The following is a 72089-nucleotide window of genomic DNA, read 5'->3' as shown; positions in this document are numbered from 1 at the left end:
CAATCTCTCCACCCTGACCAAGACCAAAGAGCTGTCCAAGGATGTCAGGGACAAGATTATAGACCTACACAAGACTGGAATGGGCTACAAGACCAGCTTGGTGAGAGGGTGATGTAATGGAAATTTGTAAGTTCTGTATATAATTGTATTGTATTTTGTATGTATTGCACACTGCCCTCACTGTGCACACAGCACTAATAATGTTTTCAGTAAATGTTTACATTCTGTCGAGTCCTGATTAGAATAAGCCTGCCTATGTAACGCCCCTTGTTACGATAAACCTACAATTGTAATATTAATGTGATACCTACGTAATCATGTGCATAAAAACCTTCAATTGCGTCATAATAAAGCAGAACAGTAATTTGGAAAGATGCTGAGCGTATCTTTTGTGTCTGTTCCCTACTGCAGTAGTTATTATTGATTTGGAACCACTAATCAATATGAGGATAGGAGTTGCCTATCATCAATTTAACCGAGTCAGCATGGCGAGCCAGCCAGGAGGGGATTCCAGGTGACCCTGAGTATCCGAAACGAGGAGCTTGAAACGATCCGGGAATTTCTGATAATCAGCCGGCTGAGGTAAGCCTTTTGCTTACATTTGAGTTATCAGACTTCCTTGATCGGTAAGGCATTTTCGGGACAAAGGGTACCTATTTTACTCCCCTTAATCGAACTGTATTGATTGGTGGTTATATGTTATGTTGTCCCTGTCTATTGTCCATTGGAGTGTTATAGATAAGAAAGGGAAGAATAGTGCTGTTCACAGGTATATGTAGTACATCTGCTATATAAAGTAGTTTAGAGGCAAGAGGGTATAGGCACAAGTAGAGAAGAGAGAAGACTGGCCAGTCATTATGGGCATTGAATTAAGTAAGGGAATGAAGGGTAAGAGACCCTCAAAAATGCCCAGCGCAAGAGGAGCGCTATATATGAACCAAAGGTGTGGTTCTGCCTATACTGAGCCCCTAGATTAATGGTTAGAGTGGACATGGATCCACATTGGGTAACTGGGTTACCAAAGTCCACAGGGACTAAGAATCATGCAGAGTAAACAGCTAGAGAAACAGCTATCTATGTGAGCAGGATGGATCAAGGGTGACATTAACACTAGACAGAAAGGGACATTTTCATGTTAAGTTGTGGAATGAATTTGGGGTCAGGCACTACAACTAGTAAAAGTCAGAAACAGAGAAATGAGAGGTAAAACAGAATACTTTATATGTTGTCAGAGAGGGAAGATGGGATGAGCACTCTGGCTGCCCATCTGATCATAGAAGCTAGATATAAAAGATATCTGAACAAAATAAGGAATGCAGAATTTATGCAGGGAAATATTAAAGAGTTAAAAGAAATTGAGAGAATGATATGCATGTGTTGTGTACAAATGGGAAAATGTAAGCGATTTTAGAGAGATATTGGTGTATGTGTGTGCGAATGCTGGGACCTTTAGTTCTATTGCTTGTGTGTGTCATATACGCAGATGTGACCCCCTCCTTTGTGCTCTCCTGAAAGAATGTCCCCGAGAGGTCAGTGATAAGCTGGAAGGACACCATGCCAATTCCATTTTTTTTAGACAAAACATGTGCCGGGTTAACGAATCTAATGGTAAACAATGTGATCACAATTATTTTGAATCTGTTTTCCAAACATGGTAAAATGAAGGTTACATTTAACCGTGTATTGCACACATTGAATATCCTTTAATAGTGGAAACAGTGCATTTAAAAAGGGAAATTGAGTAAAATTAAGTAATAATGAGTATTCATTTCTAATATGAGTTTAACAATTTTATTAATAATATAGGTATATTGAAACTAGTTTAGACAACCTTTGGTTGGAAATGAAATTCAGGTTAATGGGGAAATTTGTGATGAATGAGATTAGTTTAGATTAAGATAACAATTTTGTAATTTTACATTTATACAATAAGCCCTTATTGAGAGAAAAAAAAGATTAAGATGAGGTTGTTATTTGGAATAAAGCTGCCATAATATTTAACAAAGCCAAGATGGATGGGATACATAAGAAGTTCTTCTACAAAAATGAAATTTTAAGGTTTTTGATAATAACTTGATGTGCGGTCCATGATGTAAGAGTAATAATAAATAAAATTTAAATATAACAGACCCATCACATCAAGTCCACACACCCTGTTAGGATAGATGCCACCTGCAGCCAGTTGTTTTATAGTTTTTGATGTGGCTGAGTGCTTTCTGGTCCATCATACAGATTGTTGATCCTTTTGTTTTATTTATTTTTATTTTTGAAATCCAAAGCAGAATGTGTGGATTGTGAAATGATGTGCCCCTTTTTCTTGTAAGTACAGTGGTATAAGCAGAAGAATATTTTGGATTTATGGGCATGTCTGCATGACCGCAGGGTATTGTTATCATTTATTATAATATTGCCAGGAAGAAGTTGTCTTTTGTAACATGAAACTGGAGTTCTTACACAAACAGCGTGATAGAAAACAAGCCATTGTAATATATTTATGCAAGCTGGACCCAGTAATGAAGGGTTCATCCCGATATATCAGAGCTGTAGCTTTTATGCAAAGGTGCTATTAGACAAAGTTAGATATTGTTTTGGTCAAACATTTAATTTTTAATGGTCCGACATTCTGCGCAGCAAATATACAGATAACTAAATGTTTGTCTAATGAAAGGTTTAAAATATGAGTTTGTTTATGTACAAATCTAACAATGAAAAATGTGTACATTTGAATCCAGCCACCTTATTGCCTCTATTGGAGGAGGCTGGAGACAAAGGAAGACATATGTGTTAAATTGATGTGGGAATCAGCTGCTGTGAGCCCAGTGCGGGACACACTCCCTGAAGACCCAGATATTAAATTTTTTGTAGATTTGAGTATGCAGTTTATCACCCAGAAGGATACTCTGCATTCAAAGTCATTGGATCCTTTTTCCCCAGCTCAAGAAGCAGAGCTCCATGTTTTAGCAAAGCCTGTGAGCTATAAAAAGAGTGTATATTTATATAGATAGTCGAGATATTGAGAGCTTTTGGTTCCATTTAAAGGGCCAGAAGTTTGTTTTTACTTCGGCAGGTAAACCAATCAAGCATGCCAAGTTAATTTGATCGGCTGTTTTCAGCCTTCCAGGTTCTTGCTGAGGTAGCCATATTAACTTTCACACATGGAAGCAGACCAGGTGACTAAGGATGCTGCATTTACAGCCCCGGACACTTGATGGGTCTGTGCAACTCACAGATTCTACCCTAGTTCTGGCCCAGTATAGCTGGGATTAATAATTCAACTTTAAGGACCCCAGAACGAGAAGAACAAGTGGTCCACAGGGGGCAACTTCTTATGAAACAGGACTTTGGAAAAGGTGATTATTTATGTCTGCCAGCCACTCTTTTCCCTTCAGCTTGACACATGGACCGTGTCATCAGTCACAAGAAGTTATGGCTGCCTTAGTAAATGAGCATGGGATAGAGCCAGGGTTCTCCACAGTTGTTTTTATAACATACCACTTCTTGTTTTACCTGTTACCAAAGGTGTTACCAAAAGCTGAACATCCCTTCCAGATATTACAAAAAGATATATCCAGATGCCCAAGTTAGGATCTTATGAGTATGCATTTTGTCTGTATGGACATGTTTTTTGGATGTCCAGTGGCAAATGCTACTGCAAAGACCACAGTAAAAAGTGTTACCAGAAGTAGTTTGTAAGTACAGAGTGCCAGAAAGTACAGAGAGTAACAGAGGAAATCATTTTTTATAGGAAAGTCCTTAATAGAAGTTTTGAGGTTTTATTTTTACACCCCTTACTGTCTACAATGTAGCGGACAAAGTAGAGTAAGAAACTAGAAAACTTTTGCCTGAATGTTTTCTTATATTTTATGAAGCCCCTAAGGGGGATGTTGGACTCTCTCCCCATGGGATTTTGTTTGGGAGTGTGTTACTCACTTGCTTATATTTTGTCTCAGCAGCTGAAGTCCTCCATTCGGATCTCACAGAGAATGTTGCTGATCTTTTAAGGTTTTTGACAAACTCATTTATGTGTTTTCTCCCCAATTCCAGATCCTAAAAGTTTGGAAGGATCTAAAACTAAAGCCAGGTGACTTGTGGACTGTTAAGAGACATTTATATAAGGAAAAGTTTGGAGACTCAATACAGCATCTATTTCATGTACAGTTTTTGCAAAACGTGAAGAAAAAGTCACCTGGATCCACACCAGACACTGCAAAAATGACTAAATTAAAGAAATCTCTGAGTTTGATTTATTTCCCTCTTGTGATCACAGTCTAGGGTACTTTTTGATTCAATGATTTTAATTGTAAGGGATATATATATATATATATATATATATATATTTGAAAAGTAGTTCAGCCATGTTGAAGTCATATTTGTCTTTTGTACGTCTTCCATTTTATGTAGAATTGTCTGTGTTTACATATGCTGATAAGTCAGCATGCCAACAATTCAGCTAGTAGGCCATTCTGGCCACAGGAGTGTACAGCCAGTACTCTGTAAATATGTCTTATCAATCATTTGTTTTTCACAATGAAAAGTCATTTGGTAATGAAAAAGTTGCTCAGCTATTATTTTCTCCACAATGGAGTTTTTGCCTCTTTGGCCAGGACTACCTTCACCTTAGTGTGTGGAGGTTCCAGGTTAAAGGTGATAGCAGGTATGGTTAGTGATCAAAATATTGATCAAAAGAGGGGAGACTGTAATGGAAATTTGTAAGTTCTGTATATAATTGTATTGTATTTTGTATGTATTGCACACTGCCCTCACTGTGCACACAGCACTAATAATGTTTTCAGTAAATGTTTACATTCTGTCGAGTCCTGATTAGAATAAGCCTGCCTATGTAACGCCCCTTGTTACGATAAACCTACAATTGTAATATTAATGTGATACCTACGTAATCATGTGCATAAAAACCTTCAATTGCGTCATAATAAAGCAGAACAGTAATTTGGAAAGATGCTGAGCGTATCTTTTGTGTCTGTTCCCTACTGCAGTAGTTATTATTAATTTGGAACCACTAATCAATATGAGGATAGGAGTTGCCTATCATCAATTTAACCGAGTCAGTGACAACAGTTGGTGTGATTATTTTGCAAATGGAAGCAATACAAAATAACTGTCAACCTCCCTCAGTCTGGGGCTCCATGCAAGATCTCACCTTGTGGAGTTTCAATTACCATGGGAACGGTGAGGAATCAGCCCAGAACTACATGGGAGAATCTTGTCAATTATCTCAAGGAAGCGGGGACCATAGTCACCAAGAAAACAATTGGTAACGCAATGCGACGTGAAGGACTGAAATCCTGCAGTGCCTGCAAGGTCCCCCTGCTCCAGAAAGCACATGTACAGGCGCCGTTGTGTTCTACCGGCAGTACTGCCGCCAAACGTGATTCATTCAAGCAAATGGGGACGCACTGCAAAGGCATGTTGGTGTGGCATTTATTGGGTTAAAAAAGGCAGTAAATGCATCATATCACCTCCTCACAGCCTGTCAAATGCCTCTGAAAAGTGATCAGAACATAGATTACTTTAAATTTATCCACATAAAAGTCTAAAGACTTTAGCGTTGGAGGGTGCAAATATAAAGTATAAAAGTGAAGCTACCCTTTAAAGGGTTGTAGTCCTGTCCTAGGGTGACAACACTGCTTCTCGATAAATACAGTATGGTTAGTGGGACAGGAAATGGGTTACTGGCAGCATTGCCAGATGAAAACCAACATGAAGTATATTAAACTAATGAAGACTATTAAACTAATGCAGCCATGATATCTAAGTACGAGTAATCTGCAATATATTACATTTTTGTTTTTGGAGTATAATACACTTTAAAATCAGCCGTTGTTAGTACATCAACTATCGGGGAAGCCGCGTGATTGCCGTGTGTTCTAGGGAGACGCTAGAGAGAGAATTCACAATTAATAAATGGCCGTATTTACACTGAACATGTCATGCATCAAAATGCATAAGAGAAAATCATTATTTTAAAGAGGACATGTCAGCACAAAAAATATCACATTAGGAAAGAATCATGCATGTTATATTTTTGTGACAATAACCTGCATTTGGCATTTAGGCCAAGACTGTGCTTTAACCACTATACAGCCGGGCCATAGCCGAATGACAGCTACAGCGTACTATGACGTCCTCCCAATATCGCACTCCGGGACTGTCAATGCTCGCCGGGTTCACAGGACCCGGCGCGTCACGGATGGTGATAAAGGGCCAATAAAAGTGGCCCTTTACCACATGATCGCTCCCTCCAATGACGGAGTGATCACAATGTAAACAATGCAGGGTCATCCAGAGGTTCAACCCTCTCCTCTCCTCACACCGATACATCGTGTGTGGAGAGGAGAGAGATTGTGTGCCCAACTGTGTGTGAGTTTTTACAATTTTACTGTGCCAAGCAAGTGCCCGGCAGTGCCATACAGTGCTACATCAGTGCTCTACTGTGCCAGTCAGTGCCACCCATGCCACTACAGTGCTCATTAGTGCCCATAAGTGAGTGCTCATCAGTGCCACCCTATCAGTGGATCCTCATCAGTGCACAGTGCATTAGTGCACCCTCATCAACACCCATGAGTGCACCCTCATCTAAAATAAAATAAGTGCAGCGCAAAAATTAGATAATAAGTCAGTGGACTCAATATGATATACAGAGGAACCACAAGTCCCAAGTATGTTCATGAAGAAACCTTGTGAAGAATGCTGCAGATTCCTGTGCAACTCCACCTCCACCAGCTGATAAGAATTAGGCCCTTACCAGATCCGATGGACCTCTGAACTAACAGAAGGTCAAACGAGCATGTATCCTCAACAGGATGATGGTAACCAGCACTTCAAATGGAACAGGACAGCCTTAGGTGGTGTAAAAAGGAGGGAACGTGATCTAAGTGCTCTCCATTAAATCAATATTCATTTATTAAAAAGCCGTATTGTTGGCTCCAGAAAACAGTACAAACTAGAAAAGTTACAATTTCTGGGGAAATTGTGAAAAGTGTTCTTGCCTCTACAACTGGAGTGAGCGGAGTAACTGGGAGGAGTGGCTTGAGTATCTGTTGTGTGGTTGGAGTGGCTGGAGTAACTGTGGAAAGGTTGGACTGGGCAGAGTAACTTTATGGAGTGGGCAGAGTAACTGTGTGGAGTGTTTGGAGTGAGTAAAGATAGTAAACATTACACTAAGGGTCGGTTCACACTGGGGCAACACGACAGCCGTCCTACTTTGGATCCGACTTTGCCCTGCGACATGTGTCCGACTTTCAATGAACGGGGATCCGACTTGGATCCCCGCCACTGTGTTTGGTATGAATCTTTAGGGGGAACTCTGCGCCAAATTTTAAATAAAAGACCGGCATGGGTTCCCCCTCCAGGAGCATACCAGGCCCTTGGGTCTGGTATGGACCTTGAGGGGAACCCCCTACGCCGAAAAAACGGCGTGGGGGGGTCCCCCCCAATCCATACCAGACCCTTATCCGAGCACGCAGCCCGGCCGGACAGGAATGGGAGTGGGGACGAGCGAGCGCCCCCCCCCTCCTGAACCATACCAGGCCGCATGCCCTCAACATGGGGGGTTGGTGCCTTGGGGGAGGGGGCGCGTTGCGGGCCCCCCCCCCAAAGCACCTTGTCCCCATGTTGATGAGGACAAGGGCCTCTTCCCGACAACCCTGGCCGTTGGTTGTCGGGGTCTGCGGGCGGAGGGCTTATCGGAATCCGGGAGCCCCCTTTAATAAGGGGGCCCCCAGATCCCGGCCCCCCACCCTATGTGAATGAGTATGGGGTATATCGTACCCCTACCCATTCACCTAGGGAAAAAGTGTCAATTTAAAAAAAAACACTACATAGATTTTTAAAGTATTTTATTAGACAGCTCCGGGGGTCTTCTTCCGACTTCGGGGGTCTCTCCGGTTCTTCTCCATGCTCTCCGGATCTTCCTCCGGGCTCCTCCGCTCTCTTCTGCCGCTCTTTTGCTAAAGCGGAGGAGCCCGGTCTTCCATCTTCTGCCCTCTTCTCTTCTTCTGATGTTGACACGACGCTCTCTCCGGTTAGAATGCTCTCTGTGCGCTCTGCTCTGACTTATATAGGTGGTGACCCCGCCCCCTTATGCCGTCACAGTCCCTGGGCATGCTGGGACTATGACTGCATAAGGGGGCGTGGTCATTGGGTGATGACCACGCCCCCTAAAACGTCACAGTCCCAGCATGCCCAGGGACTGTGACGGCATAAGGGGGCGTGGTCACCACCTATATAAGTCAGAGCGGAGCGCTCAGAGTGCATTCCAGCCCCAGAGAGCGTCGTGTCAACATCAGGAGAAGAGGGCAGAAGGCAGAAGATTGAAGACCGGGCTCCTTCGCTATAGCAAAAGAGCGGCAAAAGAGCAGAAAATAGCGGAGGAGCCCGGCAGAAGACCCGGAGAGCGCGGAGAAGAACCGGAGAGACCCCGAAGTCGGAAGAAGACCCCCGGAGCTGTCTAATAAATTACTTTAAAAATCTGTGTAGTGTTTTTTTTTAAATTGACACTTTCCCTAGGTGAATGGGTAGGGGTTCGATGTACCCCATACTCATTCACATAGGGTGGGGGGCCGGGATCTGGGGGCCCTCTTATTAAAGGGGGCTCCCGGATTCCGATAAGCCCACAGACCCCGACAACCAACGGCCAGGGTTGTCGGGAAGAGGCCCTTGTCCTCATCAACATGGGGACAAGGTGCTTTGGGGTGGGGGGGCCGCAGCGCGCCCCCCTTCCCCAAGGCACCAACCCCCCCATGTTGAGGGCATGCGGCCTGGTACGGTTCAGGATGGGGGGGGCGCTTGCTTGTCCCCCACCCCCATCCGGCTGGGCTGCGTGCTCGGATAAGGGTCTGGTATGGATTGGGGGACCCCCCACGCCGCCTTTTCGGCGTAGGGGGTTCCCCTCAAGGTCCATACCAGACCCAAGGGCCTGGTATGCTCTTGGAGGGGGAACCCATGCCGGATTTTTATTTAAAATTTGGCGCGGAGTTCCCCCTCAAGATCATCTGAGCACAAGTCGCATGCCGAAGTCGGATCATGCGAGACGGCGATCCGACTTTGATCTGACTTCAATGATAGTCAATAGGCTGAAGTCGGATCAAAGTCGGATCAAAGTAGTACAGGGAGTACGCTCTGAAGTCGGAGCGACTTCAGTAGTGTCTATTAAGACGCTCCCATTCACTTAAATGTGAATCTCTTTCTGGGGCGACTTGAGGGCGTACAAGTCGGATCCCAAGTCGTCCCAGTGTGAACCGACCCTAACCAATTGATTGATCAAGTTTGAAAAGTGCACATGACAAGCTTGACAGAGTGAGAAATGCATTTCAACTTTTATTTATATAGCACATTTAATTGCAACGTTGTTGCCCAAAGTGCTTCACAGTTACATTAAATCATACATTTATAAAAACATTAGCAGCATTATCAAGCCTAGCAGATGAAGGTATGACCACATGCATTTGGGGGGTCTCAGCATCCTGACGTAGAATGGAGGTGAAGGTGTGCTATCTGTTTGATGATAATCAGTTGTTACAACCACTGTTTCCTGGCAACACTCATGCCCTGTTTATGCTTCACAACCACTGCTCAAAACACAATACATAGGATCATGATAGCTGTAATAACTGTGCAGCACTTCAAACGGTCGTATTTTAAAAACTATAAATCCTACCGTGAAGAGCTTTATAGTGTGAGAATCACAAGACCCAGACCTAGATGTTGATGCATAGTATGTCTCTGAAATATTAAAAATGAAGGCATAGTCGCAGTTTAGATATTGCCCTTCAAATTTGAAATGGCTAGAGTGTAGTTTCAATGAATGTCAATGGACGGCGTGAGTTGCAAACAAATGGTCATATTGTGAAAACTATCAGGACTATGGCTTAGCCGTGGACATGTTTAGTGGCAGCAGGGATAGCTGAACATTTTGATATAAGATTTGTGTAGGTGGGCTTGAAAGTGAGGGAGTGGTGGCAGTTTAGAAATCATGTCCTGATTTTTCAGCTTTTGTCACCTCCCACTCTAGTTTTGAACATTTCGCCATTTATTCCTATGGGACCAATTTGGCTGCAAAAACGACGATATTTCGTGAACCATTCGGCGAAACGTTCCACAAAATAATAGCACACCAATCGAGAACAAGCCGCACGTTTCGGTATATTACTGTCTATGTAGTGTAAAAGCTGTGAGAGGAGTTAGGGTGGTAAATTTGGCTAGAATAAGAATAATATATATGTGAGATAACAGTAAGTGGTCTTGCTATGCAAGAACACTTAATAAAAGATGACATCTAACATAGACGTCCGTCGTTATAAGCAGTACATAGCAGCAGGTATGGAATGATGGCAGCGGCGACATCCGCTAGGTAGCTCCTCCCCCGTATGCGTTACGTCCTAAGACAGTTGTCTTATGAAATTACATTTTGGGGGATTGAGAAAGTGGTTAAACCTAGAGTCACTATTATGTACAAGCCTGAAGTGTTTTGACATGCTATGTGTTTGTAAACCTTTTTTGATATTATTCACATGCTTGGCAATGCAGACACCCAAAGGCCTGGAGGTCCTGTCCGCATATTGAAGTCCGCATTTACACTCGAGCATGTATACTACCCCTAGTGTGTTACAGGTAATCAGGTTTTTAATAAGGTATTTTTTATTAGTTACAGAAGAGGTAAATTCTTTATGGCTTTTAAAATTGTGTTTGCATTGCCTGCATGAGGGACATTTTCACCAGGAATAAAATCCTGACAAAAAAGAAAAAGTCTGTTATCCCTAGCTACAGGGGGGAGGTCGATGACCCCTGGGGCTATAACATCTAATGGTGGGGCCGCGTCTATAAAATGAAATGCGGACGTGGGTGTAAAACCGTACCCAAGACTTTGTCCTTTCTTAGAACCTCCCAGTGTTTGATGATGATTTTTTTCAAACTTATGTTGAATGTTATAGTCCAATATGATTTTTTTATTCATATTTAATGACCTTTTTTATTCTTAATAGATCTCAGTTGGTAGCGGATTCTATCTAAATTCCCTATCCTCCGAATCTCATTCTCAATTTGTTCTCGCTGATAACCCTTCTGTAAAAAACATTCCCCTAACACTAAATGGCAAGGAAAGTGAAGGGATTTTAACGGTGCAAATGAACTGAACATAGAAAATTAAAAAAAAAAACAAAATTTTAATTCAACCATTAAAAAAATATACAATTTGTACATAGTTCATAAAATCTCAATATTGATATAGTCACAGTGGTCAAGTGTGAGCCACCTCTCCATTTGTTTCTCACCCTCCCCCCTATTGTTTTCCTTTATTTTGCCAATTAAGTTTTATACATTACTTTCTTCTGTTATAGACTTAATATACTCAGATGTATGTAACTCTTCATTTCTATACATAGTTACTATATAACAAATACCTCATTTATACTTGTAATTTGTGTGAATTTCTGATTTATTATTACGTTTCTTAAGCGCTTTGTCTCTTTGATCTACTGATCGGATCGTGTTGTGTGTGGTCCTCTCCCCTCCGATGAGTTGCCCCTTTGATCTCCCTCCGCCTGGTTGTTCTCAGCCCCCTTCCTTCATTGGCCTCAATGGGGCCCATCGCAACCACACGGACGCCCGGGGCACATCCTTGTGATGTGCCCACGTTGCGCCGCGCCTCCTGAGGGATCGGAACATTAGTGGGTCACGTTCGTGCCCCGCTTCCTGTCCCTGCAGCCTGGGCGTCGCGGAGACCCAGCCAGAATCGTCATGTAGCACAGTGCGCATGTTGGTTCTGTGTGGTGCCGCGGTGCTCTATGGGATCTGTAGTAGGATGGGATCCCCGGCTCCTTGGGCATGCGCACTGGCGCCTACACGTCCGCATCGAGCTGGTGACGTCACACGCCAGCTCGATGGGGGACAGCACTTAAGCCAGCTAATCTGACAGAGCAATCTGTCAGAGCCGGAGGGTGGAACTCATTCCTTAGCAGTGTCAGTGACTGGTAAGTTTACCACACACTGCTCTAAAACCAGCTGCTTTTTTTCATTTTCAGTTTACTTATCTGCTACCTAGTATTTAATTGTCCTTTATACTTAGTGTAAAAAGCACCTAAATTGTTGACTTGCCTTTCCTACATGTATTCATTGAGACAATGTGTCTATTACCATCCAGCTAGTTACACTGGATGATCTATATCTAACCCCTATTATTTTTTGACCTCTATGCCATATTCCATTTATACCTCTCAGTCCTTTAAATTTTGTTATCCCCAGCAGAGTCTCATTCTTTATTCTCATTATCTTATAACTTTATTCATCAGCATTACTGAACCATCCCCTGTAACTACTACTAGCAGGTGTTTTGATGACCGCCTCCACTCTACAGGTGTTGCTTTGAATAATTTATAGAGTAAGTGCTTAATAGCTCCCTGTTTTTGAGCCAACTAGTTCTTTTTCTGCGCACCTCTTGCGAGTATTCATTAGAATTTTAATAAGCAAATAAATATTTCACTCTATTGATATATATATTTAGTTATATACCTACCTCCTCTATATTAATAAATAGTCCATTTTGACACACTGCATTCTTTATTACATATATAGTTCTACCTTTCTGTCCCCTGTGGTTGCACATTTGGCCCTATCTGTGTTCCAGTATTGGTTGGTGTATGCAGGGACTATCCGAGCCGTGGGTCATATATGGGGGTAAGCACCTTATTAATGCTGTTTCAAAGAAGACACTGCGCTAGTTTTTGTCTAACAATTATGTATATTTGCATCTCCTTGAAATTTACAATGAATGTTATTTTATTTTGTAATTTTCTATCTTTTTAGAAATTATAGGAGTGTTGGATGATATCACCTTTCAGTTTGCATATCCCTTGAAAAAGCGACACTGCGAAACATGTCGGGCTAGTATGCAACTATATCATCTTCCAAAATATATGTACACTCATATCCCACTTGACCACTGTGACTATATCAATATTGAGATTTTATGAACTATGTACAAATTGTATGTTTTTTAATGGTTGAATAAAAATTTTGTTTTTTTTAAATTTTTCTATGTTCAGTTCATTTGCACCATTAAAATCCCTTCACTTTCCTTGCCATTTATAATTATGTCCAGGGATGTGGTGCCTACCCAATAGGGTGTTTCACCATTAATCGGAACCGAAACCTTTGTATTCCCTTAACACATTGAACTGTGTAAAGTAATCCGATTCATGGGTATAGTTTCACCTTAAACAAATGAACTGTCCCCTTGGTATGTTACAGAGCCAGAGTCTGTGTTGACAAATATCTAACGGGATGTACCCGTTTTCTGTCTGTCGGTTTAGAGAAATTTTTGGTTTTGAAATTAAGCCCCTCTTTGAAAATCTCTAAGTCAAGGAAGCATCAGCATTCCAAGTCAGCTTTTGGAATGTGATCAATGGTCACATTGATTTTTACTGTTACCATTCAATTTGGACATAAACAACTGTACACTGACAAGGTCCCCCTCCCAGACCATGATGAGTTTGTCTATATATCTATAAAACCGCACTAACTGTGCTGGTCGGTCACGAAAGATGGTTTTGGCCTCCCGTAGTGCCATCAATTTGCGACACTTGGGGCATAAGGAGCTCCCATAGCAACTCCAAGGGTCTGAAGGAAGAATTGTCCATTGTACCAAAAATATTTCTTGGTCAAATAAAACTCTAAAGAATTTCTTATGAAATCTTTATGTGAAACAGAAAGATCTGACTTATCAAGAGCCCATCTTATGGACGTCATTGCATCCTGATGCCCTATAATTGTATATAAAAGAACTGACATCAGCAGTTACCAAAAGGCTGTTAGTATTACATGGGGTGGCTTCAATGATTTGAATGATATGTTTATCTTAAGAAGGCTGTGGTTCCTGACTCTAAGGCCCCTTTCACATGATTGGACCGTTCAGGTCCGCCAGTCAATTTTGACGGCGGACCTGAACGGGCTCTCCATGTTAGCCTATGGAGTGACGGATGTCAGCGGAGACATGTCCGCTGACATCCGACCCGGTCCGATCCACAAAAAGCAGACGGATGGCCCTACATTCGGATCCGTTGCTGGTGGATCGGATCGGATGAGATCTGATGAAAAACGGACATGCTGTCCGTTTTCATCCAATCCCTCCATAGGCAGCAGCGGCGCCTGACAAGCCCCTCCTCGCTCAGTGAGCAGAGAGGGACCTGTCATCCGCCGGCTCAGCGGAGATCAACGGAGAGATCTCCCGCTGAGCCGGCGGACTGAGGCGGACTCCGTGGAAAAGGAGTCCGCCTCGTGTGAAAGGGACCTAACGGTTTCAGAAAAAATGTACTGTCCCAAACATGCAGACACCGAATCAATGCCATTCACAATGGATTTACCACATTGGATTAACTGTTGTAACTCGCCTTTAAACTGAAACACTGGATCTTTATTTAATAATCGATAAGTGCTTTTGACAACAACCTCTCCATTATAAAAGGTCTTACTCGTGACAACTAAGCCACCCCCCTTGGCCGCGGGGCGGACAACCACATTTTTATTTCTTTCCAAAGAGGAAAATTCCTTGTTTGATGTAAAAGGGATCCCTAACCTTTTTAACTTTCATTCCCTCCAGGTCACTGACAACTATCTTTTTAAAGACTTCTTCAATGTGTCTATTATCTCCTCTAGGGGGATTAAAAAACGATTTATTGGCCAGATTGGAATGAGCCTTTGTGGACACGCCTACATTGGGTTGAGAGCTTCTCTCTCCTGGTTTAGAAAGAAAATACAGTTTAATATTGAGAGTTCTAATAAACCTTTGTAAGCTGATATATATGTCTGAAATTTATTAAAATAACAAACTTGGGCGAACTTTAGTCCTTTGTCTAGGCCCTTCAGTTCATCCTCTGATAATACTGAACCGCTGATGTTATAAATCCATGCTCCTAATGGAGCCTTTTCCTTTTTAGTTCTTCTCCCTGCTTTTCTCTCTCTCTTCTTTTTCCCCCCCAGTTTGATTCCCATCGGTGTATGTCCCCAAGGTTCTTGCCATTGGGACTGAGAATTCCCTAAAAAACTATCCCCATGTTCTTCTTCTCTATTGTACAATGGTGTAAACCATTGTCGGTAAAGGGACTCTATTATATTGATAGTCATTTCCCCTTTAATGCCGATTCGGATTATTTTGATGATAGTAATCACTATTGTGAGGGTTATTGGGGGTCCTGCCTCTAGAAGAATGAGCGTTGTCCCAATTACCATTCCAATGCCCTTGATTTTGAGAAGGGGCATAGTGGTGATTAGTTCCTTGACATCGCCCACCCCTATTGAACCTCCCTCTGCCCCAATAGGTGGAATTCAGGCAACCTCTATTGATGTTTCCTTGAAGGGGAGAAAAGCTAAAAAGGAAAAGGCTTTCTTATTCTTATTCCATACTTCTGACTCCTTATCTTCGAAGGGAAACCTTCTCCTAAGGGTCTTGGAAAAGAAGGGGCCCCTTTCAGGGTCCTTCCATTTTTTCTTTACCGTGTCCGAGAGGATTCTATGATGGACTGGGAACACTATGTTTAGTGTTGTCTAGTCCTTGGTACATTTTATTGTGAACCGAAAGTTGCACCTTTTCCTCCTGGATCTCAAGGGTAGTGTAGATTGCTCTCAGAAGGTTGTCCACTTCCTCCAAAGATAGTTTGTACCTAGAGGCTCGGCTATCATCTTCCTCCACATCTGAATCCCTGAGGGAGGGAAGAGTACTTGCCCCCTCATCCCCTGAGTCCACAACCTCTACTGGTCTAGAGGTGGATGCTGGGGCTCAACCTGGCCTGCCGGGCTTTGAACCAGCATGGACTTGCCCAAACTCAACGAGTTCGTAATTTCCCATACTGAAGAGAACAAATCCTTGTATTTGTTGGGATGTTTCCTCTTCTACCAAGTCCTTAATACAGGACCTGCACATTGCCTTCTGCCATGAATCTATGAGGGGGTTCTTGCAGGAAGGATATTTCCTCTGACTTGGTGGGTTTGAATGTTTGGATTTTCCTGTAATGAGAGGAAAAAAAAAAAAAAAAAAAAAAAAAAAAACACACCTCACCCAAGGGCCCTCTGACAACTTTCCAGCCCTTAGTGCACAACTTAGACCACCACCAGACAGAAGGAAACAGTGCCCCAAGCAGTGCAATCTCCCCAGCAACAACCAAGTCCAAACTGCAGGGTCCGAGCGGAGTAACCTCAGGCCATGCAGCCACAGGCTCCCTGCAGGGAGGATCCTATTACAAACACAACATAAGCCCATATGGTCAAGAATAAAGGCACCACTGTACCCCTCTTACCTGGGCCTGACTTGTGCCTGTGGTGCCTGCTTCCACCGTAGCTGTCGGTCTCTCCTCCATCTTAGCAGAGGACGCAGGGGGGGTACTGCAAAAACCATCTGGCTTTAGCATTACCCGGTCACATCAATGAGGGCCAGAACCGGAAGCGCCGGTCGACAGACCCATCCCCTAGTCTCTGCATTCCAGGCACTTAGAACCACTTGCGCCACACCCTGCAGGAAGCCATGTCACCGGACATGACGTCACACGCCGAACGGGATCCGGAACAGACATGCGACAGCAGCAGCCGCCCAGCCACTAGGGCCACGCCAGCGGACCCTGGGCACGCCAACGCCTCCTTGTTGCATCCCCTGAGCTGGAGAGAACGGGGACTCCGGAACACCCCAGCCCATACTGGGGGGGGGGGGGGGAGGGGGGGGAGAGGGTGTTGGGGTTGCTGGGATGGTCACAGAACAACAAAAACACAAAAAGGCAAGCCTTCTCCCCCACCTTGGAGAGAGCGCAGCTCTCTGGTTCCAGCATGCGCTTCCACCATGGAGGAGGAAACACAATAACTGAAGCCATGGTGGAAGAGGGGGGGGGGGGGGGGGGGGGGATTTAAAAGCTGCATGTGTTTCCTGGAAAATGGGCAGAGCTGCGCTCTACCCAAGGTTGTCCTGAAAGGCGATGACAAAAAATTAATAAATTATATATAATTTTTATATTTGAAGGTTCCAAGTAATTTTGTAGCAGAAAATACTGGATTGTAACTTGTAAGCAACAAGTGTCAGAAAAAGGTTTAGTCTTTAAGTGGTTAAACTGACCTTATTTACAAACCGAAGTTCATTCCTTTGATCTAAAAGTAACTTTGTTTAGAGTCACCTCTCAGCGCTGACAATGTTGGTAAACATTTGCCGGCTTTTTTTTGACAGGTCTCAGTGAGTAGAGAACGTTTTTTCCACTTTGAATGAATCATGTAAAATCAGAGGTAGGCAACCTTTCGAGCATAGTGTGCCGAAAAAGGTTTTCAAAGAAAGTGAGAGAACCAGCAACATTAAAGTAAATGCTACAGCAGGGATATGCAATTAGCAGACCTCCATCTTTTGCAAAACTACAAGTCCCATCATGTCTCTGCCTCTGGGTGTCATAATGCTTGTGGCTGTCAGTCTTGCTATGCCTCATGTTCTGCAACAGCTGGAGGTTCGCTAATTGCATATCCCTGCGCTACAGTATAAACAACTTAATAACTAGAAAAGCTACAATTTCTGGGGAAATTGTGTTAGGTGTTCTTGCCTCCACCTACAGTAGTCTACAACTAGATTGGGCGGAGTGGCTGGAGTAATTGTGAAAAGTGTTAAAAAGCTTAATATTTTAAAAAGTATAAATAGTAGTAAAAAAGTTGAACTCGTCCCATCATTAGCTGAAAGAGCTAAACATTTTTTTCAAAAATGATTTTTTTTCTTTTAAAAATGATTTTGTTTCAAAAATTATTTTTTTTCAAAAATTATTATTTTTTTTTTTTTTCCTCATTGGGTGGTCATAATGTTTTGGCTGATCATGGGGTGGTCATAATGTTTTGGCTGATCATGGGGAGGTCATAATGTTTTGGCTGATCATGGGGTGGTCATAATGTTTTGGCTGATCATGGGGTGGTCATAATGTTTTAGCTGATCATGGGGTTGTCAGCTTTTGTCACCTCCCACTCTAGTTTTGAACATTTCGCCATTCATTCTATGGGACCAATTTGGCCGCAAAAACGACAATATTTCGTGAACCATTCTGCGAAACGTTCCACAAAGTAATAGCACACCAATCGGGAAGAATCCGCCCGTTTCGGTATATTACTGTCTATGTAGTGTAAAAGCTGTGGGAGGCTTTAGGGTGGTAAATTTGGCTATATAGAATATTATATGTGAGATAACAGTAATTGGTCTTGCTATGCAACAACACTTAATACATTTTAACAATAAGAAATATCAATGGAAAGTGGTAAAGCAAATGGTAACCTCAGATCACCCCAATTCCTGCACCTTCACACCTCAGATCAGACCAGTTCCTGTACCAATAAACCTCAGATCACCTCTCATCAGCTCATTTCCTGCCTCTTCACACCTCAGATCACCCCAATTCCTACATATTCACACCTACGATCAGCCCCAATTTCTGCACCTTCATATCTCCCATCACCCCAGTTCCTGCATCTTCACACCTCAGATTACCCTAGTTCCTGCAACGTTAGACCACCCCAATCCTGCACCTTCACATCACCCCCATTACTACATCTTTATACCCAAGATCAGCCCCAATTTCTGCAGCTTCATACCTCAGATCACACCAAATCCCGCACCTTCACACATCAGATTACCCCAGTTCCTATACCATCAGACCTCAAATAACCTCAAATTCTGCATCTTTACACCTCACATCAGTCAAAATTTCTGCACTTTCAAATATCAAATAAGCCCCAATGAATGCACCTTTACAGTAGACACCTGATCAGCTCCAGTTCCTTCAGACCCAGTTCCTGCACCTCCACACCTCAGATCAGCCCAATTCCTACACCTTCATATCCAAGATTAGCCCCAATTTATGCACCTCGATACCTCAGATCAACCCGATTTCTGCATCTTCACACCTCAGACCCCCCCCTCCCCCCTAACTTCTGCACCATCAGACCTCTGATCAGTCCAATTACTGCACCTTCACACCTCACATTACCCCAATTCCTGCACCATCAGACCTCAGATCACCCCAATTCCTACACCTTCAATAACTACGACTTTCAGAAAACACTAACTAAAACACTTACATCAGAGTTCCCAAAGTCCCCCCTTATATCAGGGCCCCAACTCCTTGCATCAAGGTCCCTGGGGTTTCCTCATTTTACATCAAGATCCCCAGAGTCTCCTCTTACATCAGGGTCCCCAAAGCTCCCTCCCCTTACACTGGAGTCCCAAGAGCCTCCCCCATTAAATCAGTGTATCCATAGACTCCCCTCATGCTATCAGGGTCCCCAAAGTCTCTCCCTTTACATCTGGGTCCCTCTGCATTACATCCGGGTCCCTCCGCATTAATTCAGGGTCCTCAGGGTCCCTCTGCATTACATTGGGGGCCGCAGACTATCTCCCCATTTCATCAGGGTCCCCAGAATCTCTCCGTATTACATCAGGGTCCCACATTAAATATTAATGCTAGCAGAATTAGTGTGCGCTGTAAATTACCTCCAGCATTGCTTCTGTTTCTTCTTGCATTTGCCGAAGCCCAAAAAACCCTGAGCAGCAGTAAATCTTTACGCTGTCAGCAGAACTGCCTCCGATTTTCGGCAGAGGGATAAAAATAGAGAGCAACTGAGCATGTGCAGAGCAGGGTGAGACAGTATTACTGGATTGAAAACAGCATAGGCACTTATTTTTAATGTTTTACATAGCTATACCTGCAAAAAAGGGGCAGCCTGAAGTCATCTAGCAGGACTTAAAGTGAAAGTTCAGCAATAATAGGATTTTTTTCATCATACTTACCTGTAAAATCCTTTTAAAGTACATCATGGGACACCGAGTTAGGCTAATATTCATTACCTACTGGGTTATACGCCATCTCTAGGTGAATTGACACTGGTAGACAAAGTCTTAGATAGGAAGTGATCCCTATATAACCCCTCCCATACAGGAAGTACATCAGTTTTGTAGCAAGCACTGAATTCTCAAAAAAAAAAAAGAGGGGAGGGATCTGTGTCCCATGATGTACTCAAAGAAAAGGATTTTACAGGGAAGTATGACAAAAAAAAAAAAAAAAAAAATCCTTTTCTTTTTCATACATCATGAAACACAGCAGCAGCGTTGACTGTAGGCACAATACCAGATAGGCGCAGCGACTCAGATTGCCCGGAAGCCTCTGGTCTTTCAGGGGATACAACACTAGGGATAGGTTCATCAGGAACTACTGTGTGCCCTTCCCTGTAGCGTTAGTCCCGCTACTCTTTTTTGAATACATTTACAAGCCACAAAAAGGGAGTACCTGGGTGTAGTATTTAATACACCTCAGAAGGGAGACCCTTTAATAGGGCTCACCAAGCCCCTATGCAACAATCTTGCGAAGCACCTTAGCCTGCCAAGCAACACCTAGTGACTCACGTGACTCAGGTAAGGAGAAATGAACCGCTGCAAATGCCTGGTTCAGAGCCTTTTCTGTTTCCCACAGCTGCCTTCTGGAAGATCCGCATGTTTGGCATACACAGCTTAAATAAGCTGGCTGGGTGCCGCGACGTTCTGCCCATGCGTGCGCAAGCACGTGGTCCCAGCAAACGGGCGGCAGCTGTATTTGCATATGACGCAAATCTCTGTGTGCCCAGATTAGACTACGGCGCATGCGTGGCTTCGAGTGCACATAACGCCTATGGCGAAGCCTCGTGCTCCATGGCCGTCAAACATACTGCTAAGCACAGCAGAGCTCTTGCGAATGCACGAGCGCCATGGCGAACCAAGAGGCGAAATGGCGCACCGTCATGCGCAATCACAGGTAAAAAACAGCCAGACACAAGCAAAAAACTTTGCAAACACCCACAGCTAGCCCAAAACTCCCCCGTATGGTCACCGCACACAGGTGTCCAGCCTCTAGCTAGCTTGAATGGTTGTTATAATCACTGGCACACCCACAATTAGTAAATAAGGGGGTTTCCTCATTTACCCGTCCAGGCGCAGGGCAGCTTAGAAACTAAGAGCCCAATCTTCAACCATCACGGCGGGTTCCTGTCACTTGAGGACCCTCAAGGACAGGGTACACTTTTCATGTATAGGGTCCACTCCCCTGATCTGTACATCACCCTGCAGTCAATCCCTTAATTCATTCAAGAACAGTTTGTGGGACTAGAGACCTGGAGCTCAGAGAGCTCAAACAAACGTGTCCATCCACCTTATAGACACTGGTAAAAAAAAAAAAAAAAAAAAAAAAAAAAAAAACCTGATGTACTTCCTGTATGGGAGAATCACTTCCTGTCTAAGACTGTGTCTACCAGTATCCATTCACCTAGCGATAGGCGTATAACCCAGTAGGTAATGAATATTAGCCTAACTGTGTCCTATGATGCAAAAAAAAAAAAAAAAAAAAAAAGAAAACTAAATTTACCAGAAGCCACATTCTAAGATTAATCTAACCCTGTGTAGCAAAAATCGCTATACATACCTTTTCTGCAGCCGATCTGCACACAGCATCTGCTGCTGGAGACAGCTGACAATGGCTGGGAAATTATGTCACCCATAGGGTTACTATGGGGCTTCCATTGTCCTTTGGTTTTCTTGCACATGCCTACACAGAGAGGCTGCTGCCGACAGCTCAGCGTGGGACTGGACCGGATCAGCTGCAGATAGGGTATCTATAGCGATTTTTGCTTTACAAGGTTAGATAGATTAGTCTCAGAATGTGGCTGCCAGTAGATTTAGAGTTAGTTTTTTGCCTGAACTTCTACTTTAATTTTCTGACTAATAAATCACTAGGACTCTAGCTTACACCAAGTGTAGCCATTTATTTAATCAGTTAGGGGTTAAAGGATAAGTTTACCTATTTTTTTTTTTTTTTTTTAAAGTGCATTTATTTATTTATTTTTAATTGGAAGGCTGGAAAGCATTGCATCCATGATCAACAGATCGTACGGCCAAGCAGTTACACATTAACAGGAAGCATCAATGAACTACCACAACGCTCAGTGTCGTGGTAGTTCATTGAGAACTACAAGCCGACAGCTGCAAAGGCATCTGGATATTGTAGTTTTCAATTCACAGAACTCTGAATAAGTGATGCACCCATGTTATCTGCAGATTCTGACAGAGCAGAAGGGGGCGGAGGGGGGCTGGATTGTGCCCCGCCGCCCGTGACATCAGGGAGCCACGGGGGCTGGTGGATTTGTAACATGTTACACCCGGAATATGGGTTTAACATGTTACAAAAGGTGAACTTATCCTTTAATACTGAACACTGATTACTTTATGTCTGAATTGCTTACAACTAAATAATTCCTTTTCAACCTCCTTAACCTATTTTAGGAGGTCACAAGCAAAGAAACCATAGTAACCAAACGTGGCAAATTCAATAGCATTTCTGACATCACCAAATAAAATAAAATTAAAATTTATTCCGATTATTTACAATTTGAACAACGGTTTAAAGTTAGAGCCCATGGAAAACATTAGTGTAGAGAGGTATATGGACAGGGCGACAGGGAGGTAATGCAATGATTCGGTCTTCATTCAAATAGACATATGATTAGCATGCTTTGGGTCAAAGCTTGCTTTTGGGAGGATCCTCACGCACCCGGAATACACCTTCCTGGGCACATGTGACAGCCAGGACACCATCTCTTCTCCATAAGCGACCATGCACTAGGCCACGACTGTTACCTGGGTATGGAAAGTAACAATGACCTGGTTACAATTCCCATTCAGCATATGAAATCCCCCAAAACAAGCAATTACATGATTTGCATAACTACTTTGAGGCATTCTATACATGGCCTCGGATGCCCAAGGGCCACGTCAGATGTGCGATTCTGTTGCCAGCAACAGGTTGGCCATTAGTGGCCACACATTGATTTGTGATCTAGGCATGAGTGATCAGAAACAATTTAATCATCAATTAAAATACTGATGAAATACACATGGCAATTTGCAACAGACTGAAAATATTGATCGAAAATATGTTTAGGATCAATTTACCAATCTGTATTATGACTTGTTCTGCAACACAAGCAGACATTTCTTTAATTGCCAAGTCTATTGACTGGGGCAAAATTTTGCCGGAGTCCAAAACCAACCCCCCCCCCCCCCCCCCCCCTCAAATATTAAAGCCCTTGTAAAGGACTTGCATTTTCTCCCTTATTACACATGCTATTGCCCTTACCAGCCCAGTGGCTTTCACACTCGTATAGCATCCAGTCATCCGCCCTGAACGGAGCATGGAACCACATAGAGTGGTCAAGTGAAGCCATAAATGCCATACGAAGATTAAGGTGAGGGAGGGCAGCTGTTCCCAGGAAGGAATAATCTGAAATATAGGCAGCTACACAGCAGTGCAACTTCATGTCTCCAGGACCTACGAAATATGAGAATAAAATTTGATTTATATTTACTCATAATATTCAAAATTTTATTTTTTAATATACTATATACATTTATTTCACAACATTTAAATTCTAAATGTTTAAACTTAAAAAAAAAAAAAAAAGTATATATATATATATATATATATATATATATATATATATATATATATATATATATATATATATATATATATAAACTCTGCAGTATAATTGAAAATGTTTAGTCAGCAGATTGGATGACAATGGGCAGGCACTGCTGGATCATAAATACATGTAACCTATAAGCCTAAAAAATTAATAGCATCTAGATGTACTCACTAGTTTAGTGTTTGTGGAGTACAATGCAGTTCAAATTTGAAGACTAGTGGGGAGGGCAAAAATTTAAAAGCAGTTTCACTCATCTAAGAGGATGGCCAGACAGCCATGGCAGACCTCCTTAAAATGAATGGGAACTGTGCATGCGTGGAAGGAGCACTGCCTCACTGGGCAGATTTTGAACCCAGAGGAAGGGAGTAACAAGTGGTCACTGGGGTAGGGCCAAAATAAGAAGGCTTAAATAGTGCGGTTAACATCTGCTGATAAAAACCTCTCCCGGGATTAGGCTAGACATAAACATATAAAAAGTAAATTGCATATTATTTTAACTGGTTTCTTTTTTTTGTTAAGACTCCCTTTCACACTGGAGGCATTTTTCAGGCGCTTTAGCGCTAAAAATAGCGCCTGAAAAAATGCCTCATCTGCACTCCCAGTGTGAAAGCCTGAGTGCTTTCAAACTGGGGCGCTGCGCTGGCAGTATGTTAAAAAAAAAAAAAAAAAAAGTCCTGCAAGCAGAATCTTTGGGGCACTTTAGGAGCAGTGTATACACCACTCCTAAAGCGCCCCCGGGCAGCTCCGCTGAAGTGCCTGCAAAGCGCCTCGGCAGCTGTGCTTTTAACTTTATTTAGCCGCCAGCGGGGGGTTAAAAGCAGCCGAAAAGCACCTCTAAAACTACAGTAAAGCGCTGCTATAACTAGCTGCGCTTTACTGCTAACGCGGCCGTGCTGTCAGTGTGAAAGGGCTCTTAAGGCAACCTCGACTAAAGTACCCCAACACTAAAATGTAGCCCTGTAAAGAAAAACGCTATACATACCCTTTTCTAAAGCCGCTCTGGTCCGGTCCCACGCCGAGCTGTCAGTGGCGGCTTCGCTGTGGAGGCGGGTGCAGAGGAGGCAGTAGACAATGGAAGCAAGTCTATGGGTGACATCACTTACTATTTATTTCTCAGCCATTGTTGGCTGTCTCCTCTGCAGAGTTTGCCGCTGGAGACCGGACCAGAGCAGCAAATGAGTGTATGTAGATCATGGATACCTACAGATTTAGAGATTTTAGTATTAGGGTGGACGTCCACTTAAGCATTTGCTCAGCTTGAATTACTGTGCTTTGTGGCTAGTCTGGTCAGAGAAGTCTATGAATACCAAATTTTAGCCAGTACCGCATGGATGCACGCACATTGTGGTTCTAAAATGTATTCTACATTGACACTGCTCCACTGAAAAAAAATGCACCAAAAACACCTAAGCGTTTTTGATGAGTTTCTGGTGCATTTTCTGGGTGCCGGACTCCCACCATGCACCTGTAACTGAAAAAAAAAAAAATAATAAAATCACCAAAAAACACAACTGTGGTGCACTTTAATTTCAGTGGAGAGCTGCGTTTTTTGGTGCGGCTTTAAAAAGGACTTTTCAAAATGCACCACAGTGTTAAGAGAAGTCCCATAGGATTTAAAGGGAAATATTTTGATTGCATTTTTCTAGCAAGGTAAAAAAACGCATCAGTGTGAAAGGGCCCATAAAAACAATATTTTGTTTGACTACAATAGGCCTTGTTTGCAATCTGAAGTAAAAATAGGGAGCGCCTTTAATTGTGAAGTAAAACAGTGTATACTTTTTAATGTCATCTTTGGTTTAACCACTTGCCGACCACCCGCTATTACACTGCGGCAGGTCGGCACGATCCCGCGAGCCGTCATAGCTGTACGTCGGCCCTTTAAGCAGGCACGTACACCCGCTGCACTGCGGGGGTGGGGGTTTCGGGGTGCTGATGATCACCGGCCACGAGCGATCGCGGGCACGAGAGACAGAACAGGGACGTGTGTGTAAACACACAAATCCCTGTTCCGAGAGGAGAGACAGATCGTGTGTTCCTACTAGCTAGGAACAACGATCTGTCATCTCCTCTAGTCAGTCCCATCCCCCTACAGAACACACACACACACACACACACACACACACACACACGAGGAAATACAGTTAACCTTGATCGCCCCCTAGTGTTAACCCCTTCCCTGCCAGTGACATTTACACAGTAATCATTGCATTTTTATAGCACTGATCGCTGTATAATTATCAATGATCCCAAAAATGTCCGATCTGTCCGCCATAATGTTGCAGTCCCAATAAAAAAAAAAACAAAAAAAAAAAAAAACCACCATAAATCTGTCCCCCATTTGGTAGACGCTATAACTTTTGCACAAACCAATCAATATACGCTTATTGCGATTTTTATTACCAAAATTATGTAGAATACACATCGGCCTAAACTGAGGAAAAATTTTTTTTTCCTAAAAAAAAAAAAAAAAACAAAAAAACAAAAATTGTGGATATTTATTATAGCAAAAAGTACAATAGTGTTTTTTTTTTTTTTTTTAAATTGGCACTTTTTGTTTATAGTGCAAAACATAAAAACCGCAGAGATGATCAAATACCAACAAAAGATAGCTCTATTTGTGGGGAAAAAAAAAAGTCAATTTTGTTTGGGTACAGCGTCGCACGACTGCGCAATTGTCAGTTAAAACAATGCAGTGCAAAAAATGTCCGGTCATTGAGCAGCCAAATCTTCTGGGGCTGAAGTTAAGTGGTTAACTAGGTATTAGTATACCGGCAGTCCGAGTTACAAACATCTGACTTACATAAGACTCATACTTTAAGAGAAGCATGGGAAATTTTAGAATCATACTTACCTAGGTGGATGCAGAATCGGTCTGATGCTGCATCTGTCCCCCGCCAGCTCTAATGGCTCATACACGCGGTCGGACATTGATCGGACATTCCGACAACAAAATCCATGGATTTTTTCCGACGGATGTTGGGTCAAACTTGTCTTGCATACACACGGTCGCACAAAGTTGTTGGAAAATCCGATCGTTCTGAACGCAGCGACGTAAAACCCCTACGTCGGGACTATAAACGGGGCAGTAGCCAATAGCTTTCGTCTCTTAATCTATTCTGAGCATGCGTGGCAGTTTGTGCGTCGGAATTGTCCACACACGGTCAGAATTTATGCAAACGGATTTTGTTGTCGGAAAATTTTATAGCCTGCTCTCAAACTTTGTGTGTCGGAAATTCCGATGGAAAAAGTCTGATGGAACCCACACGGTCGGAATTTCCAACAACAAGCTCCGATCGCACATTTTCCGTCGGAAAATCCGACTGTGTACAGGGCATAAGGTTGAGACCTGAGCGTTCAAACACCGCCGAGCAATCTGTTCTCAGAGCTCCCTGAGCAGACCAAGTGACTGCTGTCTGCTCTGCCCCTCCAGCGCTTACTGGAGCGCTGGGCTGTGGAGAGGGCGGGAGCGGCTGGCTCAGGCTCTCAGTGATTCACTGAGAGGCTGAGCCGGGTGCCAGTCCAGGCATGTGGGCTGATCCCGACCATATGGTCGGGATCTTTTCCGAGCCTGGACCATCTCTGACATCAGCCGATAGCAGCTTTTCCTTTAAGAACGTAGACAGCATGACGTCATGTTGGTCCCGGAAGCCGCTGGGTGGCCATCTTGTTGCTCACCACATGCAGCCACCTGCTGTCTGGCGGACCTGGCAGCAATCCCACATCACTGCATGGCCAGTTAACCCTTCCCTATGCTATTCAAAACAAAAATAATTTTTTGTCTGGAGTTGTTCCACCTTACATGCACATTCAACAGAACAATACTACAGAACCCATCTTGTTCTTAATCCTGGGACTGCCTGTAGTTATAACCCCTCAGGATCACGTTCTGGCTGACTGATTCCTTTATGTCCATGTACTGCTAACTTTTCTATATGCACCAAAGGAACAAGACAGCCATTTTGTGTCACATCGCAAAGGTGGGACTGCTAATATAATAAAATACATCTCAAAACAAAGTGAGCTCTGTGTCTGAATGCTCTGCCTGCTTGTGTCTGCGTCCAATTCAATTATTGTGTAGCTCTCACCTGCACCAGCAGTTGACAGACTGTGGGATATGTAGTTTCTTTACAAGAAATGTCAGTTCTCACATTACAGGCAGAGGTTAATGCATTAACCTTTGCAGTGCCATGTCACATGCCTCATATTTCTACACAAACTACTGCCACAAGAATATGAAGGTTTACTTTACTACAGAGTGTGTGGGCAACAAATGACACCATAAAACGACATGATCATTGCATATATTATGCAGGTAGGAAGGTTTACCATGCCTGTAAGTGTTAGAAGCCATCTTCAGATTCCAGCAGTTTTTTTCCAATGTACTTAGAAAATGGAATAAAGCACTGGCTAGTTGCTTCAGACAAAGGCATTTTCCTTTCCCCTATTTATGCATGCGGCTCTGTATGTCACAACATTTGGAAATCATGAGGCATTTTAGACAATGCCGTAGATATGCTGCCATTACCTATAACACCCTTGGCTCGTACCCAGAACATCTGTCGCGGCTCTTGTGGCTCCCGCTCATACATGTCGGGTGGATTTACAGGTTTGATCTCAATTGGGACATCCTGTGCCAGAATTTTAGTTAAGCCTTGTCTATGCTTTTCCACCAGCTTAGGATTCCTGTTTGAGGAGAACAAAAAAACAAAAAAAAACAAAAAAAAAAAAAAACACACGTGATTCTACAGCGACATTTAAAGCCCAATTAATTGATTTATTCTATAAAACACAGTCAATAAATTCCAGGTGCAAATAAAATGGCAAGTGGTCACAGTTTTGCAGTTTATTTAGCTGGTAAAGCAGCCCCTGTAAAATAGGCTGTCTCCTCCTATAATGCTGCAGAGAAAAGCAGCTCTTTGTGGAAGCAGTGGTGTGTCATGATGGTCTGGCATGCCTCCCTGTAAGTCAGAGCTAGAGCTCTTCAATCGAGTACAGCTCAAAACCCCTGCAGACAGGAAAGCTCTAGCTCACAGGAGCATGTTAGGCTACTGCATAAAGGCCATTGTGCCTTCAATAAGACTTTTTAAGTAGGTGGTGGGGGGGTGGGTACAGAAAAGCAAATCCTTGAGTGTTTATTTTAAGCCCCACTCCTGGTACCAGGAAAAAAAAAAAAAAAAAAAATTAATAATAATAACCCACACACCACTACCCTTGCAGTGGGGCTTCCCTGCACGAATTAAATGCTTGTTAATACAGAAATGTTTTTTTTTTTTCATTTAAAATCATACTTATCTAGGTGGAGGTTGGTCCCCCACCAGATCTAAGGCTGAGAAACGAGCGATCAAACACCAAACAATTGCTCGGCTTGGAGCTGCCTGAGCAGAGAGCTGATGACTGTCAGTTCTGTCACTGGAAGGCTGAGCCGGGTGGCGGTCCAGGCATTTGGGTGGATCCTGACCATATGGGCAAGATCTTTCCCGAGCCTACAACGGCTTTGTTACGTCAGCCGACAGCAGGCTTCAGCCGCTGTCTGCTGAAAACGGGTTACAAGAGTGCAGAACAAACTGCACTTCTGTGACCCATAGGAGGAGAAGTACAGCCAAGCTTTGGCTGTACTTCTCTAAATCTAGATGGTAGAAGAATAAGCTGTGGCACTTACCTTATTCCTGGCTTTGGCAGGCTTCCTCCACACTGTGCAACTGATCCCTTAAAGCTCTGTCTCTTCAGTGCTTTAGCCGGCGGTCACACTTTTACATCAACACATACTATTCAGAACTAATAGTTTTGCAATCGTACATGAGTAATGTGAGGGCCCACCCATAGCATGGAGTGTGGAAGAGAGGTGGTAAGCCTGCCATCATAAATAACTAAGGCGAGTATTACAGCCTATTCTCCAACCCCTAAGCCCAATAAGCAGCTAACCCCCTTTTTTTCCCCAGAGTCCAGCTTTAGGGAAAGCTGTGACAAACCTGAGCAATGGAGCACATAACCACAAACTGTGCAAGCAAAGACTACCTTCAGCAAAACCGAAAAAAGGAGTAGCAGATCCTTCTACTTCTACTTTACTTCTTTCTTCCACTGGACATAAGCTCACAATTCTGCGGTCCTCCACAGGACAGAAGAGCACAATGATACAGATACCCTAGTTTATCCAACAGGCTGATCCCACCTGTCCTTTTGCCGAGTTTAAAGGGCTCCCGTTGACTAAGCGTACATTGTCAGCCTCTGACCTGTATGTAGCCTAAGCCTCATTTTTTTATTTTTGGCCTACACCCTTAGGCTGGGTTTACATATATGCGAATTGGATGAGTTTTAAAATTGAATCCAATTCCCATGATATGAGAATGTGACCGTCTCTCAATAGAGCTGGTTCACACATGTCCAGGGTGGCCGCGGTGCAGTTTCAAAAAGGGTCCTGTGCGGTTAGTAATGCAGGAGCTTGTGCATTTCACCAGAGATGAAGTGATCACTGTCGCAATGCTCTGCAGTGCAAAAATGTAATAAATGCAAAATTTCTATTAACTGGCGGTGCATTTATTTATTTATTTTTCAGGGCCATTTTTTTCATGGACAAGGGAAGTAGATCTAACCCCAAATAGTATCATGCAAATCTTACAACGTTAATGTCATTTCAAAAGTTCTTTTTTCAATCTTAATAAATCTGCAAAATTTGTTAAAGAGAAATACCTGGTGGTCCTGCCATAAGTCTTTCAGATTGTAAACTCTCTCGAGCAGGGTCCTCCTAACTCTTGCCTTGAATTGCATTGTAACTGTACGGTTTCCCTTTATTTTGTAAAGTGCGGTACAAACTTCTGCTATATAAATCCTGACGAATACTAATAAAAAAAATTATTGTCCTTATTCATGGACTTCTTATATTAGGTGGCTAAACAAGGCTGGATTAGATTAGCAGTATGTGTAAAAACTTATCAGGGTAGGAGGAGAAAAAAAAAAAAAAAAAAAAAAAAAAAAAAAAAAAGGGGGTAAGAAGGGTGGGAAGAAGTGGAGCCAATCTTTAACAGAAAAAGAAATGTATGTGTTACACAGAGCTTTAGCAAAATACATATTGTTTAGTTAGAATTTAAATGCATTTATTGTGGAGCTTCCGATGGTGAGGCCTGCAGCATCATACTGAAATTATGACAGAAACAGTATGCACATTCATCCCAACATAGAAACAGACTCATATTAGCAAAGGGCGCCCTCTGTTGATAGCCAGGAGGAACTTCATCACAGATCAGTGCAAGCACAGCATTGGTTATCAATACAAATGAGAATGGGTCCTAATAAGTTTGTCCTATTAGGAGTCTGTAAAAGGACAAAAATGAATAAATCATGTATAGTAAAAAGCAAAACTATTATTTAAAGCAGGCCTTCATCCATGGAATGAACTTACTCCCCCCTCTGCTTCCTTCCCCTCCAGATTAAACATTTTTTTTTTTAATGGTAAAATACATTTAATGTGTTCATGGGTCTCCTTTAAAGTGAAACTAAAAAAAAAAGGCAGCAATATTTGTGCTCCAAAGGTCCCCAGCTTTTTCCAGGTGCACCTTGACTGGCTGGTACATGAAGACATCACTCCCGCACATGTGCAGGAGTCATTAATCCCAGCCAGCTGGCACTATGCTAGAAATGTAAGCAGAGATGCACATGCACAGCTCAGTTTACATTATGCAGAGGATTGCAAAGGGGCAGGTAGGTTTATTTTGTTGCGAAAGATACGTTGCTCGTCTCTTCTGCAATAAAGGGCCTGCCTGTTGGCAAACAAAAAAAAAAAATAATAAAAAATAAAAAATTAGGTTTAGCTCTACTTTAAATGACAGCCAATTTTTAAAGTGTTCCAGCAGGTTGTAGGAATGTTGTGCTCTGCTCCTTAAAAGAAAGACAGAAGCAAAAATTGTGGCATGGTACTATGACAATTTTTGAAGCGCCTCGGGTAGGTGCTTTGTTGAGCCCATGTGAACAAAAAATGTGAACTGTGAAATCAAAGCACAAAATAGCTGAGTTAGACTTACCGGTAACTCCTTTTCTGAAAGTCTTTCAGGACAGGCCAGGCCATGAGACCTAGGGCTCCCCCTACCAGGACAGGAAACATGTTACCCCCACCAAATAAAAGGGCTGTCCTCCAGGTCGCATGTCAGTCTTCTCAAGAACCGTAGGACGTCCCTGCAAAACATATGCATAATACACACAACTTCAGACAAAATCGGGTGGGAATCCGGCTGTCCTGGAAGACTCTCAGTTACCGGTAAGTCTAACTAAGCTTTTCTCCAAGCGTCTTCCAGGTCAGCTCATGAGATGATAAGCCAGAACTTACCAGTCTAGGGAGGGACAACTGCCTGAAGGACCTTACGACCAAACGCCTGCTCCTGAGCCGATAGGTGATCCAGGCGATAATGTTTAATGAAGGTCGAATAACTGGATCATGTGGCAGCCCTGCAAATTTGTTCCGGTGAGGCACCAGCCCTCTCAGCCCAAGACGTAGACAAGGCTCTAGTTGAGTGCGCAGTAACAAAAGAGAGAAGGACTTACTATCGCAGGGTCCAGTGTCACACTCACAGGTGGTTTCCTTAAGCTTGACGGCCTGGTATCTGAAGAAAAGATACTGAGCGCCCAGGGGTTCTCTGACAAGGTAGTCAAGAGCCTGGTAAATTGCAGAAAACCAGTCACTAGAGCCATATATTCCAAGGTTTGGAAAAGATTTAACTCGTGGTTATCTGAAAATCAAAGATTAACTCATGATATTCCTTCAATTTTGGAATTTTATCAAGAGGGTGTCGACAAAGGTCTTTCTGTTAGTACCTTAAAAAAGGTACAGGTAGCAGCTATCAGTGTTTTCCTCCAGTTTTCTCTCCTGAAAAATCCCACTATAGCCAGATTTTTCAAATCAATTTCTAGGGCCAGACCAGTAGTGGTGAGAAGTTGTCCAACTTGGGACCTGTCCCTTGTACTTCAAACTCTGGTTGAATTTCCTTTTCAGCCTCTTGAGGATATTTCAGTTAAGTGCTTACATTAAAAACTATTTTTCTTGTAGCTGTTACCTCAGCTCGTAGGGTAAGTGAGTTGCAGGCCCTATCAGTGACGGAGCCTTTCCTCACGATTTTTGAGGATCGAGTTGTTTTAAGAACTGATCCAGGTTTTTTGCCCAAGGTGGCCAGTACATTCCACCGATCCCAGGACATTGTACTGCCAACCTTTTGCAGTTCACCTCAGGGCGACCAAGAAAGAAAGTTTAGTTTTTTTTTTTTTTTAGAAGTGAGAAGGATTCATACTGGCCACCTTGGGCAAAAAACCTGGATCGGTTCTTAAAACAACTCGATCCTCAAAAATTGTGAGGAAAGGCTCCCTCACTGATAGGGCCTGCAACTCACTTACTCTAGGAGCTGAGGTAACAGCTACAAGAAAAAGAGTTTTTAATGTAAGTAACTTAACTGAAATATCCTCAAGAGGCTCAAAAAGGAAATTTAACCAGAGTTTGAAGTACCAGGGACAGGTCCCAAGTTGGACAACTTCTCACCACTACTGGTCTAGCCCTAGAGATTGGATTTGAAAAATCTGGCTATAGTGGGATTTTCCAGGAGAGAAAACTGGAGGAAACCACTGATAGCTGCCACCTGTATCTTTAAGGTACTAAACAGAAAGACCTTTGTCGACACCCTCTTGATAAAATTCCAAAATTGAAGGAATATCATTAGTTACTTTAATTTTCAGATAACCATGAGTTAAATTTTTCCCATACCTTGGAATATATGGCTCTAGTGACTGGTTTTCTGCAATTTACCAGGGTCTTGACTACCTTGTAAGAGAACCCTTGGGCGCTCAGTATCTTTTCTTCAGATACCAAGCCGTCAAGCTTAAGGAAACCACCTGTGGGTGTGACACTGGACCCTGCGATAGCAAGTCTTCTCTCTTCGGAAGACTCAGCGGAGGCTCCGAGATCAGAGTCTGTAGCAGGGAAAACCATGGCCTCTTGGGCCAGAAAGGGGCGATTAGGATAAGATCAGTTTCTTCTAGAATAAACTTCTGGAGGACTTCCGGAATAAGTCTGATTGGCGGGAATGAGTAACAGAGGCCGAATGGCCATGGATTCGCCAGAGCATCAATCCCCAATGATTGATCTGCTGGGTTCATGGAAAATAACCTTTGTCTTGCGGTTGTTCTGATTCGCGAACAGAACCGCTTCAGGACATCCCCGTCTGTTGGTGCGATCCGAAAAGACTTCGGGATGAAGGGACCAGTTGTCTCGATCTACCCGGTAGCGGCTGACATAAATCTGCCAGACAATTGTGTCCTCTTCATGTGCACAGCTGTAATTAAAGCTAGATTCCTTTCTAGCCCATGATAAAATCTCCTGGGCAATAGATTGATTGAAGTATCCTGCTTCTCGTGCCTCCATTTGTTGAGGTACGCGACTGTCGCGATATTGTCGGATAGAATTTTGATTGTGGCCCTTGATTTCTGTCTGAAATGACTGCAAGGCTTTCTGAACTGCTAGCAGCTCTCTGATTGGATGAAGCTCTTGCTTCCCTCGAGGACCACTCTCCTTGTGCCACTGCATTGCTGAGGTGGGCCCCCTCTATCCCCAGGAACTTGCATCCATAGTGATCCTTTGGCATATAGGAATGGATCATGGGAGACCTCTTGTTAGGTTCAGGTTTGTCCTCCACCACCACAAGCTTCTCTTTACCCTGGCGGGTAACTGGACCCTTGATTCCAGGGACCTTGCGTCTCTGTCCCAGTTCCTTAATAGAAACAGTTGAAATGGACGTTGATGAAATCTTAACAATGATACTGCGGGAAAGCATGAGGTCATCAGACTCACTGCTCTCGAAACCTGTCTCAGCGAGACAGACTGGTTGGTCTGTAACGCTGACATAGTTTGGATCGTTTTTGTAATTTTCTCCTGAGGAAGAAAAACTTTTTGGTCTACCGAGCAAAAGTCGTATCCCAGATATGTCACCTTCTGGGCTGGAATTAAAGACGACTTCTTTACGTTTCTCAACCAGCCTAGGGACTGCAGGAAGTTTTGCACAGACTGGAGATCCGCTAATAACTTTTGGTATGACTCTGCTACCACAAGGAGGTCGTCCAGGTAAGGGATAATAGTTATCACCTTTAACCTTAGCGGAGCCAGCGCTTCCCCCAACACCTTTGTAAAAATGCAGACAGACCGAAGGGGAGGGCTTGAAATTGAAAGTGCCGAGTCTCTGTTCCCATCTTGACTGCTAATCTCAAGAATCTTTGGAAGGCTGGATGGATAGGGATGTGTAGGTAAGCCTCCCTCAAATCCAAAGTGGCCATGAAGCAGTTTGGGTAAAGCAGGTTTTTGATTGTGAACACCGTCTCCATATGGAAGTGCTTGTATCTGATTAAATGGTTTAGAGACCGGAGGTTCTGGATAAGCCGATACTTCCCTGACAGCTTTTTGATGACAAATATATGGGATAAAACCCCTTGTCCTGATCTGGCCGGGGAACAGGGATCAGGACTTTTTGATCTAATAAGTCTCCAATTTGGAAACCCAGAGCCTTCGCTTTCTCCCGATCTTGGGGAGGAAAGGCCCTCAATCTTCCTCCCACTGGGGGACACAAGTCACTGTGGCTTGGCGGGTTGTTGAGGATTAAACAAGACCACTCCCCCCCCCCCTTACCTCTGCCTTTGTGCCCTGTCCAATGTTTTTTGGGCCTGTTGTCCTTTTCTCTAGGACATTGCTGCCTACCTTGGCCACGAAAAAAAAACTCTGGCTGTCGGGTTTCTCTTTTTCTCTGGAAACAACTTTTTTCTATCGGCTGTGCGTTCCAGTGCCTCCTGCAGCCCTGGGCCAAAAAGATGATCACCCTTTAAGGGAAGCCCACAAAGGCGCAACTTTGAGGCTTTTGAGCCATAGGCTTCTTCTGGCTGAATTCACTAAGGCCGAAGTCCTGGCTGTCATTCTTACCGACTCCGCAGAAGAATCAGCCAAAAATCCCACTGCACGAAAAAGGAGAGGGAAGGACTTCTAGAGATACCTGCTGACAGATGTGTTTGAATTTGTGTCAACCATACTTCCAGATTTCTGGCTACACATGTGGAGGCCAGAGCTGTTTTAAGGTTTCCAATGGCTGAATCCCAGGCTCTGTGGAGAAGGATATGCCCTCTTTTGTCCATCGGGTCCTTAAGTGTGCCCATATCGTCAAACGCTAGGTCCAAGTTTTTTTAAACCTTTGAAAGAGGTGCGTCCAACTTAGGATTTTTGTTCCATGGCTGCGCTGTGTCCTTATCAAAAGGAAACCTCCTTTTTAGGTTACCAGAAAAGAAAGGTTTTCTCTGGATTTTCCCACTCCAGTTTGATAGTAGCAATCAGGGAACTATGTACTGGAAAAACTCTAGACTTCTTCTTATGCAAACCCTTGTACATAAGATCATGTTTAGATAATTGTACCTCCTCCTCTTTCAATTCAAGTGTTGTATAGATAGCCTTTAATAAGTCAACATCTTCTAAAGATAACTTAAACCTTGAGCCCTTGAGGATTCTCTATCCCTGGGCTCTGACCCTGATTCTTCCGGAGAACGGGCAGATCTGACGTCATCTTCAGAGTCTTCACGCTCCGCTTGCTGTGGAGTGCTACTGACTGAAGCTCTAATTGAAGGCGGACCCTCAGCTGGAGTCTGAAACTTGTCAATTAGCGTCTTAAATGAGCTAGGTAGACGCAAGCTCATCTCTAACAGATGTCAGCATCTTCTAACAGGAGGCTACCGGGTCATCCTTTACTAGGCCTTCTATACAGGTGCGACAAACTGCTTTGCTCCATGAGGAGCTCAATTTGTTTGCGCAAACCTCACATTTCTTTTTTTGGTGGCTGCGCTTGGGCCTTGTCCTGAGTCTTGGTCTGCAAGACAAAATAAATGACCCAAAATGTAATTATAAGCCACCCAATCACTCCATGACACCTCGTGCAGGAGGGAGGAAATGTGTCCCCTTATACCCAATACTATAGAGAGGGGAGGGGGAGGGAACACTCACAGGGATAGCAAAAGAGTGACAAAACACCCCAGGCTTACCTGTGAGGTGCTGGTGTTGGGGACCGCATCCACTGCCTGTGCAGGTACTGCCGAAGGATCCATCCTGCCCCTCTTGGTCGTCCACAGCCTCGCTGCTTTACCGAGAAACACCAGCAGCCAGCGTCCCCCGTTTGCAGCGTTATGAAGACTGGAACCGGCGTCTCCGGCGCCCGATGATGTCATATGCCCCGGAAGTGACCTCTCTAGGTACTTTCTGTGGGCCAGCTTGGAGCGCAGTAGCTCCGCCCCCTCGAGCACAGTGGCTTCCTCTTTCCCCTGCACGTATCAGCCACACTGTCAGTGGTGAAAGGACACAGCCGCTCTGCCTGTAGCTCTTAGTGCCTTGCACTGTGCATTTGGGAGCCGACATCAGCCCGGCCCTGGCCCTCTCCAGGCAAAAAAAAAAAAAAAAAAAAAAACAGGGGACAGCAGCACAGCAAACTTCCCCAGTGGAGGCTGCTTCTGACAGAGGAGAAAAGGTTAGTGATATGCCCCAAACAAACCCTGCTCATTAGACCTAGGGGACCAGGTTCCAGGAACATGTTACCCCCCCCCCCCCCCGTCCGGAGGAGACCGCCCTTTTATCTGGTGGGGCAACGTGTTTCCTGTCCTGGTAGGAGGAGCCCTAAGCCTCACGGGCTGTCCTGGAAGACGCTTGGAGGGGAAAAAAAAAAAAAAAAATTGTACAGATGGTACAATCCCTCCAAAGAGAAAAGGGCCTCTAATCCTGAACCCCCTGGGGCGCAGAGCTCCTGACAGAGGCAGGGTACACCATGGTCTACCTAGGCCAAAGAAAGGTAGACCCCACTCCTTAGGGACCAGCCAAAGCCAGTCCATCAAGTACTTGGTGAGGGGCTCTGCCAGAGAGAGACCTCTCTAGATGGGAGAGGCAAAAAACCCAAAGACCACAGAACCTACCCCGAACATCAGGGCAGGCCCTCATGACATGCACCCTCAGTCTCTGAAAAGACACCACACCTGCAGGTTTATGTGCTTGTGAAATAAATATGTGACACACCCAAAAGAAATAAAAGAAAGCATGTGCAATACACAGTGGGCCTTTCGGCCAGTATAACAAATTGCCCTTGATAGCCAAAAGGCTTGCCCAAAAGTGTAGTGCAATAAAAGCATAAGGTGACATGATTTAGTGCCAGTGAAACACCGATGGAATAGTGCAGCCCAAAAGTGTTTTTCCGGCACCCCTGAGATGGCAAATCACCAGGAGCCCTTTGTGTCTCCCAGACCCTGGCCTAAAAATGCAGCCCCATTCAAAATCAGAAAGATGTTGGAAGTGAAGGAGAGCTCTGCATTCAACCAGGTACAAGCTTGGTAAACCAGGCCAGATTCAACCCACGAGGAGAAGGACTCTCCCACCATATTAAATCAGGAAGCTACTAACCAACTCTCCCTGGTCTAAAAAGGCACCAGCTTTCTTATAAAGGCCAAGAAATGAAGAAGAAAAAAAATAAAAGTGTGGTCATCAACATGTGATCGCATGTTTTGTGATCGCCAGCAAATGTTTGGACTCAAGCACCTCACTGTGATCAGAGACTTAATTCACAAAGCCTGAAGTGGAATTAAAACTCCTATATTTTATAGCCAAGGAAGCTGCCATCTTAGCCTCTGATCTGCACATGTGATCAGTCATGACACCAGCAATTTAATGGCTTCACGGTTTAGATTAGAGTACAAGCAACTGACAGTTGACCTTCACGGCATGCCTTAAATGTAACCACTTTGGGATACCGTTAGAGGCCATTTCTAGCGCTAAAAAACCTGAAAACCGCCACACATTCATTTCAGTGTGTATTTAACACTGGGGCGGTGTGCTTGCGGGATGTTAGGAAAAGTCCTGCAAGCAGTATCTTGGGGCTGTTTGGGAGCGCTCCCAAAACGCCCTACCCAGGGTGTTAAAAGTGCCCACTAGCGGCAGAAAAGTGCCGCTTAAACAGCACCGTTAAAACGAGCGGCGCTTTAGTGCTGACGCGACTCAGTGTGAAGCTGGTCTTAAATCAACTGGTTTATAAACCAGCCTAAAGTGCTCTATTTTTAGCTAAGTGACTAAATTTTCATTTCATTCAACTGCAAACAAGAATAGTTCCGGTCAGTTACCTTTGTGAACTGGTCCCATAGCTGTTCCAAAATGGCCTGGTCCCTGGAATGTGGACACACATGCCCAGTCACATACATTTTCCACAGGAGTAGTTTTACATATGTCATGGTGCTTTATTGCACTACGTAAAAAGGGTGTAGGGCTACTGCCTATGAACTTTAAAGGGTTAAACCTCCATCTCCTCCATTTCACCAAAACCCATGCTTACTTTAAGTATTTGTGTATGAGTTCCTGTCGGGAGAGCAGATCCTCTGGGAAGGGAACCGTTGGCATTGTATACTGGTGCTTCAAAGGGCTCTCCTGGTTGCGATGAAAGGAAGTCTGACATGTCAAGATTGGGACGCCATGCTGTATGGCTTTTACAGATCGAACACTGAAACTTCGGCCATCTCTTGTCCTCTCCACTTGGTACAAGACTGGAATATCAGGGTCCCCTAGGGATTGATGCAATAAGATCAGAGCTGTAAATTCAGTAAGAGATGTACAGGCAAAGTACAACTAAACGTAGCCCCAAGCTGGAAATCTTAGTTCCTCTTTAGACCTTACTGGACACATGTAACACAGTATAAATTAGTATAATGTAGCCTATTTAAAGTAAACGTGGGCCTAATCTCTAACATCTCATAGAAGATGTAACCAATTAATGTTATCTTCAGTTCACATTATTAACCACACGGGAACCACACCGCATTCCTGTTTAATTCACATGCATCACACCAAAGTCATGCATGTACCAACTTTGGAACCACAATGCAACCGGATTGCATAGTACTTTTGTACCATGTGATCCGGTGAAGGCAAACACTGCATTTGAGACCTGCGTTTGGGATGTCATTAAGATTGCACTGACACCTGCAGTGGATGGGAAGGGCGGTACGATTTGAATGTGGGAGAGGGAGAGGGAGAGAGACTCTGACTATTTTTGGCTTTTTTATTTGTACTTTTTCCACTTCTATAAAAACTAAACTGAACGTTGCAGATTAGGGTCTCTCAAAATGTGATGGCCATCTCATCTTTCAAGACCCTGTGTTAGTGTGCCCTAGGACTGTGTTTTGCTGTACCCTATGCTAATACTCCACTAGTGTGTGGTAGCGTTTGAAACAGTCGCCGATGCAGAGACTAGTGTGGTCAGGACAGGAGGGACAATAAAAGCGGTTGTCATGCCTAAATCCGTGTTTTCTGCAGACACAACATCTTCTTTGGGGTGTTTTTTGGGTAGGGGTACCAGGGAGGACAAAAGGAAAATGCCTCTCATGCAGCCAGCTCACTGCATTTGCGTTGGTAAGGTGGGCCATAGCACCATCTGGAAACAGAAGGGCTGCGACGATCTCTTCCTGGAATTTTAGGAAGCTTTGTATAGCACAAAAGCATTCAGCAGAGCCAATTGAAATACCGTATATACGCGAGTATAAGCCGAGTTTTTCAGCACATTTTTTTGTGCTGAAAGTGCCCCCCCTCGGCTTATACTCGAGTCACTGCTGCCTGCCTACCTAATCAGCGTGTCATGGAGGTCAGACGGCGGCCATTCCAGTGTACAAGAGCCGCGCCTCCTCCTCGTCCGATAGGCAGAACACTCAGTTTTCCCAGCAGTCAGTGTTCAGCCTATCACGGACGTCCTCTCATCCTCATCCCATGGACGAGGATGAGAGGATGTCCGTGATAGGCTGAACACTGACTGCTGGGAAACAGTGGTCTGCCTATCACAGACGAGGACGAGGAGGAGGCGCGGTTTTTGTACACTGGAATGACCGCCGTCTGACCTGCATGACACACTGATCAGGTATGTTGAACGATCAGTGGGACATCCCGACCGCTCACCACTACATTTAAAATGGCAAACCCCACAGAGAGCTTGCAGATCGGCACAGGAAGGATGCAATGGACACAGTGAGGTATGCAACTGCAGATGGGCATTGTTGACCCTCTTTTCCACTTACAGTAGCTGCTGTATTTCTCACCCTCGGCTTATACTTGAGTCAATAGGTTTTCCCAGTTTTTTGTGGTAAATTAGGTGCCTCGGCTTATACTCGAGTATATACGGTAAGTATACAGATACTTTTTTGTACCAGCATCTGGCCTTATGGGCAATTAGGTACGGCGCCAACAGCTGGTCGTTGAGGTCCACCTCTCCCATGTTAAGGTTGTATTCGTGGACACAGAGGGGTTTCTCCACACCAGTCGCTGTAGGAATTTGGACACTCGTATTTGCGTGAAGGGAGGACAGAACAAAAAAACATTCCATGAATCCCTCCACTTCACTGCTAACAAATTATTACACTTCAAGCAGGCTCTCTCCCCCCATCTAAGTCAGAATTCTACAAGCCTTTGGGGGAAGCCCTGGCGATTAGTTCGCACGGTGCCACATGCGCCAATTCCATAATCAAAAAAGGTGACTAAAAAGTGGCAGCTCGTGTAATAATTGTCCACGTACAAGTGGTACCCCTTTCCGAATAAGGGTGACACCAAGTCCCACACAATCTTACCAGCGCGCCCTATGTAGTCTGGGCAGTTCTCCGGCTCCACGTGACTATCTTTTCCCTCGTAAACCATAAAACTACATGTATAGCCTGTTTCCCTGTCACAGAGCTTATACAACTTGACCCCATATCTGGCACGCTTGCTGGGAAGATACTGTTTGATAGACAAGTGGCCAGAAAACTTAATCAGGGACTCAACAACTTGATTGGGAGTAAACAAGGCTGCAAACTGTTGGTTGAAGTGGTTTACGAGGGGCCGAATTTTATGGAGCCGATCAAATCCAGGGTCACCACGAGGATGACAGAGTTCACGATCATTGAAGTGCATGAACTGCAAGATCTGCTTGTATCGTGTCCTGGCCATGGAGGCAGGGAACACGGGCATATGGTGAATTGGGTCAGTGGACCAATATGACCGCAACTCACTGTTTTTAGTTATGCCCATGAGGAGAGATAGGCCCAGGAAGGTCTTAAATTCGGAGACAGTAATAGGTCTCCAATCTCTGGCAAAGGCCACTAATCGTGCTAGCCACCTCACCAGCTTGAACTGCACTTATGGGACTCGCCACGTCACCAAGTGTTACTGCAGTGCTGGATGTACGACCAGGATGTACTAGGCCGCTGGTGGTTGCCAGTTCACCAGAAGGATGAGTGGCACTAGTACTGGCTCTCTGCTCCATACGAGAGCCCTGCCCTTGCACCTCAACGACAGCAGGAGAATGGGGTCGGGTACGCCTGACCTTGGCAGGGACCACTACTCCATCGTCAGAGCCATCTGTCAGGGTGCTGCTGCTGTCTACTGGTTCATATTCTGAGCCTGAATCTGACAGATGAGCGACTTCCTCTTCACTATCCATCATGCTCAAAAACGTGTAGGCCTCTTCACTGCTGTACCTTCGATTTGAAATTTTGGTCTCTAAATTTACTGGTACAGTAGTGAGACTCACAGGAGGAAAAAAAAAAAAAAGGAAAGAAGAAGAGCTCCTGATGGTCAGCGACTGCTTCAGAAAAAAATCTGTGTTCACAGGGAACAGGCCTGACTCTGCGAATGCTGCAGTTATGCGTTTAGTGTTTTTGTAAGTGACAGGTGCTAGCAGGTATCTGGGCTGATACCGCTAATGCCGCGTACACACAAGCGGACTTTACGGCAGACTTTGCCCGGCGGACTTTTTGAATGAACGGACTTGCCTACACACAATCAACCAAAGTCCAACGAATTCGTACGTGATGATGTACGACCGGACTAAAACAAGGAAGTTCATAGCCAGTAGCCAATAGCTGGCCTAGCGTGGCTTTTTGTCCGAACTAGCATACAGACGAGCGGACTTTTCGACCGGACTCGAGTCCGTCGGATAGATTTGAAACATGTTTCAAATCTAAGTCCGGCAAACTTTTGAGAAAAAAAAAAAAAAGTCCGCTGGAGCCCACACACACGATCGAATTGTCCGACAGACTCGGGTACACCGGAAAAGTTTGCCGGAAAGTCCGCTCGTGTGTACGCAGCATTACACTGCGTTTTTGGGAACCCTAAACTGCTGGGGATGCTAGTATAGATCTCATCAGACCTCAATCCGTTCAGACATTATACAGTACTACTAAGGGAGGTGCATGGTGCATGGGTGTTAGCGCTACTGGCACTAATCTGATGCTGCCTGGGGCGATGCAGACCCTAATTGACACTAAAAACTGATATCACTTGCTGGGTGATCAGGGGGTTAAACCTTTATTTAGGCAATATACGGCGGGTGCCCTGACGCTATAAAAAAATTAACTAGCATCACCCGTGTCACTAATACAGTGATCACTGGTGACAGGGGGTGATCAAGGGGTTAAACCTTTATTAGGGGGGTCCCTAGACCTATGTGGGCCTACCACCAAGTACCCCAACACTGATTTTTGTTACTAATCAAAAAAAAAAAAAAAAAACCATGAACACTGCACTGGGTGACAGTGATGGGGGTGAAGGGGTTAACTGGGAGGGCGACAAGTGTACCTACATGAACTGGTGATAGTGTAGTGTTGGTGCACTTACTGTGAGAGGTCTCCTCTCCCCTCTCTGGAACGGAAAAGAGTTCCACGAGGAGAGATGACATCACTTCCCCTGCTGTGTTTACACTTACGCATGCAGGGGAAGGATTTCATTCGCCAGGACCGAACAGCAGGTCCAGGCCAGATACCATTGGGCTGGGCCTGGGGATTGATCAGTTCTGAAGCAAATCTGATCAAGGCAGCTTATAGCTACAACGGTTCGCACAGCCGGGCCAACCTGCCACAGTATAACTGCGGTGGCTGGTCTGGAACCAGTTAAAGTTGTTAAATCCTTACATATACCCAAGAAAGTGACTGGCCTCAGGTGGTACACAGGTGAAACAAATTGTCCTACATAAGCTTTACCTGTCTATCTGCAGCCTTCTCTTTGAGCGTTTGTTCAAAGTTCTGAATTCATAAAGCTTGTCAGTTTAAAAAAAGAAGGAGGGGCAGAGAGCTGAAGTTACTCTGCAAAGCTCAGCTCTGAGAGCTGATTGGAGAGAAGGGACGACAAACACACACACACACACACACACACACACACACACAGAGAGAGCTGAGGCTGTCAATCTGCTGGAGATCCTGCCCCTGTCACCATTTTTCTCTTGGTGTCAGAAAAACTTGTCAGAAGTGATTTATGCTGATAGAGGAATGAAGCAACAGACAGAAATGCCACTTAGTGCTCTGGATTGAGACAAGTACACACTAGACAGGGATATGCTTTTTCTGAGGTTTACAACCACTTTAAAATATGTTATTCAATTTCTCAGTAGGGTTTACATCTATATTAACAAGCTGAATCAATGCTGGAATTACAAAAACAAGGAGTCAATTATATTACAGCTCAATGGTCACAGCCATATAAACACATTACATGGTCATAACTGGAGGAAATGTCAAGGCGATTGTTACACATGAACCTGATAAAGTTCAGAGCAAAGTACAGTGCGGTAAGCCTGCACACTGCTCTAATACAAGGTGCTAAATTACGACAACATATCAGATTCCACCACAAAACACTAAAGCTGGGTACACACTATCCAATTTTCTGTAGATTTTTTTTTTTCTCCCCCTTCAGATTTACAAAAATATATAATATATAATATGTAATATGAGGTCAAACTTTAAGAGTTTAAATTTGTATGCAATCAGGCAGGCCCTTGCACTACATGGTTTTGGTAAATCGAAGACAAAAATCTGCAGAAAATCTAATAGTGTTTATGGGGTCTAAAGCCCCTTTGACACATGCGGATCATTCATTTAATCAGTTCAGTCACGTCAAAAAATAGTATCAGTTTGTCATTTTTTTTTTTCTTTTTACATCCACTACCAATGCAAAAACAGATAAAAAACCTGACGATTTGTCAGTGTACATCCGTTTTCCATCCGACATGGCATTGCAATACATTCAGTGGAGCCCAGAGGAGGTCTTTTAGACCCTGCATGTCTCATTAAAGAGAACCTGTGACCTAAAAAGCATCACTTTGTCCCCTATGTAATGAAAGAAATTAAAAAAAAAAAAAAAAGTTAAGCACCCCCACATATACACAAACGCATGCGTCAGGGGGGGCGCCTACATGGGAAAACGGCAATTGTGATACACGTTACTTATCGCCATGCTTGCCGGAGTGAGAGCAATAGTTCTAGCACAAGAACTTTGAAAATATAGGGTACTGAAATATGTCGCCATTTTTACGATTATAATGAGTAGGCCCTCTGAATCCTCCTGTATTGTAATCGTACTGTCTGCCCCCATGTAGTAAAGGGCTGCACAAACTGTCAGCGCTATATAAATCTTGTGATAATAATTTCACGGGCACACACAAAATTTAAGGTTTGACATGTTGGGTATCCATTTACTCAATGCAACCTGGTCTTTTATATTTTACCAAAAATGTGCAAACTTGCCATGGCATGTGCATGGCTCCATGTTATGTTTTAGATGGGCGGTCAAACTACGGTTGATTGTACCACCTGTGTATACAAGGCCTTAGCAATGCAGACCCAGACACCATGGGGTGGATTTACTAAAACTGCAGTGTGCAAACGCTGGTGCAGCTGTGCATGGTAGCTAATCAGCTTCTAACTTCAGCTTGTTCCATTACAGGAGTTTTAAAGTCAGAAAGTTTTTTTTTATCTTAATGCATTAAGATAAAAAGCCTTCTGTGTGCAGCACCCCCCCCCCCCCCCCCATTTACTTACCTGAGCCCCATCTCTATCCAGCGGTTTCCACGAGTGTCTTGCCTGTCCGGGACTCTCCCTCCTGACTGGCTGAGACACAGCAGTGGCGCCATTGGCTTTTGCTGTTGTCAAAGTCAGTTAACCAAAGAGAGGGAGAGCGCGCACACCACACAGAGCTGCAGCTCAGCTGCCCCCCATAGCAAGCTGCTTGCTGTTGGGGCACGCAACAGGAGGGAGGGGCCAGGAGCACAGAAGTGGGACCTGAGAAGAAGAGGATCTAGGCTGCTCTGTGCAAATCCACTGCACAGGGCAGGCAAGTATAACATGTTTTTTTTTTTTCCTTTAAAAATAACACAACTTTACAATCACTAAGCTTTGACAAATGAACCTGGAAGCGGATTGTTTTTTATGCAGAGCTGCAACAGAGTTTGCACTCTCCAGTTTTGGTAAATAAATCCCCAGTATTTTTATTTATTTATTTATTTATTTTTACACACAGAGGGGATTGTAGTTTCTGTAGTGTAATTTTGTTACATACAAATGCTGCTTCTTGAGCTATTCTTTCATTTATTTTCTTTATAGTGCCCAAGGGCTCTGCCATTAGGTTTATTGTAAAGTGGTTTTAGATCATGTGTGCCCACAGAGGAGAACGTTGAAGCGTTGTTCATAATACCTGCTCGTACGAAGTAGCAGTGTAAGGAGTGGACGTTTTCTTCCTCCGGGACTGAACTGGCAGCTGCCACCAGAGCTTGTCCAACGATCTGCCCACCAAACAGCCTCTTGGTGACGGGTACCCAGTGATGAGAGCCTCTGTAACAGTAAGAATACTTGTAAATAGCATGTCATATGCAGTAAGCAAAGACCTATCTAGCTTTGTGTATCCAGCTTTGAATTTCCTCCATTTGCATGTGAAGTTAATGGCCACCAAACATTAAAGTCCTCATGTGGCCATTGATAAACCAATAATCTGGCCAGTAAAATGAGCTTTAACTCAACACCATATGCCTGTAAACGCGTGTAATTTTTTTACACTTGATTTTCCTGCATCTTCTGGCAGAAAGATCCAGCTTAGATAGAAGTATTTTAATATGCCCCTGTGCAGGAGGCCTTAGTAAACCTTAAATGTGTTGTGCCGCGCTAATCATAAAAAACTGTAACATGACATAAACAAACAAATATTCAAGAAAATAAATAAATATGAAAATAAGGTAACAATGAGTCCAAATAAATACTCAAAAATTGACCAATAAAAGAAGTGCAAATATTCTTCTTAAGTGTTTCAATGTGCTTAAAAAAAATTAAATAATAGATATAGCAGATATGCATGACCAAAGATTAGAATGGTCATACAAGCATTTTGCACCTCTAAGGGTTAATAGGTCCACCTCCAGCAGAAAGATAAATCAACAGGATTGCCACCCATGCCACATTAATACCAGCAGACAGGATCTCACACTATAATCAAAATAGCATGGGGAAAAAACAAAAAAAAAAAAAAAAAACACCCCAACAAGCTCCATAGTGTAAAACCGCTATAGCACAATTGTATTGAAAATGAAAATGCAAACTCACATATAATCTACTGTAAGAGCGTCCTATAGCAGTTTTATTGCCACAGGGCGGCAGCTGTGCGCAGGATCACATATATACACACACACGTGATCCTGCAGTTCCAGGTAGAGGCCGCGAATGTGTGCTGGCTCGCTCCCGCTGTGATTATACACAGCGGGTACCGCAGACTGTCTGCCAGCACCCGCCGATCATCCTGCAGACAGACAGAACAGCAGTCTGCCTATGTAAACAAGGCAGATCACCATTCTGACAAAAGGGAAGGCATGGATCCTGTGTTCCTGCAAAGCAGGGACAAGGATCCAGGTCTTCCCCTAGCAAAAAGCACCTCCCACACTGTCGTAAAACACAGGCTAGGCACACAGTTCACCCTTTGATTGCCCCTGATGTTGACCCCTTGTCATTAGTACAGTGACAGTGCATATGTTTTAGCACTGATCACTGTATCAGTGTCACTGGTCCCCAAAAAGTGTCAGAATGTCCGCCACAAGTCACTTATCACCACTATTACTAGTAAAAAAAAAAAAAAAAAAAAAATGAAATAAAATAAAAACATTCCACAGTTTGCTGACATTATAACTTTTGAGCAAACCAATCAATATACGCTTATTGGTATTTTTTTTTAACCAAATATATGTAGCAGAATACATATTGGCCTAAATTGATGAAGAAATTAGATTTTTTTATTGGATGCATTTTATAGCAGAATGTAAAATTGTTTTCTTTTCAAAATTGTCTGCCTTTTTTGTTTTGTAGCACAAAAAAAAAAAAAATGCAGAGGTGATCAAATACCACCAAAAGAAAGCTGATACATTTTATTTGGGTACAGCGTCGCACAATGGTCAGTTAAAGTAATGGAGTGCCATATTACAAAAAATGGTCTGGTCATGAAAGGGGGGGGGGGGGGGTCGTCCGGAGGTCAAGTGGTTAAGAGACTCATGCGCTCCCGTATGTAAATCACCATCCAGGTCCAGACCGATTACAGATTGTATGAAAGATGATGTCACGTCCTAAGGCTCTGCCCAAACGGTTTCACTGTAGAGGGCATCATCAAGGGTACTGGCCAGTAGCAAAGTCCTTAGGCCCCTTTCACACTTGTGCGACTTGTCTGTGCAACGTCAAAGTAGTCCCTGTACTACTTTGGTGTGAGTTACACAGGCATTCCCTGAAATCGCTACAAATTTGTGGTCGCAGTAGTGTGAAAGGGGCCTTAGTAAACCTCTCAATACTATAAGGCCTCCTGCACTCAGGTGCCAGAGCCATATGAGATAAACTTTGGGTGCACTTTACCACAGAAAATTTAGCCGTTGCATATAGGTACGTCTAGAAATCATTTACAGGATTTCACTGTTTGTTGGTATATGCAGTACTTGTGATAAGCATGTCTACAGGCATACACCTCTAGACCAGATTGTCTGATTCCAGGGGCATCTGTCCATACCTGTGCCTATGCAACTAGTGGCAAATTCCCATGTACACCCACAGCCTCTAATCGACTTCTATGGGCAACTGTACTCATCAGCGGTAGCTTCTGGGTGAGGAAATACATCCAAACGTGAAATGGGTCCTGGTATCCTCGTGCATGTGGCTAGTATTACATAAAAGGCAGCTAGCAGTGCCGCCACCTACCTGCAGATATCTTGTGAAGAGCCAATTATCCTGGGGGTATGCTAAAGTTGGCCATACACTATACAGTCTGATTGTACAATCTCATAAGGGCCTGTATCATTGTTTAGAAATTGATTGCAATGTCCTCATATGCATAGCTTTGGTATGTAACCTAAAGTTGATTGTACATAGATTTTATGGTCAAAATGATTCTGCTACTCCCTGTATTCTGAGGGGAGGAAACTCAATACCTGTCTAATGAGAGAGGCTGCATGGACTACACCGGGCACCCAGCACGCACTATCCCCCTATGTGTCCACCGGGCACTGCAGGCACCCAGCATCCCCCATGTGTCCATCCGACACCCAGCACGCAGTATACCTCTACGGGTACATCCCCCTACGTGTCCACCTGGCACGCAGTATACCCCTACAGGTACATCAGGCACCCAGCATGCACTATCCCCCTACGGGTACCCAGCATGAAGTATACCCCTAAGTGTCAACCAAGCATGCACTATCCCCCTATGTGTCCACCAGGCGCCCAGCATGCACTAGCCCCCTACGGGTACATCAGGCACCCAGCATGAAGTATACCATACGTGTCAACTCAACATACAGTATCCCCCTCTTTGTGTCCACCCGGCACCCCGCGTGCAGTACCCCCCTCTATGTGTCCAACGGGCACCCCGCGTGCAGTATCCCCCTCTATGTGTCCAACGGGCACCCAGCGTGCAGTATCCCCCTCTATGTGTCCAACGGGCACCCAGCGTGCAGTATCCCCCTCTATGTGTCCAACGGGCACCCCGCGTGCAGTATCCCCCTCTATGTGTCCAACGGGCACCCCGCGTGCAGTATCCCCCTCTATGTGTACACCGGGCACCCAGCATGTAGTATCCCCTCTATGTGTATACCGGGCACCCAGCATGTAGTATCCCCTCTATCCGTACATCGGGCACCCCACATCCTCCTATATGTCCACTGGGCACCCCGGTGTCCCCCTATGTGTACACCAGGCAACCCGCATCCTCCTATATGTACAGGGGGAACCCCGCACGCAGTATCCCCCTGTGTGTACATGGGAAACCCCGCACGCAGTATCCCCCTGTGTGTCCACCGGGCACCCCGCACTCAGTATCCCCCCCTATGTGTACACCGGGCACCCCGCGCTCAGTATCCCCCCCTATGTGTACACCGGGCACCCCGCGCTCAGTATCCCCCCCTATGTGTACACCGGGCACCCCGCGCTCAGTATCCCCCCCTATGTGTACACTGGGCACCCCGCGCTCAGTATCCCCCCCTATGTGTACACCGGGCACCCCGCGCTCAGTATCCCCCCCTATGTGTACACCGGGCACCCCGCGCTCAGTATCCCCCCCTATGTGTACACCGGGCACCCCGCGCTCAGTATCCCCCCCTATGTGTACACCGGGCACCCCTCGCTCAGTATCCCCCCCTATGTGTACACCGGGCACCCCTCGCTCAGTATCCCCCCCTATGTGTACACCGGGCACCCCGCGCTCAGTATCCCCCCCTATGTGTACACCGGGCACCCCGCGCTCAGTATCCCCCCCTATGTGTACACCGGGCATCCCGCGTGCAGTATCCCCCCCTATGTGTACACCGGGCACCCCGCGTGCAGTATCCCCCCCTATGTGTACACCGGGCACCCCGCGTGCAGTATCCCCCTCTATGTGTACACCGGGCACCCCGCGTGCAGTATCCCCCTCCATGTGTCCAACGGGCACCCCGCGTGCAGTATCCCCCTCTATGTGTCCAACGGGCACCCCGCGTGCAGTATCCCCCTCTATGTGTCCAACGGGCACCCCGCGTGCAGTATCCCCCTCTATGTGTACACCGGGCACCCAGCATGTAGTATCCCCTCTATGTGTACACCGGGCACCCCACATCCTCCTATATGTCCACTGGGCACCCCGGTGTCCCCCTATGTGTACACCGGGCAACCCGCATCCTCCTATATGTACAGGGGGAACCCCGCACGCAGTATCCCCCTGTGTGTACATGGGAAACCCCGCACGCAGTATCCCCCTGTGTGTCCACCGGGCACCCCGCACTCAGTATCCCCCCCTATGTGTACACCGGGCACCCCGCATTCAGTATCCCCCCCTATGTGTACACCGGGCACTCCGCATTCAGTATCCCCCCCTATGTGTACACCGGGCACTCCGCATTCAGTATCCCCCCTATGTGTACACCGGGCACCCCGCATTCAGTATCCCCCCTATGTGTACACCGGGCACTCCGCATTCAGTATCCCCCCCTATGTGTACACCGGGCACTCCGCATTCAGTATCCCCCCCTATGTGTACACCGGGCACTCCGCATTCAGTATCCCCCCTATGTGTACACCGGGCACTCCGCATTCAGTATCCCCCCCTATGTGTACACCGGGCACTCCGCATTCAGTATCCCCCCCTATGTGTACACCGGGCACCCCGCATTCAGTATCCCCCCCTATGTGTACACCGGGCACTCCGCATTCAGTATCCCCCCCTATGTGTACACCGGGCACTCCGCATTCAGTATCCCCCCCCTATGTGTACACCGGGCACCCCGCATTCAGTATCCCCCCCATGTGTACACCGGGCACCCCGCATTCAGTATCCCCCCCATGTGTACACCGGGCACCCCGCATTCAGTATCCCCCCCATGTGTACACCGGGCACCCCGCATTCAGTATCCCCCCCATGTGTACACCGGGCACCCCGCATTCAGTATCCCCCCTATGTGTACACCGGGCACCCCGCATTCAGTATCCCCCCCATGTGTACACCGGGCACCCCGCATTCAGTATCCCCCCCATGTGTACACCGGGCACCCCGCATTCAGTATCCCCCCCATGTGTACACCGGGCACCCCGCATTCAGTATCCCCCCCATGTGTACACCGGGCACCCCGCATTCAGTATCCCCCCCTATGTGTACACCGGGCACCCCGCATTCAGTATCCCCCCTATGTGTACACCGGGCACCCCGCATTCAGTATCCCCCCCTATGTGTACACCGGGCACCCCGCATTCAGTATCCCCCCTATGTGTACACCGGGCACCCCGCATTCAGTATCCCCCCTATGTGTACACCGGGCACCCCGCATTCAGTATCCCCCTACGCAGACTGTACACCAGGTAATGACACACACTGTCTGAAGCCCCCAGTCACATGACTCTTCCCCTATACATACAACCAGCAGCACCTGAACAGATCCTTCTCCAGCGGCTCCAGGTTAAGCACACTGGTCACCAGCACACTCCTCAGGTCCTGAGCCTTCTTCCCTTCCGGCTCCTCCAGCACATCCTCCGGCTGCAGATACCCGGCCATCCTCACTGTGCGCTCCCTATAATAACCCTTGTACATCAGCTAGTGACACCCACAGCTCCGCCCACCGCCACACAGGTGTACACCGGGCCGGAAGTGACGGAAGACAACATCCTCTCTTCCTCATGCTCCAATCCGGGATTGGACGCTGGCTGTGGGGGGGTGGGCACAGTCCGAGTATAAATACTATAGAAAAGGCGTGGCCAAAGCCCAACGTTCTCTTTTCCTGGCTCGGCTGTCATTGTTTACGGTGCTTTGGTTTCCCAGCAATACAGGAAGCTGCGAGAATCGGTGATCAGTCCAGGAAAACGCTAAAATCTGCATCCTGAGTCTATAGAAGAGCAGGAGAGCCCCATACTGAGGGGATACATGAGTGAGGTCAGTGGTCCTTCCATGGTAACCAAGAGGATGCATGCAGGTCCTCCTCCAGCATCAGGAACCCATAGAGCGCCATCCTCCTAATCCTATCAATCTGCTAGATGATGACGATGTATAATGTCTCCATAGGTGATCAGTGCGAGGCATACACAAGGCCGTGACCGATCAGTCATCGTTTATGATCACAATGTACTGGATATAAGATCACCGGACGCTTCCCATCGCCTTCACCACAGGACACTGATTTATTCGTCTCTGTAACCAATCACCTTACAAGTCTTTATTATTTATCGAAGAGCCTGGCGAGGAGGAAGGGTGTCCAGTATGCAGCGTGGAACCTGCTTCATCAACTACGAGGATTTCCGGGAATGCTTTGATTCCTACAAACAGGAGACCAGGCTGACTTTCATGATCCAGAGCTGTGTGTCCGTCCAGCACCACAACCTCAAGCATGGCACCGATCTCCGCGATGACATTGTGTAAGAATCCATGCCGGGGTTTTGTTGCCTGGTAGATGGGGGGGTGGGGGTGTGAAAGTACAATTCAAGTCTAAAATAAAAGTGTTAATTTGTCTTTACAGAAAAAAATGTAAAGATGAACTAACCCCATACAGCAGGGGTGTCAAACACCATATGGTGGGCCACATCAGTATTATGGTTGCTCTCAGAGTGCTAGTTGCATCTGTAAGACTATGGGGAAAATTTACTAAAACTTGAGAATGCAGAATCTGGTGCAGCTCTGCATAGTAACCAATCAGCTTCTAACTTCAGCTTATTCAAATAAGCTTTGACAATAAAACATGGAGGCTGATTGGTTTCTATGCAGCAGATTTTGCACCATCTAGTTTTAGTAAATAACCCCCTATATCAGCCCTCAAATTTTCCACTTGCATTTTAGAGTGGAAAATGGCTGTTGGTGAGCTTGGGGCTGCCTCAGAGTGGGGGTAGAGCGCCACCGGCACGGTCTCCCAGCCAGGGGAAGAGAGAGGAGAGGAGGAAGCAAGCTGTCCGGATCAGCAGAGAGTGTGATTGCCCGCTTTAATAGCTTTCACTAGAACTTCCTGTGTTCCCAGGGCTCACCATCACATAGCTCCACCTCTTGGCCCAAGAGGTGGGGCTATGTGACAATGAGCCCCGGGAAGACGGGAAGTTCTAATGAGCTATTACAGCGGGCAATCGCACACTCTGCTGATCCAGATGGCTTACCTCTTCCTCTGCACAGGCAGGCCATGCTGCATTGGCCACAAGTGAGGCTGCATTGGGCACAGGTCATGGGTGAGGCAACTGGTGTCAAGTAACCCTTAAAACCCGGCTAGTAGCTCCGGACTTGACATTTTTTTAGCCCTGCCCTATATAAACCTTATTTAGGTACAGGATCTCAACCCCCCCCCTTCCTTTCCCCCTCCTGGCAAACTGCATCAAAAGGTGGGTGTGGCCAAACTGTAGTGTAGTGTAGATCATACAGGGGCAATAAATACCAAGTGTGGAGTTCAGGGGTTGAGGAGTGCACTACATACAGAGTAAGGTTTAGGGGTGTGCTATGCACAGTGTGCAGGATTCAGTTCTCTCACAGGCTGCCCATATCTCACTTCTTTGGCTCTAATCTCTGCACCACTTCCCCCCCAAAGCTTCCTTGCATCTCACCTACTTGCAGAGAGGCAGGTGAGCAAGTGTGTACCCGGCATAAATGGGGATCACAGTGCAGCCTACCACGTGAAACCTTATCCCACACTCCACCTGCATCCCCCTGGTCCCTGCTGTGAGTTCAGGACAGGCAGGAGACTGTGAGCTGCTGAGTGTAAAGCTGTTCTTTTACAAGTGACACACTGAGTGGGGAGTGGAGGGTGAGAGCTGGAAGTGGCAGAATGGAGTTCCATCACATTCTGGCTGAAAAAACTCTGGGTGCTAGGGCCACATGAAATGGCCTGGCAGGCCAAATTCAGCCCACGCCTTTGTGTTTGATGCATGTGCTAGATGAGCTAGATTCACATTTGTGCATTATGGTAATGCACAAAAAAATCTCTTGCAGGCACTAAGTGGTGCCATTCGACACACCTTGCTACCATGCGCACAAAAGCAAAGTAACATACGGTTTGGTGCAGCCTGATTTTAAAAGGGGTCATGCACTTCTTTTGTGCAATTTTTGGATATTGAAATGAATGGGCTGCCCTAAATGTGACATGCAAAAACTTGTGCACCATCACACCTGTATAGGTGTGACTAGACTCAGAGTCCAAGTCTGCTTAACATTGATGTACTGTGGTATGGCTGCAGCGTGGGTGCATCTGTGTATTTTTGTTTTTGTTGTGCGTGGTTTCCCATAGACTTTCTATTATGTCCCATGTTTTTGGTGCGCTTTCTGAAAGCGCACCAAAAGTCCTGCATGCTGCATCTTTAATGCTCTTTCAGAAATTGTGCCAAAAATGCAGGGAATGATAGAACATCTATGAGAAACCACAGGTACACTGTGCTGCAGTTAAACCACAGTGCACAAGCGGCCGGCTCAGGCTTTCAGTGGTTTGCTGAGAGGCTGAGCTGGGTGGCAGTCCAGGCATGTGGGCGGTTCATTGTCGCAGTCTTGCCCAAGCCTGAACCGGCACTGTGACATCAGCCAACATCGGGCTTCAGCCCACTGTCTGCTGAAAACGGTTCACAGGAGTGCAGAGTAAACTGCACTACTGTGATCCACAGCCAAACAAACTTTGACTGTACTTCTCCGTTTTTGTTTTTATTCCTTTTTATTACTATTTATTTATTTATTTATTTTTCCCATTTCCGTCTTTCAGGACAGCACCATAGAGAGAGACCTTGGCTCCTCCCCTTCTGAGGAAACACCGCCTTCAACTTAAAGCTTTAAACCTCACCGCTCTCCCCCGGCCCCTCAGTTCTGGTGTTTCCTCCGGTGGGGAGACATCGCAAGGAACCAGGGCCGCACAGCTAGGGAGGCTGAGGCTAATTGCAGGCTGACCAAAGGGGGCGCTCTCTCTCTGGCTCTCTCCTGCTCATTTTTTCTAAGAAAGCTGCAGTCTAAGGGGCTAGGGTGGCTGAGTACCTTTTAGAAGACTGCACATCACGCTCCCCCAGCTTCTCTTAGTGAAGTTGTAAGCTGGGGGGGTCCGTTTTCTTTCTTGCCTAGCAGTGGCATAGGCGGAGGCACAGAAGACCGCCCTGCACTTGCAGCCAGCGTGGGAGCTCTGAGCGCTGGGTCAGAGGACGGGTGACGTCATTTCCGGCGGAGGTCGGTGTTTCCGTCTGACCCGTGACTTCCGGTTCCGGTCGCGGTGTTGAAAACGGACCGCGCGTTCGGCTGGTGCTGCCTCTGACTTGCTGTGGGGACAGTACACAGGGGCTTGGATCACCACTGCACTCTAAGGAGATGTCGGAAGCAGAGGCTTCAAGAACCGCTCCAGGAGAATCCTGCACCAGCCACTCTAAGGTAAGAGGAACCCTGGGGTGGTGTTCCCTTACCGCTTCCTGTAAAGCTCCACAGGTGTAGAACTCCCCCTGGTGGTGAAGGGGGGGAAAGGGTTGTGTCTGGGTCCCTGGTGATGGTTGGTCCCGGGAAGTGCACCCCTGGTGGCCCTCCGTGGTAGTGCTGGTGAAAGTTTGCTGATTGCTCCCTACTTTTAACTTGTTTTCCAGGGCAAAGCTACAGAGAAAAGCAAGTCGCCCCACAGTGCCAAGAAGAAATGCCCCTCATGTAAAATCACAATGGGGGAATCTTGGTCTAAACCCCTTTGCAGGGATTGTATAGAGGGGCTAGTAAGGGAGCAATCTGGAGAACAGTCTTCAGATTTAGCAGCATCCGTGAAAGAACTTTCCAATACGGTGCAGACTTTTAAAACATTATTTGCCAGTCTTCAGTTGCCACAGCCGCAGGTTGTTTCTCCACCAGCACAGCAGAGTGTTCCTCAGTCCTTAATGGATGCTCCCTCGGGAAGTGGAGAGAATCCAGGAGGTGCCAGATTCGAGGTTGAGGAAGAGCCTGATAGCGGGTCCTCAGATCCCCAGGGGGAATCAGAGGGAGAGGAGGCGGAAGGGGAATCCACAAGATCCTCTCGCTACAAGCTTTCCCTGGAGGAGGTGGAGGAGCTCCTAGGAGCCATTCATACCACCCTAGGAATCCAGGAGGAAAGGAAAAAACTTTCACTCCATGACCAGATGTACAAGGGACTAGGGGAACATAAAAGGAAGGTGTTCCCGGTCCATGAGGTCTTAGTCGACGCCATCAAAAAGGAGTGGCAAGACCCCGAAAGGAAGCCTTTCCTTTCAAGGGCACTTAAGCGTAGGTTCCCCTTTGCAGAAGAGGAGGCGCTGGTATGGAACAAATCGCCTAAGCTAGACGCAGCCTTTTCGCAGGTCTCCAGGCACACTGACTTGGCCTTTGAGGACATGGGGGCACTCCCAGATCCCATGGATAAGAGGATAGATTCCCTCCTGAAAAAATCCTGGGACTCTTCCATAGGGAACCTCAAACCTGCCATGGCGTCCACGGTGGTGGCACGAAACATGGAGTATTGGCTAACGCAAATTAAGGCGCATATAGAGGCGGGCACGCCTAAGGAAACAATCCTTTCGTCTTTTCCCATGCTCCTTAAAGGAATAGCTTACCTGGCAGATGCGTCAGCTGAATCGGTGCGTATGTCTGCAAGATCAGCCGCATTGTCCAATTCGGCAAGAAGAGCCCTATGGCTCAAAACATGGCAGGGAGATACCGCATCCAAGGTTAAACTCTGCGGCATTCCTCTCACGGGGGACTTGCTTTTCGGGCCAGGTCTGGAAGCTGTATTGGATAGAACGGCTGACAGAAAAAAGGCATTTCCTTTTAAAAGAAAACCGGCAGAGACTAAAAGAAAGTCTCGGCCGTGGAAGAAGTTGGACCCCCCAAAATCTGATCAACAGAAAAAGGGGTGGGGACAAAAAGGGAAGGGGCGTGGGGGGGCTATTTTTCGCCCTCCTGAACAGCCCAAAAAGACAAAGTGACAGAATAACGGTGGGAGGAAGACTGGGGGCCTTCCTGCCACAGTGGGAGATGATCACCTCCAACAATTTTATTTTGGAAGTCATAAGAAGAGGGTACAGGTTGGAGTTTGCAGAACCTCCACCATGCAGACTCCTCGTAACCACGCTTCCGAAATGTGCAGAGAGGTCAGCGGCTCTCCTTTCCTCCCTCCAGGAGTTGGAGGAACAGGAGGTGGTAGTTCGAGTGCCAGAAGGAGAGACGGGCAGAGGCTTTTACTCCCACATTTTTGTGGTGCGCAAACCCTCGGGGAAGTTCAGGCTCATCCTGAACCTGAAGCCTCTGAACGTCTCTCTCACCTACAGGAGGTTCCGAATGGACTCTATCTATTCGGTAAAGACACTTCTTCCTCCAAACTGCTTTATGGCATCGATAGACTTGAGGGATGCCTACCTGCACATTCCCATTGCAGATCAGTGTCAAAGGTTCCTCAGGCTGGCAATAAATACCAGAGAAGGGACCTTTCACTGGCAGTTCAGGGCCCTTCCCTTCGGACTATCCTCTTCCCCCCGCATCTTCACCAAAGTCATGGTAGAAGTCTTGGCTTTCCTACGGATCAGGGGCATTTCAGTGATCGCTTATTTAGACGATCTACTACTTTTTGCCCCTTCCGCGGAACAACTGTCGCTGGACCTGCAGTTGACAAGGAACATCTTAGAGGGTCTAGGTTGGCTCTTAAATCTGGAGAAGTCCAATCTGACTCCTTCGCAAAAAGTAATCTTTTTAGGTTACCTGTTGGACTCAACAAAACAAAAGGTCTTCCTGCCTATGGAGAAGATCCAGAAGGTAGACAGGGCAATGTCGTTACTCCAGGGCAGCCAACAAATATCAGTAAGAAAGGCTATGTCAGCCTTGGGGTTACTGACGGCAGCACTTCCAGCAGTCCAGTGGGCAGGGTTACACTTTCGCCCCTTGCAACTATTTATCCTGAGCATTTGGGACCACAGTCAGGAATCTTTGGATTCCCTGATAACTGTACCGGACCAGGTCAAGAGATCCCTATGGTGGTGGCGGAAAGAAGCCAATCTCTCTCAGGGTCTGGAATGGGTTCTGCCGGTGTCCAGATGCGTCACGACCGATGCGAGTGGCATGGGTTGGGGGGCGCATATGGGGGACCGGGTGGCTCAGGGAGGCTGGCGGAAGGAGGACGCAGGAAGATCCTCCAACTGGAGGGAGCTGAAGGCAGTAGCCTTGGCACTCAAAACTTTTCAAAAGGAACTTCAGGGACAGCATGTGAGAGTCCGGTCGGACAACTCCTCAGCTGTAGCCTACATAAACAGGCAGGGGGGTACCAGGAGCAGACCTCTGTGGACCCTGGTAGAAAGCATTCTCAGATGGGCCGAATTAAACGTCCTATCCCTCTCGGCAGTGCATCTGAAAGGAGATCAAAATCTGGTGGCGGATTACCTCAGCAGGAAACGGCTGAGGGAAGGCGACTGGGTTCTGAATCAGGGGGTTTTCGAAGCAATATCCCAGAAATGGGGGAGGCCATGCATAGACCTCTTTGCCTCGAGAGAAAACAGGAAGGTGCATCTCTTCTTCTCCCTAAACAGGTGGGATGGAGCTCTAGGGATAGACGCACTGGCTCAGAGTTGGGCTTTCGACAGGTGTTATGCCTTCCCCCCACCTGTACTAATCCCAGCCGTCCTAAGAAAATTCCAACTGGAAAACACAACTCTCATTCTTATTGCACCACATTGGCCCAGGAGGCCTTGGTTCTCCATCCTGAGAAGTCTGGCAGCGGAACCCCCCTGGCTTTTGCCAGTTCAGGAGAATCTCCTTTCCCAGGGGCCAATCTGTTGTCCCCAGGTGGGGAGATGGAGCCTCGCGGCTTGGCTACTGAGGAAGAACTGTTGAAGAACAGAGGTTTCTCAGATAGCTTGGTAAAGACCCTCCTTAACTGCAGGAAAAAAGAAACCCAGGTCATCTACCAAAAAACATGGAGGCGTTTTAATAGCTGGTGTACAGAAACTTCTTTTGATACTCACAGCTCTATAGCGGTCTTAGAGTTCCTGCAGGCAGGGGCGGACAAGGGGTTAGCCCTTGGCACCCTGAAAGGGCAGGTTTCTGCTTTGAGTGTGTTTCTGGAGAAACAACTAGCCTCCGATCCTTGGGTCATTAGATTTTTTAAAGCATTGAGTAGGCAGAGACCTCTGAAGGTCCCCCCCTTCCCAATGTGGGATCTTTCCTTGGTCCTACAAGCACTTACAGGGGAACCCTTTGAGCCATTGGAGACGTGTACACTAAAATGGATTAGCCTCAAAACGGTGTTTTTGGTGGCAATCACTACGGCAAGAAGAGTAAGTGAACTCGAGGCCCTCTCCATTAGGGCCCCCTTTTTTCAGGTATTCCCGGACAGGGTAATTTTTAAGGCCGATCCGGCCTTCTTACCGAAAGTAGCCTCGGTTTTTCATAGAGGCCAGGAAATTGTTTTGCCCACCTTTTGTTTGAATCCTGTGAGGGAACAGGAACATAGGTTTCATAAACTAGATGTAAGAAGGTGTGTCCTGCAATACTTGGAGGATACAAAACCATTTAGAAAATCTGATTCCTTTTTTGTGTTATTTTCAGGAACCAGGAAGGGAGGCAAAGCCTCGAGGCGCACTTTAGCTAGGTGGCTAAGGTTAGCTATCAGTCAGGCTTATATATTTAGCGGGTTAGAAGCCCCTAAGGGTATCAGGGCACACTCCACAGGGGCAGTGGCGACCTCTCAGGCCGAGTGGGCTGGTGCGTCTCCGGAGCAGATCTGTAGAGCGGCAACGTGGTCTAGATTCGACACGTTCGTGAAACACTACAGATTGGACCTTCTGTCAGCCAAAGACCAGGCTTTTGGGCGTAAGGTTCTGCAGGCAGTAGTCCCACCCTAAGGTAAGGTGCTCGCTTATCCTCTCTATGGTGCTGTCCTGAAAGACGGAAATGGGAAAATCGGAGTTACTTACCGGTAACGTCCTTTTCCAGGAGTCTTTCAGGACAGCACAGTTACCCACCCTACTGTAGGGATATTCGTGATGGAGTTCATCGCAGAAGAACGTCAGGTAAGATCAAAGTTATTATGACGTGTTCTTGTGTCTCCCCAGCTAACCGGAGGTCCTCTTGAAGAACTGAGGGGCCGGGGGAGAGCGGTGAGGTTTAAAGCTTTAAGTTGAAGGCGGTGTTTCCTCAGAAGGGGAGGAGCCAAGGTCTCTCTCTATGGTGCTGTCCTGAAAGACTCCTGGAAAAGGACGTTACCGGTAAGTAACTCCGATTTTTTTTAAACCAGTTAAGTGTGACTTTTTAAGGGAAGTTGAAAAAAAAAAACAGGATCTAAGAAGGTAAAAAAAAAGAAGCTAAGTATGGGGAATTGGGGTGGGAAAGAGCAGGGGAGTATTAAACTACATTGTAGATCGGGTGAGGGTGAGCTAGTAGTGTGGCGGAGAAGGCCTCTGAGGGCCGGATTGCATTAGGCCCCTTTCACACTGGCAGGGTCTGCCAGTGGATCCACCCGCTCAGCAGGGGATTTGTCCACTGATCCCTGCTGAACAGGCGCATGACAGGTCTGTGTGCGCTCCGCTATGTAGAGCAGACGCAGACACAGCCACGCTGTTCTCTATGGGTCTCTCAGATGGAAACAAACTGCCTGTCCATTTCCATTCGCCTGTCATCCGATCCAATCAACGAATGGGAAACGGATCCCGATTCTTCTGTTTTGATCGTGTGGCAGCGGACACATGTCTGTTGACATTCGTGGCTCTGTAGAGCGCAATGGATGATCTGATAGGGCCTGCCTGAAACTGACCGGTGGACCTGATCAGTCCGTCAGTGTAAAAGGGGCCGATGACTGATGAGGATCTGTTTGTATTCTTCTGTGAAAGAGAAATATGTCTAATACAGGGGTCTCCAAACGTTCTAAACAAGGGGCCAGTTTACTGTCCTTTTAACCTTTAGAAGGGCCCAACTGAGTGGTCAGCAAGAGTAAAAAAAAATGACATAATGCCTGTGGTCAGTAGGAGGAGGAATAGTGAGTCATCATTGTTGTTAGCTGGACCAATTGTTGGTGCCAGTGGGACGAATAATGTCCCATTGTTGGTGCCAGTGGGACGAATAATGTCCCATTGTTGGTGCCAGTGGGACGAATAGTGTCCCATTGTTGGTGCCAGTGGGACGAATAGTGTCCCATTGTTGGTGCCAGTGGGACGAATAGTGTCCCATTGTTGGTGCCAGTGGGACGAATAGTGTCCCATTGTTGGTGCCAGTGGGACGAATAGTGTCCCATTGTTGGTGCCAGTGGGACGAATAGTGTCCCATTGTTGGTGCCAGTGGGACGAATAGTGTCCCATTGTTGGTGCCAGTGGGACGAATAGTGTCCCATTGTTGGTGCCAGTGGGACGAATAGTGTCCCATTGTTGGTGCCAGTGGGACGAATAGTGTCCCATTGTTGGTGCCAGTGGGACGAATAGTGTCCCATTGTTGGTGCCAGTGGGACGAATAGTGTCCCATTGTTGGTGCCAGTGGGACGAATAGTGTCCCATTGTTGGTGCCAGTGGGACGAATAGTGTCCCATTGTTGGTGCCAGTGGGACGAATAGTGTCCCATTGTTGGTGCCAGTGGGACGAATAGTGTCCCATTGTTGGTGCCAGTGGGACGAATAGTGTCCCATTGTTGGTGCCAGTGGGACGAATAGTGTCCCATTGTTGGTGCCAGTGGGACGAATAGTGTCCCATTGTTGGTGCCAGTGGGACGAATAGTGTCCCATTGTTTGTCGATGGGAGAAGTAGTGACTTGTATGAATGTGAGTAATTGTGGGTCATATCAGTGGTAGGAACAGTGCCCCAAGCACTGAATGAAGGCAAGCAAATGGCTGCATCTGGCTTGCAGGCCATAGTTTGGAGAGCGCTGATCTCTTAGAACCATGTGACTTGGAACTTTGAGGTACATTTACTAAGGCTGGTGCACTCAGATCTCTGGTGCAGGTGTGCATGCTAACCAATCAGCTTCTAACCTCAGCTTGTTCACGTAAACTTTGGCAACAAAACCTGGAAGCTGATTGGTTTCTATGCAGAAGTGAGCCTGATTTTGCACTCTCCAGCTTTAGTAAATAAACCCCTTTGTACCCTTTGAGGAAGCTGGTCAGGTCTTCCACTACTTTGATATCTGTCACCCAGTGGAGCCATTGTTGAATTAATGGAGGCAAAGTAGACTTGCACAGTACAGGGATAAATGAGCATGCTGCATTAACCAGATGTATTATAACTGAGTTTTTGTATGTTTGTTTTAGGTGGAATATTGTGGTGAATAGGGAAATAAACTGGGGAGGTTATCATTTTTGAGTACAAAGGGAAAATCTGCTCTTTTATAAATTGAACAGATGTTGGGAAATGTTAACCGGTGAAAATGCAAAAGATCATATTTGAATTATTTTGTTTACCATTTCATACATGTTTTGATATGAGATTGGGTAACCTGAGATTCAAGTTTTCTGCAGCTAGGGCCTCTTGCACACAGGGCTGTCTAGCTGCTGTGCATCCCTTCCATCATTTTGATGTACCCTGTCTACAGGCTGTGGCTAGAGGGGGGCTGAACATTGTACTGAGTGGTACTCATGTTTAGGACCCTTTGTGTTCAGGGATGAATGCCCAGAATGCAAAAGACCTGTGTTGTGGGCATTCATCCCTGAAGGAATAGGGACCTTAAATGCAAGTACCACTTGGTACCACAGCCTGCCATAGACTTTGACAAGCTGCAGGTGATGGGGTTGGCTGCTGCACCTGTACCTGTACCTGTTTTTTTACACTAAAATGCAGGGAGTGATGTACAGCAGCTAGACTGGCCTGTGTGCAAAGGGAGTACTCTGGTAATATACTGTTGCTTTTGTTTCTGCGGCCTCTCTTTAATGATATATGGGGATCTGCATCTAAATATAATTTTTTTTTTTTTCCACGCTAGATATACTCAGGTGAAGTTTCGCTGTTCCAAGCTGCAAGGACACAATGGTAAAAGAAAGTCTCAAGAATTCACCTGTCCAGCTTACTTTTTTCTGCAATATGATTCCACGCTAGATCGACTGGTAGTTAAAGAAGAGTGCTCCACCCATGTCCACGACAAGCAGGCAAGTCTGAAAACGTCTCCTCCTACGCATCCACAGAAAATGGTACCTTCTGAATGTGGGGAGCTGGAGACCCCATCTAAAAAGAGATGCGGTGAAACAATATCTTTAACTCTAGATACAGAATATAATGAAAATCTTCAACTACATGTGCCATGTGAAGATGAAGAGAGCTTGCCACTGGAGGGAAACGATAGTAGTGAAGTTGATTCTCCCAATTCCACCATAGACTGTGTTCAGGAGGTGTTGTCTTTAGAGGCTATTTCACGTTTAGGCGAGTTGATGAAGAAATTTCAAACCAAAGATATTGGTTCCAAAGCCTTGTTAAGCATTGGAAGTGAACAACAGTTGGAGCAGATAAGCTTTCAAACGAGTAAAATGTGTGGCTTGTTTGTAAAGTTCCCTGAGGGCCTTCTGATCCACAAGGTGGTCAATAAACGTGGATACACATTGTATGCTTTTCTAGTGGAAAACACAGAGCGCAGAGCAAAGATCATTAACTTTTCTTTCGTTAGAGATGATAATGCAAGGGAGGTCTCCAAAATGTTGGAAACCTTTAAAAATTTTAACCCAGAGTGGCAAAAGATAAAGATTATCTATACGGATATCTATTTCAGACACCGGGATACTTTGAGTGAGGCATTTCCTTCAGCCAGGACTCTACTGTCTGTGTTCCATACTGTGCGTTTCATTGAAAGAGAGATTAAAGGATCGTCTTGCTTCAAGGAATGGCTCCGTAAATGGATCGATGATGCCATCCATCACACAACCCCAGAGAAACTGAAATTCTTAGCGGAGCAAATACAATATAAATTGGACAAAGAGGTTTATGAAAACCTTTACACAAATTGGTTCACTTGTGAATTGCTGTGGTACATGCATATGAAGAAAGGCTTGCTTTCTAGTACCATGTATATGGACAGCTTAGGCTTGGTGAATGATACCATCACCAGCCTACTTGAAAAAGATTTATCCATGGAAGAAAAAATTCAGCAGTTTGTTGAATCTGCAGACCATTTCAATAGCAAGGGGTTAGAAAACAAAAGGGATGGCTGTTTGGATTTTTCCAAGAATATTGTCAAACTTACGAAAAAGAGAAGAGTAAGGACAAAATATATTGATCCTTCACAACAGCCAGCTCGGCCTGGTTTGAAAAAGAATGCTAGTTTGTCAAAGGGTATGGACAGCCACAAACCTAAGATGCTGCCTTCCAAACTACAGAAAATTTCAGACAAAATGCTACTTTCTTTGAAGAAGAACTGCAATGACCTTGGCTTTCAGCTGTGCAGTAAAGAGTGGGAAGTGGCTCAGAAGTCTAGCCAACTTATAAGTGTGCAGACCACTTGCATTCATGTCCGGTTTCTGGAAGAATCCCATCAAGTCTCTCAGGATGGTGTGTCTTGCACATGCTATTTCAATATTCTTTATAAGCTGCCATGTAGACATATCTTAGCCATGCTACTTAAAAACAAAAAGCTGGTTGACAGAGACCAGATCGGTGTCAGGTGGCAGAAGAGGTCCATAAAACCAATAGCACATGACAAGATATTGGAAACTGTACTTTGCAATACTAAATCTGAAGCAGAAGCTAACAGAAGAGTAGACATGATCAGCAGTCTGGTCATGGAATTCGCTAATCTACTCCTGCAGGATGAGAAGGAAATGCACGTTAGAGCTACTACCCTACAGATGATAGTGGATATGTGGCACAAGGAGTCGAATACTGAGAACGAAAACCTTGCTGAGAGTGACTCTAACAGCCTGCCTTACAGATGGGTGAAGAAGGAACCCAATGGGGAAGTAAATCCTGACTTTTCTGAACTGTACAGAATGGACACTTGATCCGACCATAAGTTCAATATTTATTAGCAGACCAAATAAAACCTCTAACAGACTCTATAACTGTTTCATACGTCATAGAAAAAAAAAACCCTCTAAATATCTGCATTTGCTCCTCCTGAGAGCTTTGCTGTGTGGCCCGCTGCTATTTAGAAGTCTCCTGACCAAGCTATAGGCCTTATTTACATGATTGCTGAGACCCGTACACTGAAATGGCTATTTATGTGGCTGAAGGAGCTAGGTGCTGCATGTACCATGTAAGCCTATAGGGAAGCAGTGGTTATATTGACACAGCCACTTGACCTAATTTGACAGGTAAGTGGGTGAGAATCCACCCCCCCCCCCAAACGCACACTGTCTGCATTTGAGGGGCACTCACTCGCATGCCTGTCAAATAGAGCTGCACGATTAATCGTCAAGAATCGTTATCGCGATTATTTTTTTCCCCGTTGCGATCTTGAAAAAAGTGTTTCACGATTCTGTCTATGCAAAGAATTCTCTCTGCTCTTCTGAAGCCACAGCCCTCAAAAGAAAGGAAGAGAAAATCCGGGCAGTCTGCCAAGAATCACAACATTCTTTAGCAGTGAAACTTAAATCTAAACATTGTAACAATTTTTCAATGGAATAGACCTGTGTAAGTGAGAAAAGTTTAACCACTTTAAACACTAAACCTTTTTCTGACATTTGTTGGTTTCAAGTTAAAAAAAAAAAAAAAAAATTTTGTGCTAGAAAATTACTTAGAACCCCCAAACATTATATATATTTTTCTTAGTAGAGACCCTAGAGAATAAAATGGTGGTTGTTGCAATATTTTATGTCACACTGTATTTGCGCAGCGGTCTTTTCGAGTGCAATTTTTTTGGAAAAAAATACTTTAATGAATTAAAAAAAAAAAACTAACCAGTAAAGTTAGCCCAATTTTTATTTATTTTTTTTGTATATTGTGAAAGATTTTACGTTGCGAGAATCGTGATCTTTTTATTCTAAGCAAAACAATTGTGACTCTCATTTTGGCCAGAATCGTGCAGCTCTACTGTCAAATAAGAATGAGCAGCTGTATCCGTACAGTCGCTGCGTCCCTGTAGACTAACGGGCAGCAAACAACACCTCAAGCTGAATAAACAAAAAGCTGAATCATGGTGTATGGGTCAAAGTGCCCATGTGAACAATAGTCACTATTCATTCCCATAAGTGGAAAAAAAAGCTGTCCCTGTAGGTTGATGGCCTTTTCATAAGAAAAATAAATAGACATGTGCAGAAGAAAAGCCCAGCCTGAAGGGTTCTCAGCAGGCCCCATGGTAGAAATCTCATAGTAGGGACAGGTAAGTACAAGATTTGGGAAGGACTTAAAAGGATTAATGTACTACGAGTAGAGTCATCCCTTAATTTACTTATAGATATTAGCTATATTGCATTTTATTGGGTTTAGATGACAGGCCTTTCCAGAGTGGCAGTCACCACAGCAGGCACATACCTCTGCTGCATAAAGAGGATGTTGGTTGTGTTTTAATTCCTGTCCATTGCCAGTATTTTCCCTCAGTGTGAATATAGGCACAATGATGTAAGCCTTAATACATACAGGAGGCTATGACTGTTGTGTCAATTAAGGAAAGCTCATATTTGGATGTAGGTCTAACATGTAACTTGGCCTCCCGTCCAGCAATCTTTGCAGTTCAGCTCTGTCCAGAAACTCAGACTTCCTCCCAAAAGTGCTGCCTTCTACTAGCGCATGTGGACCACAGCTCTGTTAATTCTTATGGGGGGGGGCGGAGACTATACTCTTGCAGGACTGCAGAGTGTGTACAGCTCCCTATAGGGATAAATGGAGCTACAGCTCACATGCGCAGTAAGAAGAGGGCCTGGCAGAAGGTCTGTGTGGCTCCAGGTGGAGCAGGATGGGGGCCAAGGTAAGTGTTAGACTGGATCTGCAGCACTCAGGTGAGTGGGGCAAGTATCTGAAGGCCACTCCTACCAAAAGGTGTCAATTAAGAGTGCCATAAAAGTTTATCTGAGGCCAAAAACATTTAAAGCAGTGTTCCACTCGTTTGTAAGTTTATTAAAAGTCAGCAGCTACAAAAAGTGTAGTTGCTGACTTTTAATAAACAGACACACACATGTCCCATGATCCAGCGATGCGGCCACCTGAAGCCTCATTCCTCTCCCTGTCTTCTCCGCGGCGCTGTCATTGCAAGTGTTGGCACCCAGCTGTGACAGCTTGCAGCTTCAAGCTGTGCATGCGCGAGTCGCGCTGCACTCTTAGTGGCCAGGCAATCTTCCAGGACCTGTGATGTGTCCCAGAAGATTTCAGAGAGGAGGAGTCTCCTAGCCGCTTCATCCCTGGAAGATTTGGCTGCTGAATGACTGGGCCATTTTTTGCGATTCAGCACTGCGTCGCTTTAACTGACAATTGCGTGGTTGTGCGACGCTGTACCCAAACAAAATTGAGTTTTTTTTTTTTTTTCCCACGGATAGAGCTTTCTTTTGGTGGTATTTGATCATCTCTGTGGTTTTTATTTTTTGCGCTATAAACAAAAAGAGCGACAATATTTTGTACTTTTTGCTATAATAAATATCCCCATTTTTTTTTTTAAAGGCAAATTTTTTCTCAGTTTAGGCCGATATGTATTCTTCTACATATTTTTAGTCATAAAAATCGCAATAAGCGTATATTGCTTGGTTTGCGCAAAAGTTATAGCATCTACAAAATAGGGGATAGATTTATAGCATATTTATTTATTTTTTTACACTAGTAATGGTGGCAACCTGCGAAATTTTTTTTTTTTTTTTTTTAATCCTGACTGCAACATTATGGCGGACACATCGGACAATTTTGACACATTTTTGGGACTATTGGAATTTATACAGCGATCAGTGCTATAAAAATGCATGATTACTGTAAAAATGTCACTGGCAGTGAAGGGGTTAACACTAGGGGGTGATCAAGGGGTTAATTGTGTTCTCTGCTACGTGTTCTAACTGAAGGGGGGGATGGGACTTGCTAGGGGAAGATAGATCGGTGTTCATACTTTGTACGAATACACGATCAGTCTCTTCTCCCCTCAGAGAACAGGGATCTCTGTGTTTTACACAGAGATCCCGGTTCTCGCCGCATCACGAGCGATCGCGGGAATCCTCGCCGGGCACTCACATCGGCCCCAGGGGCGAGCAGCGCATGCGCGCGGCCCTAGTGGCCACAATAAGAAGCGACGTAACATGATGGCGATTCACGCAGCCGTACCATGTTGCCGCAGTACAACTGCGGCGGGTGGTCGGCAAGCGGCTAGGCAGCGAGGCAACGGAAGTAGGAGCTGGGTACCTGTCAAAACTAGGTACCCACATCCCCCCCCACCCACCAAAAAAAAAATTACATGCCGAATGTGGCATGTAAGGGGGCGAGGAGTTCCATTTTTGGGTGGAACTCCGCTTTAAGTTTTGGATAAACTGTAGGAGTGTTAAACACCTGTCAGGTTTTTATTGCTGTCTTTGTCTCCACCTGGAAAATTCACTCTCAATATCATCTATATTTAGCCTGGAGACCATTGTCACCAGACAATGGAAAACGTTACAGCTGCCACCAGAAAAGACAGTGAAGGGTACTCTTGTTCTGGGGACAACTAACATGGTATTTCCCCTCATTTCCTGCTGTCTCCTATACAGGAAAGAAGAGGAAATCTCTTTAGTGGGGACACAGAAAGCAAACCCAAAACCTAATTGGACATGCAAGTCTGACGTTTGGGATTTCTGGCTTAAAGTGACACTAAAAGATATCCGTTTTCTACAAACATAAGCCAAACACAACTACTACTTAATGGCCTTGTAATTTATTTTTCATGAACTTTGTTTTTTACTGTGTTTTTCGGCCTCTTTGTAACATCCTCCATATGCTCCTGAACCTCTCGTTTCCCTGCTTATTTCCGTTTGTTTAGAATGAGCAGCACACGTTAGTTGCTGTGATTAGCACTGCTCAATGCAAACTACAAATCATTTGGCCCGTAGTCCCTAGTTCAGGAGCGAGCGAGGGTGGCTACGTTCCCACATACAGTGTGACCACAGAAAACGAACGTAGCTACCCTCTAAGAGGAAGTAAGATCACAGCAGCAAGGAAAAAGGAATTTGGCGATTCGGAGGAGATTGAGAGCAATAGAAGTTCATTTTTAAGTTGGAATACATATTTGAATCATTTTATTTATATACCAGAGTTTAAGATCACTTTTCATTGTTTTTCATTGCAACTCTGTGAACTCTACTAGGAGCCATGCTTAAAAATGGCGTATGAAAGATGACTGTTAACATGCTACTGAATAAATGTTTCACTTGCCTGACTGTGCAGTGTGACAAACAAGTGTAAGTGTAATATATTGACTGTATAGAAATAGTTTTTTTCAGGCAAAAAGGTAAATACTTATGAAAACTGTATTTATTATTTAACCACTTGACCTCCGAAGATTTACCCCCCCCCCTTTCATGACCAGGCCATTTTTTGAGATACGGCACTGCGTAACTGACTATTGCGTGGTCGTGCAATGCAGTACCCAAATAAAATGTATGTATTTTTTTTCTCTGAAAAATAGAGCTTTCTTTTGGTGATTTGATCACGTCTGCAATTTTTTGGGGGGTTTTTTTGTGCTATAAACAGAAAAAAGACCGATAGTTTTGTAAAAAAAACAAAACAATATTTTTTACTCTCTGCTATAAAACATCCAATGTAAAAAATCTAATTTGTTTCATAAATTTAGTTCAATATCTAATCTGCTACATGTTTTTGCTAAAAAAAAAAAAAAAAAAAATCCCAATAAGCGAATATTGATCCCTCAGTTTTCAGTGAGCTGTGACTGTCAATCACTGGCTCTTTGCTCTGCCCTTTCAGTGCTCACTGGAGTGCTGGACTGTGGAGGGGGCGGCTGGCTCAGGCTCTCTGAGAGGCTGATCACACTGCCAGTCTCAGCATCTGGGTGGATCCCAACTTTAAAATCCGGATCTCTCCAGAGCTTGGACTGGCTGTGATGTCAGCCAACAGCAGACTTTAGCTTGTCAGCTAAAAATGGGTCACAGAAGTGGAGTGGAAAAGTGGAGTGCACTCTTGTGACCCACAGGAGACGTGGGGCCAAAAGAGCTTTGGCCCTATTTCTCCTTTAAATTACATTACATTACACTACTTTAGAGCTCATGCACATGAGCATAAGTACGCTGCATTCAAATCCATAATGCATACGGCTGTATGTTATGGAGCTTTGCAAGCATACAGTGTTTAGCCTATATGTATGTAAAGGACCGAGGATGCTGTGCATCATAACCGAGGCTGCTGGGCATCAGGGTCCATCTGCATCCCAGCAACCGAGAATGCTGGGCATCAGGGGCCAACTGCTACCCAGCAATCGAGGATGCTGGGCATCAGGGGCCGCCTGCATCCCAGCAACGGAGGATGCTGGGCATCAGGGGCCACCTGCATCCCAGCAACTGAGGACTCTGAGCATCAGGGGTCGCTTGCACCATAGCAACTGAGGACTCTAGGCATCATCATCCTATTAACCTGAGGATGCCAGGTGGCAGCAGACACTTCTGACCTATAAACCGGAGATGGCCCCCTGCATCTTATGTTCACACAGGAAATCCTGCTTCATGAGAATTTGGAGATTTCAAGAAGCTAGTGAAAGTTTCACTGCATTACAAAGGGCAAATCAAAAGGTTGTATTCTGCAGCAGCAACTGCCAGAATACACTGATCAGCAGCTACTGATTGCTGAAGATTTTTCAATATGTTCCTTTGGCAGAAGTCGATCAAGCGGGGACTGCAACACAATGACCAAAATTTCGATCAGTGTTTGGGCCAGCCTTGGGCCTCATTCACAGTGGCACTTCTGCATTTCGCTTTTCTAAACACAGAAGTCTGGGGAGCATAAACAACTTTTTATGCTTTCCAGATCACTTTTTCCTTTTTTGTTTAGATGTTCCTCCTTTAAAGCAAGTTTAGGTACATTTACATGTGTTTAGAATGTCAAATCAGATCCTCCTGACACTAATCACAGAGCGTACTGCCTACGCCCCGCGGGGGGGGTGGGAGGGTTGGGCGATCACAGAGGACCGTCATATGACAGCCTCCCAAAACGAGTCATTCGGCTATAGAACGGTCGCCACGTAGTTAAACTGCCAAACTGGATCAAAATGGTAAGTCCCTGCTTTGATTAATGTGTGGTCTCTAATGCTCATGAGAGGTGAATTGTTTAATCGACTTCTGTGAAAGGGTCATGTTGACTTTTCTACTCAGGCTGAGTTGCTTTAGAAAGAAAATAAGCTGGGGGTGGTCTGGACATGGCCGAGTAGAGACGCTTGTGCACTGAGCTCCCGGCCACCTTCCACTTACCCTGGCATAAATCGCTCTTTTTACTCAAGAATGCTCTCAGCTAAGAACCGGAATTATAAACGGAACAAAAAGAGGACCAGCCAGACCAGCAATACCCCAGTCACAGGCGACATCCAGAGACTTTTCCGGCAGCCACGATCCGGCTTGCAGGACTCCAAGATGGCGGACCCTCGTGGCTCACACTCATCAACCCCAAATCTCATGGCAGGCCCGGAAAGATCTCAGAGCCCGGTGCTCTATCCAAACTCCCCGGCAGCTTCAGCCTCTGACCCGAGGAGAACGCCTCACCTATCACTTACCGGGCCAACGAGGAACTAAAAGCCATCCTACAGGCCCCCCCGACGAAGGCCGACATTGAGGCTTTGGTGGGGAGAGTAGAGGCCGCACACAGGAAGGAAATCCGAACAGTCAAGCAGGAGGTACAATCGCTGAACACCCGTCTGACGGCAGGAGAATCCTCCCTATTGTCTCTAGAGCAGAGGGTAGCCACCCTGGAGTTCCAACAGAAAGGCCACGCCGAATCGGCAATAGATCTCCAGC

General features: G+C 45.4%; 2 protein-coding genes across 3 annotated transcripts; one reads left to right on the top strand and one right to left on the bottom strand.

The window, feature by feature from the left end:
• Positions 1–22387: 22387 nt before the first annotated feature.
• ACOT8 (acyl-CoA thioesterase 8) lies at positions 22388–51993 on the bottom strand. The gene is made up of 6 exons (XM_073606281.1): positions 51750–51993; positions 46034–46170; positions 38883–39108; positions 28046–28203; positions 23172–23363; positions 22388–22672 (listed from the first exon to the last, which is right to left on the bottom strand). Exons 1-6 carry the CDS (start codon positions 51908–51910, stop codon positions 22554–22556), a joined length of 993 nt encoding a protein of 330 aa, XP_073462382.1. The 5' UTR covers positions 51911–51993; the 3' UTR covers positions 22388–22553.
• Positions 51977–69757, top strand: ZSWIM3 (zinc finger SWIM-type containing 3). Of its 2 annotated transcripts, XM_073606280.1 has the most exons (3): positions 51977–52249; positions 52379–52728; positions 63191–69757. In XM_073606280.1, exons 2-3 carry the CDS (start codon positions 52574–52576, stop codon positions 65190–65192), a joined length of 2157 nt encoding a protein of 718 aa, XP_073462381.1. In that variant the 5' UTR covers positions 51977–52249; positions 52379–52573; the 3' UTR covers positions 65193–69757. The 2 variants fall into 2 exon arrangements, with proteins under 2 accessions (XP_073462381.1, XP_073462379.1); XM_073606278.1 differs by having other exon boundaries at positions 51977–52728.
• Positions 69758–72089: the final 2332 nt, after the last annotated feature.

The sequence above is a fragment of the Aquarana catesbeiana genome, linkage group LG12 (assembly GCF_042186555.1).
Source record: "Aquarana catesbeiana isolate 2022-GZ linkage group LG12, ASM4218655v1, whole genome shotgun sequence".
Classification (NCBI taxonomy): domain Eukaryota; kingdom Metazoa; phylum Chordata; class Amphibia; order Anura; family Ranidae; genus Aquarana; species Aquarana catesbeiana.
Note: the sequence above shows the minus strand (reverse complement) of the source record. Positions and strands in the feature narration are given on the sequence as shown.

Coding starts and splice junctions, on each gene's coding strand:
- ACOT8 (XM_073606281.1), bottom strand. CDS start 51,910: ATGTACAAGGGTTATTATAGGGAGCGCACAGTGAGGATGGCCGGGTAT. Junction 46,171..51,749: donor CTGGAGAAGGATCTGTTCAG/GTGCTGCTGGTT, acceptor TTACTGTTACAG/AGGCTCTCATCACTGGGTAC. Junction 23,364..28,045: donor ACGAGCCAAGGGTGTTATAG/GTAATGGCAGCA, acceptor CATATTTCGTAG/GTCCTGGAGACATGAAGTTG.
- ZSWIM3 (XM_073606280.1), top strand. CDS start 52,574: ATGCAGCGTGGAACCTGCTTCATCAACTACGAGGATTTCCGGGAATGC. Junction 52,729..63,190: donor GATCTCCGCGATGACATTGT/GTAAGAATCCAT, acceptor TTTCCACGCTAG/ATATACTCAGGTGAAGTTTC.